At 33.8% G+C, this 70,075-nt stretch overlaps 9 protein-coding genes across 11 annotated transcripts; 8 read left to right on the top strand and 1 right to left on the bottom strand.

The window, feature by feature from the left end:
- The first annotated feature begins 27,628 nt into the window (after window positions 1-27,628).
- Window positions 27,629-32,906, top strand: LOC129320583 (methyl-CpG-binding domain-containing protein 11-like). Its single transcript, XM_054966107.1, has 3 exons — window positions 27,629-27,749; window positions 27,888-27,980; window positions 31,789-32,906. The coding sequence occupies exons 2-3, from the start codon at window positions 27,894-27,896 to the stop codon at window positions 32,641-32,643; spliced, it is 942 nt and encodes a 313-aa protein (XP_054822082.1). The 5' UTR covers window positions 27,629-27,749; window positions 27,888-27,893; the 3' UTR covers window positions 32,644-32,906.
- Window positions 32,907-34,031: 1,125 nt separating this feature from the next.
- On the top strand, window positions 34,032-36,688 carry LOC129320584 (methyl-CpG-binding domain-containing protein 11-like). The gene is made up of 3 exons (XM_054966108.1): window positions 34,032-34,150; window positions 34,272-34,364; window positions 35,557-36,688. The coding sequence occupies exons 2-3, from the start codon at window positions 34,278-34,280 to the stop codon at window positions 36,163-36,165; spliced, it is 696 nt and encodes a 231-aa protein (XP_054822083.1). The 5' UTR covers window positions 34,032-34,150; window positions 34,272-34,277; the 3' UTR covers window positions 36,166-36,688.
- A 75-nt stretch (window positions 36,689-36,763) lies between these two features.
- On the bottom strand, window positions 36,764-38,633 carry LOC129320585 (thylakoid lumenal 16.5 kDa protein, chloroplastic-like). The gene is made up of 4 exons (XM_054966109.1): window positions 38,116-38,633; window positions 37,632-37,771; window positions 37,290-37,362; window positions 36,764-37,065 (listed from the first exon to the last, which is right to left on the bottom strand). The coding sequence occupies exons 1-4, from the start codon at window positions 38,483-38,485 to the stop codon at window positions 36,956-36,958; spliced, it is 693 nt and encodes a 230-aa protein (XP_054822084.1). The 5' UTR covers window positions 38,486-38,633; the 3' UTR covers window positions 36,764-36,955.
- Window positions 38,634-44,451: 5,818 nt separating this feature from the next.
- LOC129320964 (glucan endo-1,3-beta-glucosidase 14-like) lies at window positions 44,452-48,914 on the top strand. 2 transcript variants are annotated; one of them, XM_054966669.1, is made up of 4 exons: window positions 44,452-44,630; window positions 44,775-45,071; window positions 45,626-46,656; window positions 48,609-48,914. In XM_054966669.1, exons 2-4 carry the CDS (start codon window positions 44,966-44,968, stop codon window positions 48,690-48,692), a joined length of 1,221 nt encoding a protein of 406 aa, XP_054822644.1. In that variant the 5' UTR covers window positions 44,452-44,630; window positions 44,775-44,965; the 3' UTR covers window positions 48,693-48,914. The 2 variants fall into 2 exon arrangements, with proteins under 2 accessions (XP_054822644.1, XP_054822642.1); XM_054966667.1 differs by having other exon boundaries at window positions 44,452-45,071.
- Window positions 48,915-52,026: 3,112 nt separating this feature from the next.
- On the top strand, window positions 52,027-53,452 carry LOC129320954 (blue copper protein-like). Its single transcript, XM_054966650.1, has 3 exons — window positions 52,027-52,270; window positions 52,360-52,713; window positions 52,810-53,452. Exons 1-3 carry the CDS (start codon window positions 52,075-52,077, stop codon window positions 53,163-53,165), a joined length of 906 nt encoding a protein of 301 aa, XP_054822625.1. The 5' UTR covers window positions 52,027-52,074; the 3' UTR covers window positions 53,166-53,452.
- A 4,135-nt stretch (window positions 53,453-57,587) lies between these two features.
- On the top strand, window positions 57,588-59,091 carry LOC129319177 (cucumber peeling cupredoxin-like). Its single transcript, XM_054964164.1, has 2 exons — window positions 57,588-57,862; window positions 58,629-59,091. The coding sequence occupies exons 1-2, from the start codon at window positions 57,682-57,684 to the stop codon at window positions 58,910-58,912; spliced, it is 465 nt and encodes a 154-aa protein (XP_054820139.1). The 5' UTR covers window positions 57,588-57,681; the 3' UTR covers window positions 58,913-59,091.
- A 2,016-nt stretch (window positions 59,092-61,107) lies between these two features.
- Window positions 61,108-62,896, top strand: LOC129321018 (putative F-box/LRR-repeat protein At5g15620). 2 transcript variants are annotated; one of them, XR_008595877.1, is made up of 3 exons: window positions 61,108-61,237; window positions 61,965-62,023; window positions 62,170-62,896. XR_008595877.1 is itself a non-coding variant. In XM_054966747.1 (3 exons), the coding sequence occupies exons 1-3, from the start codon at window positions 61,862-61,864 to the stop codon at window positions 62,700-62,702; spliced, it is 603 nt and encodes a 200-aa protein (XP_054822722.1). In that variant the 5' UTR covers window positions 61,809-61,861; the 3' UTR covers window positions 62,703-62,896. The 2 variants fall into 2 exon arrangements, 1 of the variants encoding a protein (XP_054822722.1); XM_054966747.1 differs by lacking the exon at window positions 61,108-61,237 and having other exon boundaries at window positions 61,809-62,023; window positions 62,170-62,325; window positions 62,418-62,896.
- A 2,896-nt stretch (window positions 62,897-65,792) lies between these two features.
- On the top strand, window positions 65,793-66,805 carry LOC129319405 (umecyanin-like). Its single transcript, XM_054964463.1, has 2 exons — window positions 65,793-66,037; window positions 66,309-66,805. The coding sequence occupies exons 1-2, from the start codon at window positions 65,860-65,862 to the stop codon at window positions 66,629-66,631; spliced, it is 501 nt and encodes a 166-aa protein (XP_054820438.1). The 5' UTR covers window positions 65,793-65,859; the 3' UTR covers window positions 66,632-66,805.
- A 948-nt stretch (window positions 66,806-67,753) lies between these two features.
- LOC129319387 (umecyanin-like) lies at window positions 67,754-68,735 on the top strand. Its single transcript, XM_054964440.1, has 2 exons — window positions 67,754-68,002; window positions 68,307-68,735. The coding sequence occupies exons 1-2, from the start codon at window positions 67,825-67,827 to the stop codon at window positions 68,618-68,620; spliced, it is 492 nt and encodes a 163-aa protein (XP_054820415.1). The 5' UTR covers window positions 67,754-67,824; the 3' UTR covers window positions 68,621-68,735.
- The last annotated feature ends 1,340 nt before the right edge of the window (window positions 68,736-70,075 follow it).

Below are 70,075 nucleotides of genomic sequence, written 5' to 3' on the forward strand. Positions count from 1 at the left end.
CGGGTGGCCACCCGTTCACCCACAACACCCATTTTCTTTTTTTATTTTAAAAAAGGAAAGAATCAAAACATATGATTTTCATTCCACTATAACTTAACATAAGTTCTTAAGTAGCATCATTCTAAAAGTTTAAATCTCTGAATAATACAAGGACAAATATTTTAACGGCAAATACTAAATAAACAAGGATCAATAATTCTAATTTTTAAAGTGAAAACCCATTTAGTCTCATCGATCCTCATTTATCTTCTTCGGAGTCACTTGATACGGCAGAAGATTGAACTATTAACTCTTCCTCTATAAGATAAATTGAGACAATTAGATTAGTAAATAATAATAAATATTATATAATATGAAGAATTAAAATGAATATAAATAAACTAACTTATTCATATTATTATTACCATCAACAGTACGTAAAGTCTCATCAAAATAGTCAATATCAATATCTTCCAATGAGATGCATGATGTTGATGATAGCCAATTCTGGGTACAAATGAGTGCCTTGGCCATTTTTGAAGATAATAAACTTCTGAAAATATCTAGTACTCGACCCCAGTACTAAAAGCAGATTTTGAAGACACTGTGGAGACAGGCATAGCCAACAAATCACGTGCAATCAAGCCCAAAAATTTATGCTTAGAAGAATTCACTTTTCACTATGCCAAAATGTCAAAACTACTATCACAAGCATCAATTAAATCTGCATTTAGGTACTCTTCCACCTCTGAAATTGGTTTCTTTAAATGCTTACTCATTACAATGGCTAAGAAATCTTGCATTGCCACGTCAATAATTTTTTTAGAAGATGGAGGAACTTGCTTTCCCTTACCACTGGCACTGTTATCCCCCACCTCTGTACTAATTTTAGATAGTTCACTACCACTAGTTGTAAGAGTTACAGAGCACTCATCAAACAAGCGATGCAAAAGCCCCATAATCTTCTTTTTTATCATTTCCCTCTTCATGTAATCACCAATAAAATGTTTAAAAGTAACTTCAATATAAGAAAATTTGTATCTAGGATCAAGAATCACAACTATCACCAACAATGGATTTATGTTTTCTACCTTTCCCCAGTACATGTCATACTTACTTTGCATCCTTTCTGCTATGCCACTCAACAAAGAATTAGATTCAGCTACAATTGAATCCAATCGTGTCTTGATTGCAACTATATTTTGAAAGCATGTGTTTGATGTGACATAATTTGATCCAGAAAATTGAAGAGTCATAGTATAAAACAACTCCAAAAAGGTGAGAAATTCCTTTGCTACACTCCAGTCATAGACATTAGGAGGTTTAACCGTACCTTCATCACCATCATGATCACCAAGTTCATCTTCATCCTCTTCTTCTATCTTATCAACATAGCTTGAGCTGGAAGATAGTTTAACTTTCTTTTTGAAGTAGTTCTTGTAATCTTGATCCTCTTCCTCCCTTCTATTAAAGACCTTAGTAAACTTAATAGCATTCTGCAATATGATGTATGTTGAATTCCACATATTAAGATAACCAAAAGATTTAAATGTTAGAAAAAATTGCATATCATAATGCAAACAATCATACTTTAACAATTATGTAAATTACCTGGTGGGACAATCCATGCTAAGAAGACTCTTTGAATCAATTCTCAATTTTTCAACAAGCTCCTTAAATTTTTTAAGCCTACTAGGAGAAGATCTAATAAACTTGATTACATGCTGAATAAGTTTAATAGATTGATTCATATCTTTAAGGTCTTCTGAAACAATTAAATTCAAAATATGAGTAGCACAATGCATCTGCAAGAATTCTCCATTACACACTAGACCTCCCAAATCCTTCAAACGTTTTTTTAAAAACATAATAGCAGAATCATTAGAAGAAGCATTATCAACTGTAATTGTAAATACTTTCTTAATACTTCAATAGAATAAGCATCCCTCAATTCTATTGCCAATTTATCCCCTTTATGGTTTTCCTCCACACAAAAATTTAAAATTCATTTTTGTAATGTCCATTCCTCATCAATCCAATAAGCTGTCAGATACATGTAGTTGAAATTGTGAATTGAAGTCCAACAATATGTGGTGAGTGACACATGAACTTTAGATTTCTTAAAATACCTTTTCAAACATTTCGCTTCTTTTAAATATATCTGGTAGCATAACTTAGCCATAGTGGTGTGAGAGGCGCGTGTAAATCTCGGTTCAAGCACTTCCAACATTTTTTTAAAACCTCGCCCTTCCACAACTTGAAATGGCATCTCATCCAAAATAATGAATTCAGCAACTGCTTTTTTACACCGTTCTGCATTATATAAGTGATGAGTCATTGATTTATCAAAGAAAGCAGAGAATAAGGACTGTCCCGCCTTGGCTTTGTTTGGATTCTTTGGGCAAGAATCAAAATACTGACAAAGGTTCTTGGTCCCAGTTTTAAAAGAATGGCCTACAAAATCCTTTCCACAATAGTTGCATTTGGCCCGATGCTCACCTTTTTTGTTTATAAATTTCCTAAAATGATTCCACATTTTAGATGTTGTGCTCCTTTTACATTTGGAGGGTAGTGCTTCTTCAGCTTAAGTAGATTTAGACTCAATGGGTACTGTGATGGTAGTGGTAGTTTTAGGTTTATGGTCCCCTTCCATAGCTTGCACATTTTTTATAGTGAATTTTAAAGTAAAAACTATATAACAACCAAAACAAACCAATCATAGACATATTTAATGTTAGGTGCAGCACATTAACAATCACACAATACAAATACAATTACCAACAAACCTTAGGAAATGGACAATGTCTTGTGGGAAAGACTAAAGAGTCTCTAGATCAAAATAACAAAAAGGATAGACTTCAACATTAAAAAAAATATGCCACCAACAGTAAATTAAAGCAAATGTAGAAGTTTGTTTATGAATTTTCAATAGACTAAATCTATCTAAAAATTTGCTTAAAATATAGAGCTTTGTTTTCTATCAGTGAGAATTATAGGCAGAGCAGAGTACTGAACCAACAACAGCCAGCCAGAAAAATTAAACAATATGATCAATATAACTAAAGAATCATGAATCTTCTAAACACTCAAACATGCATATAAATTTAAAATTCAATATAACCACAGAGCCGAACCAAAGATCTGAATCAAGAGTTCAAACTAAATTATCAACATAATATAACCAGAGTCCAGAGAGTTCAGACTAAAATTTAATATGATCAATTTGTCAATCACCCAGAAGTTTAGACCAAATTAGTAATAGATTATAATCGGAGAGCTAAAGAAGAGGACGAGAATGCACAATTATAACTAAAGAGGAGAAAATAAAATCAGTGAATGCAAAATGGTGAACGACTGAACGCTGTAGTGCTATACAGTAAAGCTAAAGCGAAATCCTGAATAAATGAGAAGGCTGCTCAGATAAGCTAAAATCCCAAACAAGCTTCGCTCGACTAGCTGTGAAAATTGAAAAGGAAGCATGTTAGAACGAAGAAAACTTAAAATTTTAGACTTAAGATTATGAGCCATTAGCCTATCACACTTACCAACTGATGCGAAGTCACAAACAAAGGAGGGGAGATAGCCGATTAGTCGGAGGAAAGCTGGGTAGGGGTGACTGGTTATGGCTGGCGTGGCTATTAGCGAAGGAAACAGAAAACTAGAGGATGAGAAGTATAGTGCCAGTCTGCCAGAGGACGAGAGGATCAGCTCTCAGATCGTAGCTCAGCAATCGACACTCAACACACTACTCAGGAGTCAGGACCTGTTTAAGGCACACGCACAGCTAAGAGTGAGACTCTCACTATCTCACACACAGACACACACATGGAAGGCATCACGATTCACGAACTTACGGTAGAGACTAATTAAAATAGAGCTAAGCTAAACAGAGCTGGTTCATATCACGGCCTCACGGGTAGCAAGTTGGAATGGAACCGAATGCATGGGCCCAAATGGTCTCCAGAGTCCAGAAGTCTAGAAGCCAGATGCCCAGATGCATCCCAATCCTAATCCAGCAGTCTAGCGGCAGCCAGCACTAAAGGTTTTTTTTAAATATAAATAAGTGAGTACGAGCCACTCGTAGCCTTACCCGTCACCCGCCCGTTTATTGATATACAGGTATATACCCGCCCATACCTATTTATTTTTCTTAAATAATGGGTATAGGTTGACCCGTTTAAACACGGGTCTAGCAGGTATGGGTGGGTAAACAGATTACCGGGTAAATTGCACAGTCCTAGATAGAAGTATTCAAATATTTTTCTTTCTTAAAAAATATTGAATCATAGAGCAAAATCCCATGTACCGTGCATTGTCCCAGCATAATGACCCCAACAAAACTACTAATTAATTTCATAATCTCATATGGACCTAGAACTAGAAGCTAAGGCTTTGTTTCTATGCTTCTATTTTCATCAACATTTTTTAATTAAACATTAATAAATAAACATTTTTACTAATTTCACCTGTCTATCTTTAAAAGGGTTAATAATCAATTCTGTCCCCAAAATATACGCAAAAGTTTATAAATGACCATAAACTCAACTATGAGTCATTTATATCCCTCAACTTTATAGATTTTTTATTTTATCACTCTGCCATTTTCTCTGTCAATTTTTCCTTTAATGGGCCCACTTTTGAATTTTTTAATTTTTTTATTATAAGATATTACTTGTGGGCCCCATAATACTTTTCAAAATATTTTTTATCCTCCCTCTCCTCTCCTCTCTCTGCAACTGTCTTTAATCTTCATCATCATCTCATCTTTCTCACTGTCCTTCTTATCCTCCAATAGGTCTAAGCACTGAGACTTGGACATGGTTATCGAAGTGTTCATCAGAAGAGGATACAAGAATTTAAAGCCTCAACATTTAACATGATCATTTCTTTTAAGCTATCTTTAGAGACTTTATTGTCGGGGGCGTCAATCATTGTTGATTTGTGGTGTCCTTTTAAGCATCTCTGATGACACATTTGAGGAGGGTGGTGAGGGAAAGGCTATAGAAGACATAGGCTTTGGCTAAACTTTGATATGTGAGTTGGATAGGCTCTATAGATTGATTGAAGAAGGTGCATCTTTCATCAGTGATGGAGATGGTAGGAATTACTAATGATAGAGTTTGTGGCAAAGCCAAGTCCTCTCCCTCCTCCATTTTATCTCTCCCTTCTCTCATCTTCTCCTTCCTCCCCTTCCTTCTCTTCCTCTCTCTCGTCCAATTTATTCATGGTGACGATGGTCTTTATGGTGCCATCATGACATTCTCTTGCTTTAACAGAATCCACGGCCTATAATCATGGTGTCATGCATGGAAAGAAAAAATATAGAAAAGGAAACAAGGAGAAGGTAGAACATGCAGAGAGGACGTTAGAGCCATGACTAAGATGGAAAAGAGAGAGACTTACATACTTTTTTTGTTAGAGCAAGTATAAAGTCAAAGAGGAAGAAGAAGAGAGGGAACAACTTCTATAATTTTTGATTGTAAAGTAGAGGTCTTGTAAGGTGCTTTATTGAGAAGGAAGGTTCGATGAAACTGAGCGAAAGCAATAGAGCATTGACCTGCATACTTTACGTGAGAGGGAATGAGTTAGGGAGATGGGTGAGAAGACTATGCTATGAAAAGTGGAGATAAAGGATAAAAAAATTTTTAAAAAAAGTATTATGGGGTCCACAAGTAATATTTTACAATAAAAAAATATTTAAAAAACTCAAAAGTGGGTCCACTAATAAAAACTTTGACGGAAAAGTGGTAGGGTGATAAAATAAAAAATCTTTAAAGTTGAAGGATATAAATGACTCATAGTTGAGTTTATGGTTCTTTATGAACTTTCGCGTACACTTCACGGACATAATTAACCCTTATCCCTTCTCAAAATGACCCTTAGTCAACAAGCCTCTAATATAAGGAGATTTTGTAGTTTTTTTTAAATGAATGTACACATTAAAATCACTATATATGAATTTAAAAAATAGGATAATTAAAATATTGAATATTCCATGTGAGTACAAACTATAAAGTAAATAGTAGCAAATGTGATAAAGACAGTATCTACATGCATTCACTTGTTTCAATATTATCTACAGTTTCAGCATAATAGAAAAGCTTGCAATTGCCCTTGTAACCCAGTGGGCAAAAATTAAAAATCCTATCAAACTTGTTTACCTATTCATTACCTACAGAGTAATACTCTCACTATCAATTTATAACATTTGGATAAAACTTTCCACTCTCCCTTATTTTAATTTCTAAAATTTTCTGACGGAGCATTTCTTACTTAGTTAATTAGCAGAAAAGGCACATACAAACAAATTAAAGCCATGACAAGGAAAGAAATTGGCTACATATGTATATATATATATACATAGCTAAGTTAGTAGGTAGCTATAGATGTACCTGATGGGCTATATTGTTAGGGTTACTTTGGAATGTGCGGAAGAACAGAGAAGGCAAAACTTGAATGGATGAGGAATCAAAAAGCTAAAAGGAATAGCATCGATCTCATAAATTTTATATATATATATATTGAATCAAGATCAAAATCATAATAATATAATTAAAAGGAACTAAAGTTATAGTAATGCAATTAAAAAGAAACTAAGAAGAACCCTTCCTTCAACTAATAAATTTTCATGAGCATTGATGGCCAAGTAAAAGATCACTCAAGTTTTCAACCAAATGCATGCTCTTCCCAAAAGATATGATAATGGAGAGACCAAAGCTTCCACAAATTCCATTCATTTCCATCGATTTTATCCACAACAATGCAAATCTAAAGCATTCAAATAAGAAAGAAGGCTTATGGATAAATTTTCACTTTCTCCATTCCATATTCATTAGCATGGAAGCTTCAAAGAAGATCTAGATCTAAATTCCTAAAAAATCACTAGATTTATATTTCTCATAAAAAATTAACCATCCGGAGTAGTTATATGTTTCAGGACACATTCTTGGCAAAAACCCTTATTTAAGCTATCCTAAATCTTGTCAGGTTTAGAAGTCAATCTGGCCATTCATAAATGTTGTTCAAAAAGAAGAGTTGATGTTAAAAGTTGTTGATGATAAATAAGCTATCAATCCTTTTCCTTTATGAATTCATTTGTTTTGAGAATCCCATAGAAATTAAGAATAATGGCAAAACTTTTTAACAACTCCTCCTTTGAATCTTCAATCAATTTCTTGATGAAACTTTTAATTGAAAGTAAGATATTTTGCGAGACTAAAGAATCAATTCTAAGATTAATAGCCCTAACCTAAATAGATATAGACAATAGGCATATGAAGAATAAACGAGTTAAAGAGTCCTCTTCTTGATAGCCAAAGGCACATTTACTACTGCAATGCAAATGATACCTATTTAGGTTATCATTGGAAAGAATAGCTCTATTGAGGAACTTTCACAAGAACAAGATTTGCTTGTGAGGGAGTTTCAACTTCCAGATGTTTGTCCATGGGAAAGGATATGGAGTGAATAAATATACAGATTTTAATTGAAGGATATTAAAGCCATGTTTTGTTAGAAAAAAACCCAGATCTATGACCTTTCCACAAAAGCTTATCCTTAATATATGTTTGAGATAGATTAATACAAGAAAATGAAGTCACTACCTCTTCTGGAAAGAAAGATCTTAATTGATCCAAATTTCAAGTGATGAGAAGACAAGGATTGCTTGAGATCTTGATGAAATAAGCAACCTTTAGGTTCATAATATAAGTTGAAATAGACTCTGGTAAATCACTAGGAATGTTTTGGTTTAATGATTAGAACAAATAGCTCGAAACCAATTTGCCAAGCTAATTTGCTATTAATAACACTGCTACAACTGAGAATACCTTTCTAAATCTAAGAGGTGTTATAAAGTTGTCTTAGTCTTGTCCTTTCATTTAAATCAATATATTTCCTCTTTAAAGTAGAGCTTATTGAAGATGAGTCTGTTGAATTTATTAATATGATAATCTCCATACCTGCTTGGCAAGTAAACTTTGATTTACCAAAGATATAGGTCTAAGACGAAGCCCACTGTGATGTTTTGGCAAAAAAAGAACATATTTATTTGCTAAGTGCATTCTTTTTCTACCATTAGAAATTCCCCAAAAGAAATCCACACATTTACCATTAATGATTTGACAAATAGCTTTAGGAAGTTTGATGCAAGATAATTGGTAGATATTATCAGAAAAAACCATAGACTTAGTCAGTGTTAATCTAAAAGCTTAAGACATAGAATGAATCTTCTAAGATGCAAATCATTTGTCAATAACCTCTAGAACCTGATTAAAATGAGTAAATTTTTCCTTGCCCAAGTGCACCCATGTACCAATAACTCATATTTATTACATATTTTTCCTTATTATTATTGACAAAAATCATGTTATACTTACCCAAACTGTACACTTATTACATTAATTGTAAGAAATCGCCCAAGTGTTGGATTTTATGCATTAGGGGCATTTTGGTCATAAAATTAGACTTTTGAAAAAATTAGTTTAAATGAATTTGTAGTCCAGAAGAACAAACATATAATTATATTTTTCAAACTCTTTTTAGATTGAGAGTAATTAATTTTACAAGTTGTCAATTTTGAAAAGTTAAAATTTCGGGTTGACTTATTTTTTTACACTTAGGCTAAGTCATTTTTGTGTATGTGTGGGCTTATAATTTTTAGGCTATATAGCACACCCCTAACCTCTTTTATGATATCAAAATTAGTTTTTATTATTTAATTTGTGCCACATATTCAGGAATTAATTTTAATTGAAAATGTAAATTATTATCCATATGCTTTGAACTTTGATCTTGTGTGTCACATTTACTTGTATAAGGTTACACACCTTAAATTTGGTACATGAGGACCATTGGATTGGAATAATAGATGAGTCAAGAGGCAAAACACTTGAGTTTTGAGGTAAAAGTACAAGTCTTACATGGTCTTACATACATTGTATCATACTCTGAATTCACTCATTTTCTCTCTTAATTTTCCATTACCTTTCAGACCATTTTTATCTAAATTTTTATCTATTTTACCATGGTAAATAATAAAGTTACACTAACTCATTTTTACCCATTTTCTTAACACTAGAGTTAGGCCCATTCACCTTAGGCTTGAATTAAACTACTCTAATTTTATTTTTAGTATTTATTCTTCCATTCACTCTCATTTTTCAACCTCCACCCTTCTCCATTCTCTCTCCATTGTTTTTCATGTTCTTAATCTCTATCTTATCTTTTGTCCTCCATATCTCTTGATCCAACCATCAAAATCCTAATCCGACTTCACCATTCTTCTTCTTTCACCTCACTCTTCAAACCTTAAGCTTTATTTTCTTGGTTTGGCTTGAAAATTCTCAAGGTGTTCATGAGTATGGTTTAGCCATGGTAGAAGGATTGTACTCAAATGAGTTTTAAGATGACTAGAGGCTAAATCTATAAGGAGTGCTAGGAGGGAAGGATGCTAGAAGAGTTTCAAAGTGCCTCAAGGAAGGTTAAAGGTTATGGCTACTCTCTATTAAACTTAAGTTGATGTAATCTTTTTCTTAAAATTAGGAGCATTATTATATCTTGTTTTTATTGACCAAAATTGATATTTAACTTGTTAGTTTAGTATATTTTCACTTGATTCCCCTTTGTGTAGTTGCTGAAATTTTTTTCTAATACATTGTAATTTATATAAATATATATTTTATGTGTGTTGAATATGTCTTACATTAGCTATGCATAAATATATTTGGTTAGTTTTTTGATAGAATGTCTTGTGTATACAATTATGCATTAGACTTACTATAGGCCGAATTGCACATAAAAGGAACCTAAGGAGAATTTTGATCACTCTGCACTTAACTAAGGAATTGATTAGGGACTTGTACAAAATTGTGCAAGGACTTGGTTAATTAAATTGGTTAGGAAGGCACACTTATATAAAATTATATAAGGGGTTTAATTTGATCAAGAGAGTGAAAATTAACTTAAGAATAATTAAAAAGAATAGACAAGGAATTTAGCATTCCACAACTCTTAGGACTCCACTTTAAAAAAGGTTAAAATACTCCCATCTTCATTTCACTAGTTAATTAGATTTTTAATTAAATCTGTCCACCTAGTTTAATTAGCTAAAATCAATCAACTCTTAGTTAGTTTAGCTCACAAGTTTAGCCTTAATTAATCTTAGTTAGCCTCCTTAGTGAAGAATGACCTAGGTTACCACTAGTACTATATTAGTGTTAATTTAGCTATTTTGGAGTGTAAGCAATATATGCTATCACGTACCCAAATACTTTCCAAGTCTTTCATCTAAATTGACACCAAAGAATTCAACCTATTGATTCTTCAAAATAGGATTAGTATTCGAGTTAACCACTAAAGAAGATTTAAAAAAATTAATTTCCTGGCTAAATAAATCACAATAGGTATAAAGAATCTCTCTAACACTGAAAAGGTTCCCTTTAGCGCATTTAAAGAAGAGAAGTGAGTCATTTATGTAAAGGAGATGAGATACAAGCTTAGCTAAGTTGCATATATGTATACCTTTCTGTTGCCCCTTGATTTCCTATTCAATAATTAAAGCAAACAATACATTAGCTACCATGATGTACAGATATAGGGAAAGTGGGTTACCTTATCTGGTTCCTCTAGAAGGGACTATACTTCTTGAGAGACAACCATTGAATAGGAGATAATATTCCACTATAGAGATGCACTGCTAAATTATATTAATCCATTTAGTAGGAAAGTTCATTCTTATCATTAAAGCCTCAAGAAAAGTCTAGGAAAGTTTCTCAAAAGCTTTTAAAAAAATAAAGTTTGAGAGCTGCAAGTTTGATTTTCCTAGAACAAGAACAATGAATTAGATGCATTAAATCCAAGGCTAAGAGAATATTATCTGTAATTAATCTACCTTCTAGAAATGCACTTTAAAAATGCATGATCAAATGCTCCAAAATTTTCTTGAACCTTTCGCAAAGACACTTAGAGAAAATCTTATATATATTATCGCAAAGGCTTATTGGTTTAAGGTCTTTGAAAGACTAGATTTGATCTCCCTTAGGAATAAGAGCAATGTAAGTTTTATTGTCTGCTTTAATAAGAAATTCATAATTTCAAATATGTTGAATCATAGCCACAACACTGTTATCAACAGTAGACCAATTTTTTTTGAAAGAAATTAACATGAACCAGCAAGCTATTTTTAGAAAGATTAAAGATTGCCTGCTTAACTTCATCAACCAAAAGTGGATGCATAAGGAAATTTTAATCTTTATATGAAAGCTCGGGCAAGGAAAGATTATTCAGCCTTTAGAAAATGAAAGAAGGATGATATTGTTGGTTTGAAGAGAAGATTGTATTAAAATAATAATGACATCTTAATGCTCAAATTTCCTCTTGATTTGAGGTCCAAGAGCCATCAGGCTTCATGATAGAGTCAATAAAACTTTCAACTCTTCTTCAATTCACTAATGAATGAAAAAATTGAGTATCGCATTCCCCTTCCATTAGCCACTTAACTTTGACCCTTTGCCTCTATAAGCTATAATTACAATCATATAGGAACTCCAATTGATGTTGTTTATCTAGTAACTCATTTGAAAGTCTGTTATAGTTATTGCTAACAAGATCATTTGAGAGCTTTAAAATTTCTTTCTCAAGTTCATTGATTCTGTCAGGGATATAACCTACCTTAGATTTACTTCAGTTAGATAAAGTAGCTAAGGTACAGCTAAGCTTCCTGATGACTTTAAAATTAGGAGAACTTAAACTAGGCAAGGACTAATATTGATTAATAATCTTCTTGCATTATTCAAAATTGTACCATATAGGTTTAAATCTATTATTTTTTTTTCCAATTAGAGTATAGGTGGAGAATAAGATTGGAGCATGAAGTAAGGTGGCAATTCTAAGAGCTTGAACATTTGAGTAAGGAAATGCATTAGCCCATTCATTATTACAAATAGCCATGTCTATTTTCTCTTAAATGTTTATCATTCCTCTTCTATTATTGGACCAAGTGAAATTAGGACTTGATTGGTGAATGGCAGTTAATTCATTAAGGAAGAGGAATTCACAAAAAAGATGAGCTTCACTAATTAATTCATTAAGGAAGAGGCATTCGTAAAGGATAATACCTGGTTAAAATCTTTGATTAGCAACCAAGGATTTGTAATGAAAGGAGATGAATTAGAAATTCAATACCCAAAATAGATCAATTTAATAAGACAAGGGGTCCATACATAATAATGATATTAATTTCATACATCATGTTGTGGCAGTTAATTTTACAATGAATAACTAAAAGCAAAATAATCAACAACAGTGACATCAAAAGAGGTGGACTAAGCCACAATATTACCCCTCCCTTTCTAACTGCACTACCACTAACATTATTATTGAAACTGAAATCATAAAGCAAAGAACTAGCAACTTTAAATTTAATTTTAATTTCAATAAGGAAGACAAAATTAGGCTTATGATAATCTAGAAGCTACTTTAAATGATAAATCATCATGGTATTCCTCAACCCATAGCAGTTCCAACCAAGAACACTTATCTCCTTTTAAGAAGCTTTTTTGTAGCCGCTTCCTTAACTATAGAAGAAGTAGTAGAATTTTCCATAGCTTCTAGCTTTTTCTTTACTTTCTCCAAGGTAGTGCTCACCTCAAGCTGTCTTTTTTATAGGTTAGAGAATCCATGATGTTTTTTGAAAAAGGTAGATCCAAAGGCAGGCTTTTAACAGGGATTTCCATAAAAGCATGAGTCAGAGGTTCCTCTACATGAATTGATATTCTAAGAGGAACTTCAGATAGAGGGGAAACCACAAGGGATGATGCATTGATAAGTGAGAAATTTTCAAGGAGTTGGTTAGATGCAATAGGGAAATTGTGGATTTCAAGTGATGTTGGTGGGGTGACATAGATATCATTTGGTAGGGGCATAGGTGATGGGAGCGAAGGGTGAATACTAGAGAGATAAATAAACCATCTTGTTCCTTTTGAATTAGATGAAGGAGTAAAAGCAAAAGGTCCATTGTGATAGGTTGACAGATAAAGACACTGACTGCATTTCATAACAAAATGAAAAGCTGGTAAGTTTGATGGTATAAGTTGCCAAAAATAATTTTGAGAATTGAAGCTCTGAAGAAAGAGACCGACACCATCTAAAGGCCATCCAAGGCTATCACAGAGATTAATCCAAGCACTGATCAATTGTTGGGGTGAAGGAGGTCTAGTAGTAGTTGGGATCCAGGTAAAACTTTGAATAGCCTCCAATTCATCAGGAAGAATAATGGTAGTAGAAGAATCGCTTACATCTTTTTGCTTACCAAGTACTTTAAAGCAAGATTTAATGAGAGAATCTACTTCAAAGTCAAGATAATTATGGCTAAGATCTGCTCTTCTTCTTTTACCCTCCTCCGAAGCTCTAAAATTTATGGGAGTCAGACCTGAAATAGGAGGCTCAGGAAGTATGGTAGCAAAATCAATAGGTTCATCATAAGCAATAGAATTGTCTTGGTTCAAGGGGCATTTGGCCAAATTGTCCTTTGAATTATGAGGATTCAGTTGTTGTTCAGTGATTATGAGAGGTTGTTGAGGTGGTAGAGGTAGAGACGTGGCAATTTGATCTAGGATATGGCTAATATGAGAGTTAATAGGTGGTTGTGGCAAATTTTGTTGTGAGATAATATCAGCAAAATCAGGGTCCATGAGTTCATTAATCATATGGTCAATTTCATCCCAATTGATAGGAAGATGTGGGGACTCATGTCGGAGGTGATGAAATGGAGGACAAGAGGCACAATGAGGAGGACAATTGAGATTAAATCTATTAGAAAAGTCATCCAAGTTGAAAGATAAAGCTGCATAATTAAAAATGAAAGGTGGGTAATATTCATCAAAAAGAATTACATTTTCAGGCTTCACTTCATGAATGTGATGTGCAAGGTTGCTATGAAGATAAGTGACTCTTGTAGTGCCTTCAGTTTTGTGATTCCTAACCCAGTTAAACCATTGTTGAGCAAATGGACCAGGTTCAAAACTTCCTTGTAGATAATTTCTAAAACGATATTCCAACCTATCATGCATGAGATTGAACCCTCTTAAAACTTGATTGGCTCTTACGTGACATTGGGGTTCAGTGTGACCAATAGTATAGCAGAAACCACAAAGTCTAAAGGCACGCTCGTAAAGGACTTCAACCCAAACTTTATCTCCATTCGTAAGAGTGACATGAAGTCTTTGAAAAAGGGGCAAATAAGGATCAATTAGAACACGAACACAAAAAAATTCAAAAGAACTAGAATACATGGCAGATTGATGTCTAAAGGCAGTGTTTCCAATGGCATCTCCCAGTACAGTTGCATTAGCACTAGTATGATATTCAAGGGGGAGATTCCAAAATTGGACCCAAAGAGGAAAGCTTGCAACTCTTAGCTCTCTAAGCATGAGATTAGGAGACCAACGATTGACCAAGAGTAATGAGTTGAAAACAGACCAAGGACCGTTATTGACCACAAAGTCACAGTCATCAAGATTCTCAAAACTAATGAGAAAAAAGCAACCAACTTTTCCCTCAATAGTAAAGTTTCCATGAAGATTCCAAGCAGAAGACAATTTCCTATTAAATCTATTGATGGAAAAGTCTTGTACATCAACAAGGATAGCAATAGCACATAAAGACAATGAAAAACCTCTAGTTCCGAAGGTTGAAGGATTGAAAAGCAAAGATGGCCTAAAGAGAGATTCCATGGATGGATTGGAATTGTAGTCCAAAAGGCAAAGTAGAAAAATGAAAAAAAGAGACCCAGTGCAAGAGATTAAAAAAGTTAAGACGACAGCAACGATAAGAGAACAATTTTTTTTGAAATAGAACTCAGTAGAAAAGGGCACATAAGATAGAATAGATAATGCAGATGTGGTGAGATTAGCACAAAATGAAGGAGATTAAATAGCCAATAAACCTAAAGGTAGGAGAACTAGGGCGGCGACGGTCAGGAAAGATCAGTTTAGGGAAAATTATGAAAACTGCAAAAATGGCCAATGGAAAAAAGAAATATTTTTAAGAAAGATTAAGCAACTAAAGGTGATTGGTGGGAAAAGAGTAAAATATTAAGAAAAAGAAACTAGCGCATGCCAAGATCTTCAGAATAATGCGAATAATGAGCACGGATAAACGTCCTCTAGATGACAGAAGTGCTAATGTAAAACTATAAGTGAAGGATTAAGCATTATCAACTGAGAAGAAAACGAAGAGACAAAGCTTGGGAAGGATAAAGAAATCAAAGATGAGTGTTAGTACCTTTAGAATAGGCTCAGAAAAAGATTAGAAATAGGCAAAACGAAAGGAAGAAGATCAATGATTATGATGAAACTGGAATATATGAAATGCCAAGAAAGACTCTTCTCTAAACCTAGAGAAAAGGAAGAGAATCTCTCACTAGACGTGAGGAAAAATGCCCCTCTATGATATAAATATATATATATATATATATATATATGGTCCTCTGAAACCAAAAGTGAAGGCTTTTTCAAAAACGAAGGAGCGTGGCCTCTATTACCCAGCTAGCTAATTTCTCAAGTTGTACCACTTTTTTGTTTTGCAAAAAGCAGGTGTGGGGAATGACTTGAAGAGCACGATGAACTTGCATGATTCCCCAAAACTTCTCTAACACCTTAACCACCATATCTGTCACGGATATATCTAATTTTATCTACCTATTTTTGCATGTTAAAACCCATACATGCATTAGTTTAATAAACCCACAGAGGAAATATAGCTAGCTAGATATAGATATATATATATATATATATGGCCAATACACATGCATGAGTGTCAAGTGAAGGGTGTTTCCTAATCACGCATATATATAGTTATTCCATTTTACTATCACGGACCAACAACGCTAGCTTTTCACTTGTTCAGACACACATGGTGCTTATTTATCTGCATTTGTCTGTTAAGGATGCGTGCAACTCAAAGCTGGATTCACGCTACGTTCTTTGTCCGAATCTGGGTTTGGCGTTACAATATTATAGCTTTTGTATGGGAGTTAGGTTGCGCGCGCGCGCGCACAACTTGATGTCTTTTCTTTCATATGAAAGTACATTGATCTCTCATTGATTCTGTGTGTACTTATTTGATTTGTTTGAGAGATATCACTTGCTCTTTTCAATTTTGATAAATTTCTCACGATCCCCTGCCTAACCTATATTATAAATTTCTCTTGATCGCTTGCCTAACCTGTATTATTTTTCCTTAATGATAAAATTAAATTTATGAACAAAATTTCTTTCTTTCCAAGCACGAAAATATTTTACGCTCCCTGTGATTATTTAAAGTGACAGGATAAAAGTATTCTTATACATATGTATAAGAACGTTCAATTTTATAAGAAATCATTTTCAAAAACATCAATGTTAAAGAATAACATCTAAATGAATGAAAATAATACGGTAAATCAAATGGGACAAATAATTTTGTTTTTATATATTATATACATTAATGTTAACATTGCATTTTCCCTTTTTAAAAAAACAAAGCATCGTTACTTCTAATATGGTAATAATAGAGCATCCTATTAATTTCATTTTAAAAAATAATGAATAAGATGTATTGTTTACAAGTTTTGAATGTTATGACTTATCCGTGCATAGGCCTATTGCTTACTATCTAGTTTATTTAGCAAAATTCAAGTGCAATTTTTGATTGTCTTCATTTCAAGTTGGTAATTATTTTGTTGAAAGCTAATTGGTTATTAGACCTGTGATTTGAGGTAAATTCACAAAGGGAGTGTAACCTTCAAATGACTGTTGATTCAACTGAACCTACCTTTTTTAGATTTTTTGTTTTTGTTTTTGTTTTTAACATTCTCTGTCTTTCCGACCCTCACCAATAAAATGTTTGACCAACAAGGGCGCTTCTCCAGGAGGAATGACGAAATTGTTGGATTGGAATGGATTTTCTATCGGCTTTCATTATCCCAGAGCCCATAGGCCCAGTTTATCCAATGGACCCATAAAGCCCATTTTTAAAAAGGGGGTTTATATATAAAATTGAAGTAATTTTTCCGGTGAAGTGAAACAAATTTAGTATTAAAAACATAACTCAATCGTACCCGGGTTGAATCCTTTATAGTCGAGATTCATGTTTTTCTGTACAAAAAATTTATTTTTCTCATTTTATTATTTTTTATAAAATAAAAAAAATTTCTTAAAAAAAGAACTCCATGGAAATTTATAAATCTTAACATTAGAGTATTTAAATGCGATTTCATACCTACTAAGCAGGATCAAGACTTCAAACTTTGTGATAGAAAGATCATACTAAGAAAAACAAGATTGATGTTAGTTATATTTGTAAATTAAGAACATTTTTTTCCACGGATCCCTATGTTGTGGCGGAAAAGTTTGCAAATAAGATCTCACAGATATTTAGAGAGATGGATATGGGCAGATTTGCTTTTTCCACAATTTTGGGTTGAACTGAGGGTGGATCGAAGTACTCAAGCATTTTTCTTCCTTAAAAAATATTGACTTAGAAACAAGGGATTGGCCAAAAAAAAAATAATAAAAAAATAAAAAAGAAGTCGAAGAGGAGAGGTCAAAAAAGGTGTAACGTGGGGTTGTTAGATGGAACTTAATGGGGTTGTGGGGCCATGGAACTAAATTGTGTGGCTGGTTTCTTTCCTTCCAATTTCTGGCGTTTTCTCAAAGCTTCTATTATTATTATAGAATATTCTAGAAAGTGAAAAAAAAAATAAAAAAACTATCCTTTTTAATAATGTCCCCTTGATATTGTGAACTCGTTAACTCTTCTTATTTTTTCCAAGTTTTTTAGAAAGATGTGAACGGACCCGTTTAATTAAATTTAATATTTTATAAATTTTACGTATAAATGATCTGAAATTTCCAATGGATGAGGAATTAACAAGACCGGAGGATTACACGTCCCAAGATCAAAGGCCACTTGTCTACCGGTATTTTAATTTTAATGGAAAAGATTTATTTTTGTCTTTGTTTGAGCGCAGAAAATAAAAGGGGGTGGGGTCCCGTTACGTGGCTGGAAACACAGGATGAACTTTTGAAGAATGTAAATTGAGAAAAACATATATACATGATCATATTTGTATGGTTAGAGAATAATACGTTATTAGACTCTACAGGCGGATTTCTTTATTTTCCCCCTAGTAAAAAGGCAAATGGCAAATATGTTAATGATAAAGTGAAAAATTTACAATGTCGAAGATAAAACGCAAACATTAGGAGAAGAAAATATAGCAAAGAAAAGGCAAGCTGCGTGGATCACATTTATGAACGGTACAACTATTAAAGTTATCCAAGAGCTCTGCAATATCTTGATCCACATGGTGTTAACGACTGGAACAAAAGCAAAGACCCTTGTTATATTTTATTCTCAAATTCTCAAAGATATCACCCCTTCCAAAACAATTCAAGGAAAAGTTCTTGTTCCTGATGGAGATGTTGCGAACACAATAGGCCCAAGAAAAGGTGTGGAGTAGCACAGCATGAGATTTGCTGAAAAGCAATCTAATCCAAGTTTCATTATTGAGAGATAACGAAACAGCACGGTAAATTTTTTAACTTTTCTTAAAAACATGCGTTTAAATTTCCCAATTAACCACATGAGATTGGTTATGAGAGTAAGAGATGGAAATTCTTTTAGAAGTTTTAAATTTACGTTTTTTTCCTTTGTGTTGGTTGTCGTTCCACCTGCATGCACCTTTAAAAAATATGTGCTACTCATTAAAAATCCATAACGATCTATTTGATAAGGGTTACCTTGCCTGTGTGTAAAGCATGATTTTTCATTCACATTTATCACTAGTATGGAATTGTTGAATCAAGCTTTTTTATGTAATGAATAATTGCTAAATATAAATATAATTGATGGTTTTTTTTTTGGCAAGACTCAAATATTTACCCAAGGCTCGTTTAGTTGTTAGAAATAATATGAATAAAATAAATTAAAGAAATAAAAAATTAAAAAATCAAAATGACAATAGGAGATGAGCCAATCATATTTACGATGAAAGGGTAATTTAATATATGAAATTGAGATTCATGAAATTTGTATAGGATATGGTGATTACCTCATTTTATGTTATATGGTATTGAATTTCATCGTGTTTATCATGGGAGGGTAATTTAGTGCCCATTTGATTCAATGAAGTAAAAGGAATGTAGTGGTAAGAAATAGAAAATAATGTAATAATGATTTATATAAGTTTGTTTGATATGATATTAGGATTGGTAAAAATAAACTTATTTTTTATATTTAATTAAATATGAATAAAAGTGAAAGAATGAATCTCATATAAAAGAGGTGCTCACATTTAATATCCGATCATATTTCAAATAATATTGTCTTCATGTAATAAGATGATACTTATAAGTAATAGTTAAATACTAAGAAAATAAAAATTTCCTTAAAAAGGTAAAACTCACTGCCTCCTCCTTTGTCCAGCATCCTTTGCGAGTAACCCATTTACCATTAACCCTTCATCCGCCACCCTCCACGTGCCAGCAACAACATCTATAATAATTTTGTCCTCGCCATCCTACCACAATCACATTCAAAGGAAGAAACAAGTCTAAAACAAGTTAGCAATTGGATTTGAAAAAGATTATAAGAAGACGAGTGAGTAAAAAAGGTCAATAAAGCCTGGGGCTGCAAATGACTAGATGTAATAACTCACAATATATATATATATATATATATATAACACACACACACACACTTCTTTAAGTAAACTTTTCAAGGCAAATGGATGGTTCAGTGGCAAATATCGTTGTCGTTAAAGTTGAGGTTTGAGGTTTGAATCTTTCAGGTGCAAGAGTAGGATTATTTTTGCTTTTCATCCTTTATAAAATTACCATTATGCCCTGGCAACAACAGATTTTTTTTGCTTCTTCCTCCGATTCAGTTTCGCACTGGACAGTAAGTAAGAGAGTAAGAGAGAGATTGAGATCCAGAAGCTTCTTTCACTATTCTTCATTTTGTCCTTCCACCGTCCCCTCTAGCCACTGTCGTCGGTGACCATGGATGCTCGAATCCTCTCTTCCTTTCATCCTTCCTCCCCCATTCTTCCTCTGATTTGTGCGACTGGCCTCCTCTTTCTAGCTCAACATTGATGTCGCCTTGTGTTCGCGATAGTGGGTGCATTAGCATCTGTTCATTCTTGTTCCCTTCCTCTTCTTGGTTCGTCTGATGGCTTCCCCTGTTTCTTTGAGGTTCAATGTCGGTGCTCTGTTCGGCCGTGCGTGGCAGTGAGTCCGTTGGTTTCATCCTCCATTTTCTCAACTAAATTCCTCTTTTTGCTTCTAACTTCGCTGGTTTTGAGTTAGGTGCTTCAGGTCCTATTTTCCTTCGCTTATTTTGTACGTGTATTATTTGGGCTGAGCTGTGAATTCCTTCTTGCTGCCGTTGTGTGTGATAAGGAGATTAAAAGCATGATTTTTGGGTTGATAAATCGCTTTTGTGTTGGCTGTTGCAGAGAAATAATTTAATTTAATTTTCCTTGAATGAATTAAATGGTTGGTGTTGAATGAATAAAAAATTTGGAAAGTCCTCAAATATTGATTTTGGAAACTGTTGGAATGAGATTTGGAGAGAAATAACTTAGAATTTTAATTTATAGATTAATGCATATAAGATGTTTCATGAAATGCTTAGTTAGGAGAATTTGCTATATGATGATAACATACATGTGCTAATCATATTATTGTTAACTAAATGGGAATTAGAAGACAATTCTCGAAGTTAAAAGATGATTAGTTCACATATTTATATAAGGCCACTTTTGGAAAGGGAATTTAAGAGGATAGGAACTTGGTTTTATGGTCTAAATATCGTGGAAAGTAAAGGATATTTGATAAATGTTTAAAAGAGAAAATTTGGATTTTACATGGCAAAATATATATGATAGGTAGGTCATTATTGATTAGATAATCCTGAGATGCATATGTGTTTTATAATTAAAGTTAAAATAGAAATTTGAGATTTTTGAGAGATATTTGAGTTGGTAATTTAAGGACCAAGATGCTATTTATATAATTAATTATATTTATTTTTTATGTTTCATATAATGTTGAGAAGGATAAAAGTAAAAGTTTTCTTTGCCTTATTTTCTTAGTTGTTTTGGATTAATAAAGATTTTGTGAATAGTAAAGTATGTTTGAGGAAGTGACAATGATATTCTTTGAATGTTAAAAAATTTAAGGACAAGGCATTGTCATTAGGAGACTAGTTTGGAAGTAAGATATGCACTTGAAAACTCTACAGGTAAGTGGATAACATTTCAACTGATTTTTTAATAAAAATTTTCTTTACTATAATAATACATTTGTTTGCAAAATTATTTTAGTAACAACGATGTGGTTATTGAATAGTTTGTTTATTAAACTTCTTTATTTTGTAAAATTGTCTTTATCAGTTTTGAAATGTTAGTTAATCAATATATACAAGTTTAAACTTTGAAAATGAGATTTCATTATGGAAGTTATTGAATTGCTATGGAAAAAGCGATTCATGCAAGTTTGATATTGAAAATAAAAATTTTATTTGGAAAGCGATGATTTTCTTGCATATTTGAAAAGAACTTTATACAAAACATTGGTTGCTAACGACATTTTCGTTAGCCCTTGACGCGCCATGGTTCACCTAGCTAGCAGGGTGCTTATAGGAGGTGCTAGCCCCATGCGATGGTCAATGCATGTGGAATAAAGGGATGGTGATTCATAAGCATTATACTCACGTTTGATTTCATGACTTTGAGCCACATTTGGTTAGCATTACTCTCGTGAACTATGTGTCCATATTTGTTTCGTAGCTTCGGCTGCGTCTGGTTATTTATCTTTATGGATTATATGTCTACGTTTGTTTTTGTGGCTTTAGCCACGGTTGGTTAGTTGCCCTTATGGATTGTGTGTCCACGTTTTTTATCTGTTCTGTTAAATCCTTAAAATTCTAAGTTTTTTTTTTCATTTAACTGGTGTATTTGAAATTTCAATGATTTCAATTAGTAAGTGTGCTACTTTGATTTCTATTTGAATAATTTATTTTCTTCAAGCATGATTGAATAAAGAAATTTTAGTTTACTTTGATTTTATGATTATGATTAAAATTTACAGGCTTATGAAGTTTAATATATTGAATTATTATATTTTTAATTATTTTACATAATCATTTGAGTTATTATTTTCACTCTTTTATTTTTTTTAGAATGCTATTCACTGAAAAATATTTTTGACCTCAGATTCATTAGCTGATGTTAAACCTCCTGTTGATTATTGAAAGGCTTGCCACTGAGTTGGGTGAATATTTATTATGAGATCGCATTTTCTTTTGATGTACATATTTAGTTAGGTACTATATTTTGAGACAAAGTTTAAGTTCTCCACATTAACTATAGATGTGATTTTGGTCTATAAATTTATATGGACTGTCTATTATTGAGAAGTAAAACATTATATTATTAATTTGTCTATAAGTGGTCATTGTAGCGATTTGAAAGGTTCTATTTATAAAGGAACATTTTGCCAAAATCTCTACAGAATGTTTTGGAATCTTTTTATTTATATGAAAAATATTACTATAATTTTCAATCCTATTTCAAATGAATTAAAATATTAAATAAATTTTTTTATTGATCAAGGCTTACGAGATGTGTGTTTGTACATTTGTCCCATGCCAGTCATGCCAAATTTTTAAGGCGTGACACTAGAAAAGATGCATGAATGACTGGATTTGTAGAAGACAAGTGAATGAGATATATATCATAGTTATGGTTCAAAAGTGTCATTGGTGAAGGGTTTATAAGGGAGCATCACCGACAAAGAAGTATTGTCGATGGAGTAGTATTGCCAACAAAGGTTCGTTAAAGATGGCAAGCCGAGAGATGAGGAAGAGCCAAGTGAGGAGGAGAAGGTGAACAATGACAAGAAAGGAGGAAGAACCAAAGGCATAAGTATCTTTTGGCATCGTGTAATCCTAATTACAAAGGTCTAATGATGTACTCCCAATTACATTGTATGATGCAACCATGGATCCATTATGTAGTGGCCTTTCTTTAACATTGGACAAACAAGCACTATGAATAATGAAAATGCATAAGGATCATATGTAATAATGATTTGAGGTATCAACTTGTTCTCCACAAAAGTATTAGGTGTGTCAGAGACGCTGAGTCTCAAAGGATAGCAAATGGTTTTTACCACAGCTTACCTAAATGTGAAGATGCAAAGGAGCTAAAATGAATGAGTGTTTCATTAATAGATGTGTAAAGTATAGGATAGTAAAAGTTATAAAGCTGAAAAAATGATTCTAGAAACTATTTGAAATACAGAGTAAAAATGCTGAAATTATTAATGGGTGTTGTTGATTGATTGTCCGTCTTCTTTTCCTATAACATTATGCTCCTTTTATAATTGTTCAATTTAGATAATTACCCCATGAAATTCGAAACTCGTTCACAAAATATCAAGGATTCATTAGCATAGCCTGCGAGATTCATGGCATGATGCATCATATCCCCTTAACGGTCTTGTACATTTAGTAGTCCCGAGTCTTAAGGGCTAAGTTAGGCTCGTGCATGACACGCTTTTTTTTTAGTTGTGGACCGAGTTATGTTCTCTGGGCTAGTTGTGTTTTTTACCTTAATTCTTCTTATTGGCCTGACATTTCAATTTTAGGTCCAAACACTAACGAAGTGAGTTATTAGTTTATTTTAGTTTAGATTTATTTAATTTATTTATTCCCATCGTTTTTAACAACCAAGTGGCTTCTAAATGTAAATGCATTTTTCAACGAATTCATATATATGTTCCTCACATTATAATAGATTATTTCCCCAGCTAACTCATAAGTAAACATTTCATATTCATGGATATTAAGAGAAGGCATGATGGTTAAAAAAAATATGAGGTGAAGGCATATTTCAATCACTCAAATAACATCTTAATTGTTGTAAGAAACTCAAAATTTTTTTTGGCCACGAGAACCTTTGGTTGAATTAATATATAGTGATTTCTTATTCATACAAAAATGATTCAACAAAAAAAAAAAAAATATTTTTTTAATTTTCATCATATAAAAAAATAATATTGATATCATCCAACATTTATATCGATTTGATATCCAATAAAGACTATATTGGATTAAAAATTTTAAATTTTTAAATTTTTATTTTTAGAAGCTAACATAAAAACATTATCAATTATTTTCCTGAAATAAAAATAATAATATTTAAGCAGCACTTTATCTCCACGAAATGTAATATTCAATTATAAACCTTGTTGTAGATCAAAATATAATTATTTAGGATAATGACAAATAAGGACCTTATTAAGAGCATTAATATTAAATTAAGACTTTTCAATATTAATGTTCTTAAATTTTAATACTCTTTTTACTATGTTTCATGTAACATTCAAAAAAATTTAATCATGGTTTATTAACCTAATGAGGACAATTAGTGAATTAATGAGATGTGTAGTCAGAGGGGCTTAACTTAGTATAATTATTGTGATTTTAACCTTATAACTGAGTCTGAATCGATGGTGGGCCATCCAGGCAAAAAAAGAGGAAGAAAAAGTAAAGAATTGTTCCCTGTGCCACACGCCGCGGAGCGTGGTTGGTCTAACGTGGCGCACATAGATAAATTTGAATAATGAGCTCTTTGTACCATGCACTGCGGCGCACGGTCAAAAATCAGATATATCTGATTCGTTTCTACCGGAGAAAAATAGAAAAGAGGAAGAAGAAAACAAAGAGCTCAACTTAAGCTTTGTTAGGGCACGACATTTGCTTTTATTGTTGGCGTTTTAAAACTCTCAAACACCCAAGGTAAGTTTATGGTGTCTTATTCTTCCTTTCTCTCCCTCATTTATGATGATTTATGGTAGGGTTTGTGTTGGAAGATAAATTTTTGGTCCATAGGAGTATGGGTCTAATTCCATTAGTTAAAATAAATATAATGGGAGTTGTTTAATGTATTAAAATATCACGTTGATGATTTTGGAAGTGGTTGGTCATGGAAACATTTAATATTCAAATTGTTTTGTAAATATGATAGTTGGAAGAGGTTTATGTGCATCAATGATGGTTTGAAGTGTTGTTAATGATAAGGTGTATTAATAAAATTTAATGAGCCCATTGGGTATAAATGGGTAGTAATTATGAATTGATAAAAATAGAGTGTGTAAAGTTTATGTTGATAAAGCTTCAAGAGTTTGACAATGATGACCATTCTTGTGGTATGGATGTAGAAAAGTTTATTTTTGGCACCATTCGAGCTTGTTGAAGCTTTGAGAAGTTAGTATAGCGAGGGGTAAACCTTTGACCTCTCAAAGATTTGAGATAATTAGGGAAAACTTAATCTTTATAGTTGAATGTTAATTGTGTTTGTGAAATGTGAATTATGAGTTAAATTAATAATGTATATTGGCAAAGTATTTGATTTATGAAATGGTTTTTGGAAAAAAAAAACCTTGATTATGCCACCCTTGGTGTTTTATGAAATTAATTGTGATTTATTACTATGGGTGGAGAATTATGATATATTATATGTTGAGTTGTGGAGCATTTGAGTTATGTGAGTTCATGTATGGCGAATTGGTTGTTAAAATGCACATTATATGAAAAATATGCATAGTATGATCGTTGGTAGGAGTTTGCCTAGAAAGAAAAGTAGATTGATTGAAGTCCACATGGTATTGGCAGTAACCGTTGAAATCAAAAACTAGTCTTAGCACTGATTGTTGGAATCAAGAGGTAGCCCTTGTCCCATAATTGATTCGGGATTGTCCCACTTATTCTATGAAGAACTCGAACCTAACTAGTCTCCATCAGTTCATGAGGAGGCTAGATTAAGGGTACGATGTCCCATAATTATTAGTACTAGGGGAAACTAGATTACATAAGTGAGTGAGTTCACCCTGACCTTGTAGCTCCTCACAAGTGAAAAGTTGGGTTAGTCTGTGAAAGATGTAGCCACGTGATAACCTGGTTTTGTATTAGAGGTAACATAATGATATAAGGTTGGCATATGATAATGCATATAAGTCTAGCCACATGGTGGTTAGTTTTGTAGTCTGGCATGAGTTGAGAGTGCATGGTTGTTATTTTGCGACCTTGTGTTATGTTTTGCAAAATAATATGATAAAGTGTTTGGTGGCAAGCCTAGTCACATGGTTGTTAGTTTTATGAAATATGGTTGAGTGTTATGTGTTATTCATGCTTATTTACCTAATTGCATAAATTTAGCTACTGAGTGGTTGTACTCACCCCTTAATTCTCAATATTTTCAAGACTTAGCTCATCGGATTCAAGTTGGCAAAAACATACAGAGGCTTAGGATTTGCGAAGTAATCCTCTATATGCCTCTCTTTTATTACTTTCATGTGTATTTGTTAATGTAATTGCCAACTAGGATTATTTGACATGATTTTTGCACTACTTACATAATTTTGTGTATAACTAATGTATTTTATGACTTGAGTTAGTGAGTTTTAGTTATGAACTTGTCGATAGGGCCAAAATACTTGTGCAAGTAGAAACATATGTATTTTGAAGGATTTGAAGTGAAATTGATGGTTTTGTGCAACTTTCCTTTCCTTTTTATGTTTTGTGAAAATCAAGGTTGAGTGGTGATTTTATGAGATAAGTATTTTTAATTGTGTGTGATGTGTTGCACGAGTCTGCAAGAATCTATTAAATGTGGTTGGATGGTTGGTGTAATCTATTGACACGTGTGGTTGAATTGCGACACTTCATTTGTGAAATTCTGTGAAAGTGGTTAAAATAGATTTTTGTATCCAACTTTTTATAGAAAATGAGTTTGAGTGGCATTAGCTAGAGTTAGGAGAAAGCTCCGTGTAAACACTAAAATCACCTCAATCGGACATCGGACGAAGATTTGAAATGCGTTGAAAATTTGCTCATCGTGCTGTCAAATGACAGCATTGATGCTTTCAAATTTTATGCAATGTTCCACGGCACACGCCACCTCATGCCGTGACGCACATGCCGTAAGCCGCTGCGCATGTGTCATTTTCTGTACAAAATTTGTTTTTGAGTTTTAAAATTTATTATTTTGGGTCCTAATTGATTGTCAAGCTTCCGCTTTACTTTCAAAACTCTGATGCGAACTTGTTAAATAATGTTTAAGATTTAAATTGTTAAAATTGAGATTTCTTTAAAAGAATTTTGAAAAATTTAAATTTTTTTTTATAAAACTTTACAATTTAGTAATCCTTGATGGTTAAACATTAAGTTTTCATGATTTGAAGTCAATTGTGATTTAACAAGAAAGATTTTACAATTTAGTCTCTGAAAGGTTACACTTCAATACTAAAATTTTTAATTTAACATTAATATTTTTTCAAAGTCCTTATTTATCATTCTCCCTAATTTATTATTCAATCCTGAAATTATATTATTGTCAATGTAAATATGTTATCAGTTATCACTATTTTTGCAAACAAAGCAACCAAATGAAATCTGTGGGACACGTGGCAGCAGAAGAGAGCACTGTGAGTTGGTGACGCTGGTGCTCAACACCCTCAGGTGACCGTAGCACCCGCGGACCGAGAAACACATTCGGGACTCCCCAACGTGTCCCTCCCAAATTCGCACCCGCTGCTTAATTCTCTTTTCTCCTCGTTATTTATTTATTCATTTATTTTCATTCTTCATTTTTCATCTTCAACTTCGCTCCCTTGTCACCAGCTTCAACGGCGACACAAATCACTGAAAAACGAAATTATAAAGCAAGTGTTCTCCTCTGTACCCGTGGCTTTTTTTTTTGTCCCCTTCCGAATTTCCCTTTTTTGTGGGGTAAGAATAGGGGATTTTTGGTCTCTTCGTTATATCTCATGTTTTGTGAAAATTTCCATCTGAATTTGTAGGTGAAAATGGCGAGCTCAGTGGAAAAGGAGAGTTTAGCGGGGGAGGAATCTCTCTCCGTGGAACTTCCTGCTCCTCCTGGTTGGAAGAAGAAGGTCCACTTCTATCTTTACCTGTCTCTCTACTTGGGCCTGGTTCGATTTGACAATTATTTTATACGGAGATTGACTTTCTAGTTATAATTCGTTGTGATTGTGCTCGAGTTCTTGCTTCGACGTTAAATTCTGAGTGGGCTTGCTTCATTTATGCGAATTTCGGTCTTTCAAGGCGTAATTTGACGCTTTGCTCTCAGGACGTTAGCTAGGGCATTTTTGCATTTGCTTGACTCGTCTTAAATTATGGATACTCATGCTTAGAAATTCACATTGAAAACTTTAGGGTTTTCGAGTAATGAATTCGGAAAATTGTCCTTCTGCTGGGTGGTTGTAATCCGTTAGGGTTTTCTAGACCTGCCTAAAATTCCTATGTTGGAAAGCGCTCAGATTCTTAATGTTTCCTGTGCATTTCTGTGATGGACACGTTTCCTACTATTGAAGTGGTTAGATTCTTTGGCCCTGTTTGGTACAAAGAGGAAGTGGGATTGGTATTGGCATTGACTAATCTTAAGTTTTTATGTTTGGTATGAAGAAATAAGAATTTTAATCTCAAGCCCAAACCCATCTAGGTGGGATTACTCCAATACCAACCACCCCCAGGTATTGGAAAATCAATCCTGGGATTGATTATTTTTTGACAAAAGTACCCTCCATCTCTCTTGTCTCTGTCGTCTCTCCCTCTACCCTCCACCTCTCACCTCTCGCCTCTCACATCTCCGCCACTACCATCCATCGGCCTCCTCCATCATGCTTCCCACAGCCACACACAGGCGCAACGAGGACGCTAGAACTAGGAAGATGAAGAACAAAGGCGACGCCGGAACTAGCAGATCTGGAAATACAGGGTCGCGAGCCTGAATCATTCACCCAGATTTGGATTGCTCATTGGCCACCGTCGACGACGTAGAGACTCGAGTGAAGGACAGTTGCAGTGGCGTGGAGCGCAAGTATGGGTGTGAGAGAGAGAGACTGTGGGCGTGAGGAATGAAGCTAAGAAGGAGGAAGATGAGGAAGATGGAGCAGACGTAAGTTGAAGCCAAGAAGGAGGAAGATGAGGGTAGTTGGGTCTTTTAGCTAGTTTTTGTTGCCTATATTTTTTTTTTTAATCCCACATACCAAACATGAATTTAAATCCTTATTTTCAGATCCAATCCCATTACCAATCCCATTCCCAATCCCACAAAATTCAATATTTTATACCAAACAGGACCTTTGTGTCTTGTCTTGTATACTGTCACTTTTTCTTAAAAACGTTCACGATAATTGCTTTCCTAAATCAGAAAAATTTCGTAACAGTGCCACACGTTTGCAATGGAAGGGTTACATTTAAATTTTCTGCATGCTCCACTGCTTGTATCGAAAACTTAGTTTCTCTCTATTATCTCAGAAGATGCTCTGAGTCTGACCAGTTATACTGAAGTTCACTTTCTGCACAGGACTGCATTGAGTTAAATAAGAATTGTTCTATATATTCTAGCTTATTTCTTGGAATTTTCTTTCACTAACTTTGAAGTCTTTGAATTGATAACGGGAATTGTGGCATGAATGGATCTGGTTGCTCTAGAATTAGTGACTGCACCATTCATCTTCATTTGTGCTTGGACATGAAAACTTAAAGTTGGCTTCTCACTTTTTTGCAGTTCTAGATGCCTCATTGCAGGATAATGATTTCTACTGTCGTGGGCTGTGTCCATCAGTTTGGCTTAATGATATGTCTGACATTTGCGGCAATTGTCAATTTTTTTTAATTAATAAACTAACATAAAATATTTCTTTTAGTAGGTTAAGTGAATTTACCTCTGAGTAAAGTAGTTGTAAATTTGCCAACACAACACAACACACACACACACGTGCACGCACGCTAGCCCTCCATGAATGGCCAGGCGTGGCCATCCATGGAGGGCTAACGTAGCAGAAAATATCTTAAATCATTTCATGTTTCAGATCTGAGGGTAATTATCATTCTCAGAACCCTCTAATACTATTTACTAAAAGGCTCAAAGCTCCTAATTGAAATTTGAAAGTTGCTGAAACGTTTTGTTAGCCCTTGGATTATGAGCCAACTGTGATTTTTTTTTTTAATACGTGATCTCACCAAAGAAAAAAAAAACAACTGAGGCATCAAGTCATTAAATATTGTTTTTGTGACCTTTTTTATTCTTCACTATATCAACTAGTTCTTTAGACTACGGTACTGAAAATATTCAGTGCTGCTGTTGCTTATAGCAATTGTATCCTTCAAACTGATGTGGTTGGAATCCAGGCTTATTGTAAATTATTAAGTCCAAGACTCATGAGATTCCGGCCTCTCAGTTTATTGGAAAATCTAGTATTTTCACTTACAGTAAGTGGGAGCCCATGTTTCAGTTTAATGCAATCTTGCTATGATCAATGTGGTAACCCACTCTCAAATTATAAATTACACCTTAGTTGATCTTGATCATGCTTAGTTAGCCTTAGATCCTGCACATTTCAATAATATAGTTGTGAATAGACACTCTCTGTCGATGATAGTGGCGCAATTTCTGTATTATTGTGAAAGTATGTTTTTATTTGGCCTTCTAACTTCAGTTGCAGAGATTAATTTACTTTTATTAAAAAATATTGTATATCATGAATATATTCTCTTATTGATAACATTCTATATTAGAATCAATTCCTGGCATTTAACATGAATATGCAATTTTTGCTGCTTGACTTTGAATGATTGTTAATAAACCTCTTGCTAGAAAGTATATTGCCTATGATTGTGTTAAAAGCAGTCAAATTCTGAATCATTTTTTCTTCTTTTAACGAAGGAGGTCTTGAGAACTTGGAAGTCGATAGAGGGGAAAGGGTGCGCATCAAACCCCTTTGACAGCAAGTTCACTTCAATTTTTAAAGACTGAAATTGGTGATAGCTAATAACAAATTGGCTTCGCCATTCAATTCTAATCCCAAATTTTCAGGCACTTTCATTATCCATTTCAAATTTTATGCCTTTCACATTTCTCTTTTTTTAACATACGCACAGATGAAAGACAATTTTATTATTCCCTTTTGTGTATCAGCGTTCACAATATTTTCAATGTCATGTTTACAGACATTTATTTTAACCTTTTCCTTCTTGTGATGATCACTTAGGTTAATTTAACATCCTTCATCGCCCCTCTCACAATTTGGGCACATGAGAAACCTCGTTGTGATAGCATCAAAACATTTTTTTGTGGTCAATTCTGGGTTCTATCAGTGCATGACATTGTCGGAGCATTTCTATATTGATAAATGGTTCATAAACATTCTGTATCAGATGTGCTGTTTTTTGGCACTTTATGGGCCTAGGTCTATGGTTTTGACTTTATTGCTTGTCTTCTAATTTTGGTTCCTCCTCATCATTTCCCAACTAGAGCTTGAATGGAAGGATTAAAGAGGGAATGAAAGTCTTCTGACTGGACAAGGTTAATTTGGTACCATGTTACTCTTTTCCTTTTAGTTAAATACTGAATTTGCTAGATTGTAATAGCCCATATGATGTTTGGAGTAGTCAATAGTTCTGAGTCAATGGAGAATCATTCTGCCATATTTATAGGAAGACTTCGATAATATGAATTGGACGAAGAAAGAATGAAAAGACAGAAAGAAACAAACAATAGATGGATGTTGTATGGAACTTGAGATGCAAATACTTTCGTTTTATGGAAACCCTCTGCCTAAGCTACTTCCAATATAAGATGACATGCTCCCCGCCCTAGAAACCATTTTATCAAGCAGTCTTCTGGTGATTTAACATAGTTGATGATTTCTAAGTCATTTTTTTTATCTTTTGCAGTTCTTCCCAAAAAAGGCTGGAACCCCAAAGAAGAATGAGATAGTATTCACTGCGCCAACAGGAGAGGAGATCAATAACAAGAAGCAGCTGGAACAGTATTTGAAAGCGCACCCTAGTGGCCCAGCTGTGTCAGAATTTGATTGGGGCACTGGTGAGACCCCTAGAAGATCGGCAAGGATAAGTGAGAAAGCCAAGGTGGCTTCTCCAGCTGAAACCGAACCCCCAAAGAAGCGCAGCAGAAGATCATCAGCTTCAAAGAAAGACACTTCCCAGGAAGAGAAGGAGGCAACAGATGTGCAGATGCAAGAAACTGATGAACCAAAGGAAGATACAGTTGTGGAAAAGATGGCTGTGAGCGAAAATCAAGAAGAGAATAGAGAGGAGGTTTCAGATGTCAAAGAAGAATCCCGTCATCCTGTGGAAGATAATGAACATGAAGAACATGTTAATAGACCAAATGATGAGGACGAGTCCAAGACTACTGGTGGAGAGATTCTGGGCCTGAAAGAAAACCTTGGCGGGAAGGAGGCTGAGGGTTCTGAGAATAAAGATGAGACGAGTAAGGGAACAAAACTGGAAGAGAAAACTGAGCAACGTGAGGATGGGACGAAGAAAGAGGATGGACCTGAGGATCTGAAGAAACTTGAAACAGACAACCCAGTTGAGAAAAAGATTGAAGTGGAAGGAGGGCATACAGATATAAACTTCAAAACTGAGGAAAAGGAAGGAACAAAAGAAAACAATGAAGGATATCACAAGGCCAATGAGATAAGCAAGAAGGGTGAAGCAGAGGTCACCGAAAACGGCACCAATGGGAGTGCTACTGGTGAGGTTGGAACCCCGAGGAATGGGTAATTATTAAGCTTTGGCTTATCCCCTCTCATTCTGACTCCCTTAGACCTGTCTTAAGATGACCGCAGCTTTTGTTGTTGTTATTGATCAGATTGTTCATTGAAATAATCACATACAATTATAGAGTAGGGCTATAATGTACCATCCTTCGGTGTATTAGAGAGATGTGTAGCTTTAGTTCCCCGGTGTAACATCAAGTTGTTGTATCTTACTTGTACTGTGTGATAAGAACCTATGATCATGTAAGTTTCTAATTGTTCCGTTTACTCCTAAAAGTCCAGCTCGCCGTCCTCTGCGTCAGTCTCGATCTATACAGTTAGTCACCCCTATGGATGGAAGCTAGCACATTTTTCTTGTAGATGTTGGAATGATGGAATCTGTGATGACTTCCTTAAATGGGTATTTGAGCACTGTTGGATGAAAAATAGCAAGTACATGACATTTCTCAAATTAATTGCGATTTGCGGTGATGAGGGAAAAGATTTGTTGGTTAATTCATATTCATTCCAGAAAAACGAAAAGAATTAACCCTGGCTCCTTTCCCTCCAAATTCCTTGAAGCTGTGCAAAGAGCCTGTCATGGACGTCCAATTCTCAAATGCACTGGCAGAAGACATAAAAGGCCTTAGACAATGTTTGTCTGAAGAGGAGTCGAAAGATTCAGGTCAAAAAACAAAAAAAAAAAAAAGAAAAGAAAAGAAGAGAAAAGAAAAGAAGAAACCGAGAGGAGTTGAGAGACTGTTTGATTGGACAAGTTGGAAAGGATGGGAGGCAAAAGTTTTCTCCTCCCTCCCCTACCATTGTCTTTTTATTTTATTTTTATTTTTTAATATAAAAAATATTTTTTTAGACTAAAAATAGAAAAATAATGTATTTTTATACAAATACATTTTATACATTTAAAAAATAAAAAGAATTGAAATAACATAATTGCATATTTATCAAATTTTAATTATAATTAGTTTCTCCCCCTTTCTATTTTGAATAAACGACAATAAACTTAACTCTTCTAAAGTTGAGATTATGAATTGTTTTGTATTTTATTTTTTACAGAAACATACTTTTTTAAAAAATAAATTTCATGAAATTTACGGGATTCTTAACTTTAAAGTATCTATTTCCAGTTATAATAATGATTAAAATTCCACCTATCTTCCATCACCATTTTAACCATCTTTTTTATCATCCAAATTTCAGTTGGTAAACTCCAGCAGGTGGAACCGTGAAATTGCAAACTTAAATTTTGGGAACTCAAAAACACGTTTACTTAGGATATTGTCAACATCTTTTCTTTCTCACAAGTTCTTCAAAGAAAATAACAAAATGACGTCGTCAAATGAAATCTAGGGGACACGTGGCAGCATAAGAGAGCGCTGTGACCCCCTCTGCTGAGTTCCATTCTTCTCTTCGTCATTTATTTATTCATCATCCGTTTTTCATCTCCAACTTTTTCGTCTCTCTCTTACCCAGATACCACCAAGACTCAATTCACTGAAAAAGGAAATTATAAAGCAAGTGTTTTCCTTTGAACCCGTGGCTATTTCCTAATTTCCTTTTGGGGTTAAGAAAAGGGGAATTTTAGTCTCATCTGTGTATCTCATGTTTTGTGAACTTTTCCATCTGAATTTGTAGGTGAAAATGGCGAGCTCAGTGGAAAAGGAGAGGTTAGCGGGGGAGGAACCTCTCTCCGTGGAACTTCCTGCTCCTCCTGGTTGGAAGAAGAAGGTCCACTTCTATCTCTCTCTGTCTCTACTTGGGCCTGTTTCGAGTTGACAATTGTTTTATACGGAGATTGACGTTTCTAGTTATAGTTCGTTGTGGTTGTGTTCTAGTTCTTGCTTCGACGTTAAATTCTGACGTGGGTTTGTTTTCATTTTTGCGAGTTTCGGTCTTTCAAGGCGTAATTTGACGCTTTGCTCTCTGGACCTGAGCTAGGGCATCTTTGCATTTGCTTGACTCGTCTTAAATAATGAATACTTATGCTTAGAAATTCACATTGAAGCTTTAGGGTTTTCGAGTAATGAATTCAGAAAATTATCCTGTTGCTGTGTGATTGTAATCCGTTAGGGTTTTCTAGACCTTCCAAAAAATTCCTATCAGAGGAAAAATCTGGGGCATCAAGTCATTAAATATTGTTTTTACGATCTTTTTTGTTCTTCACTCTACCAGCTAGTTGTTTGGACCAAAATACTGAAAATATTCAGTGATGCTGTTGCTTAAGCAGATGATGTCCTTTAAACTGGTGAGGGTGGAGTCCAGGATTATTGTTAATTGGTAAGTCCAAGACTCATGACTCATGAGAGCCGGGGCCCCTCAGTTTATTGGAAAAATCTAGTATTTGACTTACAGTTAGTGGGACTCAATACGTCAGTTTAATGTGATCTCGTGATGATCAATGTAATAACCCACGCTTAAATTGGAGATTGTACCCCTTAGTTGATTTGAATTATACTTAGTCTTATTTTCATAGGCATTCCGTATCAGATATGCATTTTTTTTTTTGGGAAACATTGTCTATGTTGTTGACTTTAATGCTTGTCTTCTAATTTTTGGTTCCTCCTCATCATCTCCCAAGTAGAGCCTCTGAATGGAAGGATTAAGAGGGAATGAAAACCTCTGACTGGACAAGGTTAATATGGCTCCATGTTATTATTTTTCTGAGGTTAAATACTGAATTTGCTAGATTGCAATAGTCCATATGATGTTTGGAGCAGTCAATAGTTATGAGTTAGTGGAGAATCATCCTGCCATATCTTTAGGAAGACTAACATGAATTGGAGGGTTTTATTCAAACCCTCCACCTTAGCCACTTCTGAAGAAAGTGTGTGCGCTCCCTGCCCTAAAAACCATTTTATCAAGCATTCTGCTAGTGATTTTGTAACCGGATGGTTTATAATTCATTTGTGGCCTTTTGCAGTTCTTCCCAAAAAAGGGTGGAACCCCGAAGAAAAATGAGATTGTATTCACTGCCCCAACGGGAGAGGAGATTAATAACAAGAAGCAGCTGGAACAGTATTTAAAAGCGCACCCTGGTGGCCCAGCTTTATTGGAATTTGATTGGGGCACGGGTGAGACCCCAAGAAGATCAGCAAGGATCAGCGAGAAAGCCAAGGTGGCTTCTGTAGTAGAAACTGAACCCCCAAAGAAGCGCAGCAGAAAATCATCAGCTTCGAAGAAAGATGCTTCCCATGAAGAGAAGAAGGAGACAACAGATGTGCAGATGCAAGAAACTGATGAACCAAAGGAAGATACAGTAGTTGAAAAGGTTGCTATGGACGAAAATCAAGATAAGAATAGAGAAGAGGGTACAAATGTCAAAGAAGAACCCATTCATCCTGTGGGGGGTAAATCTGAAGGACATGTTAATATATCTAATGATGAGGACTTGTCCAAGACTACTGGTGGAGAGCTTCCGAGCGTGAAAGATAACCTTGGTGGGAATGACGCTGAGGCTTCTGGGAATAAAGATGAGAAGAGTGAGGGAACAAAACAGGAAGAGAAACTGAGCAACCTGAGGATAAGATGAAGAAAGAGGATGGATCTGAGGTGCTGAAGACCCTTGAAACAGACAATATAACTGAGAAAAAGGTTGAAGTTGAAGGAGAGCTTAAAGATATAAACTACAGACCCGAGGAAAAGGAAGGAACAATGGAAAGCAATGAAGGATATCACAAGGGCAAGGAGGTAAGCAAGAAGGGTGAAGCAGAGGTCACTGATAACGGCACCAATGGAAGTGGTACGGGTGATGTTGGGGCCCTGAGGAACGAATAAGATTAAGAAGTTTCGGCTTCACCCCTCTTTGACCCCCTAAGATCTGTCTTAAGATGACTGCAGCTTTTGTTGTTGTTATTTATCTAATTGTTCATTGAAACGAGCACATACAATTATAGAGTAGGCCTATAATGTACCATCCTTCGGTGTATTAGTGAAGATGTGTAGCGATTAGTTCCTGTGTAACATTAAGAAGTTGTTTCCTGTAATGTGATAAGAACCTATGATCATGTAAGACCCTAAATACTCCGTTTACTTTTACAATTCCAGCTTGTATCCTCAGCGTCTAATATCTCACAATCTGTGTGATTAGTCACCGCCATAGACCAAAGTCACCGCATTTTTCGAGCAGATGTTGGAAACTGGGATGGCTTCCTTAAATGGGTATTTTTGTACTGTTAGAAGTTAGAACAACAATAGCAAACACTTTAGTTCTCAAATTATGGCCTCAAAATTGCAATTCGCGGTTATCGGATGGAAGATTGGATGATTTATCAATATTCATTCCAGAAAGGCGAGAAGATATAACTCGGGCTTCTTTCCCTTCAGAGTCCCTTAAGCTGGGCAAACAGTCCTGTCATGGACGTCCACTTCTCAAATGCACTGGCCGAAGACACAAAGGCGAGTTTGGAAGACTCAACATCGTTCTTGGCAACTACAAAAATGTAACGTAGGAAAGAAATCTCAGTGTGCGACCGTTTGATGTACAGAATCAAAATAATTTTTCTTTTTCTTAAAAAGAGAGAGAGAGAGAGAGAGCTCTGGAAGGAATGCTTCCTAAGAGGTAAAAATCAGGTTGATTTCTATAGATTTCAGCATATCTTCTTTCTTGTATGAACTTGATTATTGGTATATATCATAAAGGTAGATGCAACCCACCTGCTGAAATCAGAGATGCTAGTGAAGAATTGAATATATCCACCTCATCTTTCTCTTCGGGACTGGAGCTCAGCTGCATCATTTTTATCCAGAAAATGTCATTAAACCTCCTGAGGGGGGAGGGGAAAGAGAAAAACAGAACAAGATAAAATCCACCAACTTTCAAACAAAGATTATATAATCAAATATCAATATACAATCTAAATTATTGGCAAGTCATGAATAATATGTCTTATTCACCCAGACAATACCAATACTTGGAAAGGTGTTTAGTTATTTCTAATTTCTAATTCATTTATATCAGTCCCTTGCTAATGCAGTCATTTTAGACAGTAGATTCACCTTGTTAAAGGCTACATTGGCCTTTTGGACCCAGTCTGTATTAGTGCTTCCCCCAAGAACAGAACCGGCGGTTGCCAGATCATTATTTTCAATGGCTTGGCCAACTTTGCTTAGATTGTACACCAGATCCTGAAGATATTCTGCATATCCATTTCAATTTTGAGCGGTCAGACATTAGACATTTTAATAACATGTCCCCTGAATCTGATAGATCAGTTCAAAAGAAGGCTTCTTTAGTGAAGTCATCCAGAGGACAACTTTCCAGAATTTGTACATAGTTCTTGCGAAGATAATGCTTTTCATTCAATTTGATGGGGACATCAAAACTTACATTGTAATGAAAATGGAGATATCACATGGTAAGACACATCAAACTATACATTTGACCAGCCATCTATGAGTAAAGAGGTAAGAGGGTTTCTACATTCACTTAAAAATGAAAGAAGGATCAAGAGAAGAATCATGTGCGATGGAGGGATTTGACCTTTTTCTTTGGTGGATGAACTGATCACACCTTGCCTCTCAAGTCTCTTCTTTCTGTCCCTCTTCACTTTTTCCAAGAGCTCCTCATCATCGTCTGCCTCCAGTATAGCTGCATTCGCGTCAGAGCTTCCCTTACCAGCAAGTGAAAGTACGAAGTTAGTGAGGAAGCTGAGAGATAGGATTCTTTTGGTGACAACAGGACGATGTAATACCGCCGGGAGGTTCACTGATTTGCAGAGAATGGTTTGCCTCTTGAAATTGCATTTTAAGGGGTAACCATATGCTAACAAAGAAGAGGGTGAGGAAGAAGATGATGACGATGATGGCGAAAGAATGGGATTTGCTGCGGTGGGGAGAAAATTTGTTGCCATCTCTCTTTCTCTCTGGTTTTTTTTTTTTCTGGGAATTATTGAGAAGTCATGGTCATTTTGGAACTTTTTGAAGATAAGGTTACTGGATTCTGTAATCTGATCCAGTCATTTTTGAAGGTGCTGGTGGGTATTGCAGTCTCTCTCTCTCTCTCTCTCTCTCTCTCTCGCTCGCTCGCTGTTGTAGACTTGTAGTTTTTATGCTGAAACGCAACCACGGCCACTATCGCTCATGGTGAAAGACCAAACCATGTCAACGAATAATGGGGGACTTTCCTTCTTACTTTTATGTGGGCCATCGAACAAGGGGGCTTTTTTTTTTCTCCCGAAAGGCAACCATGACAAATGATATTATATCCAAATATTATATATCAAAATTAATTGTAATTTAAAATGAAGATTTTTAAAAAAATATCTAAATATCTATTATATATATCAAAATCAATGATAAATTTAAAGTCACTATTTTTAAAAATATCCAAACACCCTTATATGTACCAAAATCAAATTATGAATCCAAAATCATGGTTACTCCTCCGTTCAAAAATGTTAAACATTTTTTATTTAATCTCACTCCTAGTAAAATAGTTACCTGCTTTTAAATTAACTTTTGTTTTATATTTACCTATACTAAATATCTTATAATAAATATAAAATTATTATCAATAAGGGTACTTTAAAAAAAAGTAATAATTATACCTCGAAAGATTAAAAATGTCTTATATTTTTTAACATCAAACTCTTTAAAAAATACTTATATTTTTGAATGGGGAGTATCTCATAAGCTATTATTACTTTTTTTAATTTGAATTTTTAAAAATTTATCCAAAAATCATGTTTTTGGATTCATAATTGATTTTAGCATATAAAGATGTGTTTGAATATTTTCAAAAAAATTATGATTTTGATTTCATAATTATTTTTGTCATGGATAATGTGTGTTTAGATATTTTTAAATATTTTAAATTCATAATTAACTTGAATATGCAATTGACGTGTTTAAATATATTTTCATAAAATTATAATTTTAATTTTTATAATTAATTATTACACTTATCCAACAGATACAAAAGTGATAATAACTTACATCACTTGTGTTATAATTGGCATAGAGACTTTTGCAGATGTAACTTATATTATAAAAACAAACTAAAAATAGCTCAATATTTATTTTATTATATTTTACATTATGACTGATATATTATATTTGTGAATGATATATTATTGTGTCTCAATAATAAACCACTTGTAGATTTTTAAAATTTCAATAATAAACCCCTTATATGTTAATAATAAATATTTGTATATTAATGTGAACAAGCTACACTTTTAAATTTTCAACAATTTGGTTAATAGTTTTTAGGCACAAGATTTTTTTGGTCAGTGGGTGAATTTATCCATAGTTATATTACTAAAATTGATTAAAAATTGTTTCATTTTCAATTTTTGCTTCTAAGAAACACATTCTCTGGCTATATATGCTCTAATTTTCACATTGCTTTTATCTCTAAATGAAAGTCCTGATATAGATTTCTAGGCATAATTAATAGTGATGCTTGCTTCAAAAATACCTCTTGTAAAAAACATAAATTTTCATCTTTCTACGCCCTGGTAAAATAATTATTGCCTAGCGAAGTCTTACATAATTGTCAAGATTTTGGACTATAAAACTCTTTTTGCGGTATGTTTACATATCATTTTGAAGGCACAAACCTAAACCTTTCCAAGCCCAATTTGGATTCAATGCTTGTTTGGCCAGATTTTATTAAATTGGGTTCTGCTCATCAAACCTGAATCTCCTCAACGCAGGTAAAGATTACTTTTACTAAACTGAGTTTTACAAATATCACTTTCTATTGCTGACATCCAAACTTGCACTTAAAAATGACTCGCTTGTATCAATCACAGTAAGTATTTATTATACGTGAATCATAACTCATAAATGAAGTCCACTGCTCTGTTTCTAATTATTTGGAATACAAATAATATAAAGTAAATAGGGCCATGACCCAATTGATAGCCAGCAGATCAGAAAGGCGACTTTTTCTATGGCTATCTCTGTGAGAGGTTCAGCTTTTGATGACGAAACTACATGAGAAAGCAGATTCTGTTTACTATTCAGAACAAGACACACGTCCTTCCTTTGCCTTTGCTTTAATCCTGTGACTATTTATATTAATATTAAGGGGAATACAATTATTTATCTCTATAATTTTATTTAATTTTATTTGTAATTTCTGTAGTTGTTTATTTTTGGCTTTTATAGAGATTGAAATTATTGAGAACACTGAATCTATAAAGGCTTAAGGAACAAAATTAAAACTATAAAAATTAAAAGTACTGAAAAAACCCTAAAAATTAAAAAAAAATTAATAAAATTATAAAGATAGTTGATGTTGATTATATTTTCCGTTAATGTTATCACCAAAGTGCTTTCCTTTCTGGACCTCTCTCAATTCTTAAAGCAATCAACTTGAGAGTGGGATTTTCTTTTTCAAGCATACATAATACACACTCCTTCTAATCCTGTACTTTTTATAAAAGTTTTTGTTTTAATTTTACCTGACAGGTGATGTAATATTCTCTAATAATTCGATATTTTTATCTTCAATTTTATTAATCAATTATTTTGAAAATTGTAAAAAATGATAATCCTTCCGTTAAAAAATATAAGTTATTTTTAACTAAATTTCACCCCTTAATAAGGTAGTTACTCACTTTTAAACTAACCATATCTTTTTATATTTATTCTTATTAAATACCTTACTATAAAGTCATTATCAATAGAAGTACATTTAAAAAAAAATAATGATTATATCTCAAAAGATTAAAATTACCTTATCATTCAATTCTTAAAAAATACCTTATATTTTTAAACAAAGAGAGTAGATGGCAGCAACCTTTCAGCAGAGGTAATAAGATTTGACTTTGATTATTATTATTTTGATAAATTTAAGAATATAAATTTTTTTCTTAAAATATATAAAAAATTCTAAAGATACCTTACAATAATATTACTAACCAACAAAAGTTGTTGTTAACTAGATTTCCTGTCCTAGACTAATCCTAATCCCCTATTATGTAATATCAATATTATTAACAGTGATCTCATAAATATCTTAAAAATATTTTTAACATATTTATTTAATATGATTATATATTAAAAAACTCAAATTTAGAATTTTAGGATAAATTAATTTAATTTTTTTAACTAGTTGAATCAATCACTCACCGATGTATCGTTCAATCTTTAAGCGCCCATTTCTCGGTTTCTTAATCAATATACTCTTTTTGCACCCTTCCCCTTCCCATTGCTTTCGTTATCTCCTTCACTCTTTCAGCTTTATCTTCTTTAATTTACTTTTTGAAAATCTCGTAAATTCTTTTATGTTCACTAAACCACTATACTTACATACTATATGTATTCAATGATGCAAAAGAGCTTCAACACATTCCGTCACAGACATATAATACTATACAAACAGCTTATGTATTAAGTTATCACTATCACCACTTACTACGCGTGATCCCCACTAGTTCAGTGGGGGGTTTTCACTTTTTTGTATGTGAACGGGTGTTGTTATTGTTTTTTTTTTTTTTAAGTACGGAGTGAAAATTAAATATTGGCCCTTCTTTTACGCTTTAATGATGCTCATGTGTTGAACTGTGAATGGTACAGACAGAGAGTATTATACAGGGTTAATAATCATCGTGTTAATTATTTAAAATTAAAATTAGAGAAATGGTTTCCCTGCAAATGATTAGAAGCACTGTTTACCATTTGCAGAAAGCGATAATTAGAACTTCAAGTAAAAATGTTTACGTTAAAATATGGTGAGTCTTAAAATTATTTGAAAAAATAATTGTAGATATAAAAAATAAGTTAAAAGAAGTACGGTGAGATGTTATTAGCATGAAGTATGAACACAGGTGCATGATAAAAAAAAGTTAGGATAAATAATTATTGAGACAGCGAACGACATCATGACGTGTCACGTCTGAGCTGGAAAAGTAAACGTTTCCGTTGACTAACGCTTCTTCGCAGCTGGCGCAGTGTCTGTTCACGTAAACGAACCTGGATCCAACCCATGTTTTTACCAATTTCTAAATCCACAGTCGTGATACGTTATTCAAAAGTTTTATAGACATATGCAAAAGGTTGAAAATTTTCTGAATACTACAGTTTTTTGATAGAGTAATAACAACATCCAAAATTTTATGATCAAAATTTTTTGATAAAAAACTTTAAGAAATTTCTTGAAAGTCTCACTTGATCTGAACATAAGGTATTAAATGTTTTTTATAATCATTCTCCTAACTATACATCTACTTTACTTACTACTCTCTTTAGAAGGATGATCGATTAAAATTTTAATTATCATTGTTAATATATTTATATATCATGTATAATTTTGTAAAAGATTAAAATTTTATCTAACATTTTTTTTTCAAATTGTGAAGTAGTCACCCACACCCTATATTATGGATTGAAGAACTAGAAAGTATTTATTTGGGTAAAACAACTAAAAACTTTTAAATAATATTGTCAGGAATGATTAAAAATTATGAATTTAAAAAATAAGTTATATTATTCATAATTCATAATTGATATACTTGTAATAAATTTATATTTTATATCACAGTTGATCTAATTGATTACTGTTTAATTTCTTTGCAATCGATATAATATTAAAATTAGAGAAAAATACTTGAACTTCCTTTCCATTTTATTTTAATTACATATACATTCCTCTGCTTTTTTAAACTTGGGCTAACCTCCTTTGATGTGAATAGTTACAAAACAAAAACATTCCTGCTAGTTTTAATATTTCATTTTCATCCACCCATTTATTAGTGGATCACTAAGTCACAGATATTAGGCTAAAATACTCTTATTTAAATATAAATATTATTTAAAAATCATTTAAATTACACAAAAAAATCATGCATATTTTTTTATTTTTTTTAAATTTTAATTTTTTTATCTATGTAAACCTATTTATTTCTTGGCTGAAATAATATTTCAAACACGCAAGTAAAAAATTTTAATTTGATAATTACTCAATACAATTTTTGTTTATTTTTATTTAAATTTTTTTAATTTTAACACAATTTTTAAACATCAACATATTTAATTATTTAATGTTTTTAAAATTTGAGAGAGTAGATAGTTATATTACAAGGTCAAATTAATAATTTTAAAATTTTTGATATAATTACAAACAAAAAATTAAGTATTTTAAAATCTATAATGGAATATTGCAAATAGTGTTAAAAAATGGATTAAACTGTAGATTTTGAAAATAGAAAAGAAGTTTATGTAATTTTAACAAGTCCGAAGGATGTCATTATATTTTAGGAAGAATTACTTTAATGTCTGACTCAACAAAATCAATTACTTTTAGGTTCATAACTATGCTTAAAAGAATTCTAACACATATCTTAATTAATTTTTTTGGTTAACTAAGGTGACACTCGTGGTCTTAATCCTTCAAAAAATCTAAACATGAACCAGGAACTTGTCCCACCCCAAGCCATGTTTTTCCGTACAAATTTGTAGCCAATCCTATAATGATGTTTTTCCTCACATATCCTAGCCAATTATTAATTCAAAATTTTAACTTGTAAATATAAACTTATGACTTGCAAATGGGATAGAAGAAATTAATTCTTATTTAGACCTGACTGTAATTTTCTTTTGAAACCAATTTTGTGCCCATATCATGATTAAAAATATATTAACCATTTAATTAATCTTATAGTTTTAGCGTAGTTCTAAATTTTCAAAGTTTAATGATTTATTCTGTCAGTTCCTACAAATTTTCAGAATTCAAATTATAAAAACTAAATTATTACTCCACACCCAATGCTTGACAAGCCGACCAAATGCGATGCGAAACCTACATTATAACCGACCACCTGCGTCCCTTAGTCGGTCTGTAACAGTTACAGTGAGAATATCAACAATCAAACAGTTGCTGACCTAATGATTTACTAATTCCACTTTCATTCATCCATTCGCTTCCTATTCCTTTGTCATATTTCCATTTAGGTTCCTTAGCAGCCTACCCTTTACTGACCCGCGATTCAAAAACCAGTGCACTGCGGAATTTCACGCATTTTTTTTTAAATGCGCTTGATATAAAGTGTGAAGTCTCGCCCACTGTCTTTTCCCTTTCCCCCTATCAACATTCGCATTCCATAGAATCGTTGCTGAAGTTCCCTGCTTTGGTTGCTCTTCTGCTTCAATTCATTGTTTAAACTGAGAAAGATCGTTTCTTTGATGTTGAAGGTGGGAGAGAGGAAACGAATGGAGTAATGGAGGCGGCGAATCTCTAGTTCTTTTGACAGCAAACGCAAGGGAATCTTCGTCTTATGGCATGGCATGCCTGTGGAAGAAGAAGAAACAGTGCATAGAAGCCGTTTCGAATCTCGACTCTGACCTTGTGTTGACCCGCTCCACCAGTCCACATACGGCTCTTGATGGAAAATTGTGTCGCCTTCCGCTGTTTTCTTTTCCGGGCGATGACAAGTTTGCGATTGTTTGGCTCTTTCCTTCTCATGTTATTTGTCGTCTTCGCTCAAATTGGTACTTTCTTGCTTTTCTTTTTCGGTTTCAAAGCTTGTAATTGAATTGAAGTTGTTTGGAGTTTTGGAATTGAAGTTGTTTGGAGTTTTGCTGAGTTTTTCCCCTTAATGAATCGACATCTTTGATTCTTGTGTTGTTGGTGCGGTAGTTTTCACTGAAATTTCGCCTTAGATCGCGAGTAAGTTCTTGTTCATAGTGCTTCTTTGCCAGTTTGATTTCCTTTTTAAATTCCGATAAGCGTGTTTACTTCCTTCACCTGTGACCAGTGACCACCGTTCTTACTATTGATTATTACTTGAACTCTATCGATCATAGTTCCAATTATAATTCTCTTCCCTTTTCTGAGTATTTAAATTTGAATTGAAGGTGTCAAAAGGGTGAAACTGTTAGTTGATTCCTGTCCTTTGCGTCCCCTAGTTTCTAATTTTGCTCATTAATATGCTAGTTCTCTTATTGTCTTAAGCCAACTGACATTGAGTATACTCGTTCCCTGATGTGTGATAATATACGGCCGGGGCATTATCTTAACAGAATTGTCCTCTGCTTGTTTTCAGCACCCAATACTGTGCAAGGATTTACTGGAACTTATGGTATCAATTATGGGAGAATTGCAAACAATATTCCCTCACCAGATGAAGTTGTTACACTTCTCAGAGCTGCAAAAATAAGGAATGTTAGAATTTATGATGCTGATCATACTGTTCTCAATGCCTTCAGTAAAACTGGTCTTGAACTTGTAATTGGACTTCCCAATGGACAGCTGCAAGACATGAGTTCCAACCCGGACCACGCCTTGAACTGGGTGAAGGAAAATGTACAGGCGTTTCTTCCTGATACACGCATTCGGGGGATTGCTGTGGGAAATGAGGTTTTTGCTTCTGACTTTAATTTGTGGGGAGCTCTTCTGGGTGCTGCAAAGAATATATACAATGCTACCCAAAAACTCAATCTGGATAGTCCAATTCAGATTTCTACTGCACACTCATCTGCTGTGTTCAAGAACTCCTACCCTCCCTCCTCTTGTAAATTTGCAGATAATATTAATCAGTATATGAAGCCACTGCTGGAGTTCTTCTCCCAAATTGGCTCTCCTTTTTGTTTAAATGCTTACCCCTTCCTGGCCTACACGTATGACCCAGAGAATATTGATTTAAATTATGCACTTTTCCAGCCATCGAAGGGAATATATGACCCTAAGTATCGTTTGCATTATGATAATATGCTTGATGCTCAGATAGATGCAGCTTATGCAGCTTTGGAAGATGCTGGATTTGATAAAATGGAAGTCATAATTACTGAGACAGGGTGGGCCTCACATGGAGATGAAACTGAACCTGCAGCAACTCCAATTAATGCGAGGACATATAACTATAACCTGCGTAAAAGACTTGCTAAGAAGAAAGGAACCCCGCATAGGCCAAAAAATGTTGTGAAGGCTTACATTTTTGCTCTTTTCAACGAGAATCAGAAGCCGGGGGCAGGTTCTGAGAAGAATTATGGACTTTTCAAGGCTGATGGTAGCATATCATATGACATTGGATTTCATGGACTTAACGCTGGAGATTCGTCTTTTTTGTCCATCAAGGTACGATATTTCTTATGAACTGTTTCCATCATCATCCTCCTGATTGATATATATTTTAGGTTTAATGCTAAAAATTTCACTTGATAATGTGTTGGACTGTAGTTTGATTTGAAGCTAAGTTAAAAGTTGTCATAGGAAAAGTAGAGTAAATAAAACAAGGTAATCTGTGTACATTTCTGTGCTGCACTTATTCTTCTTTTTCTTACTTCTTTTATGGTTTTGGAAAGTAGATTTTTTTTTTTTTTTTGGGGGCGGGGGAGGAGGTGGTAGACGGAGAGTTAGGACCGGCTGATCCTTTTTCATAAAAATGGATAAATCTATGAGATGATAATGTAGCTTTTTCAATAGTTTTGATTAGCACATTCTAAACTCATCTGATTCGTGATAAGAGACTAGCTTTGAAAAATTTGACTTGTACAAAGTGATTGCACTATTTGTGTTTGGAAACCAGATGGGGGTTCGGCATTTTGCTGATGTAACCTAAATAAGGCTAAAAGAAAATTGATAGTGTTAGAGAAAAGAGAATTTTAAGAGATCTAATGCGCCAATCGGCTATCTTAGGATATCCCTGACCAGCTGATAATCGTCATATGTGGAATTAAAATATTATGCTGCACGTTGCCAGATATAGATTTCATTTGGCATTTTGTGTTGCGGGCTCTTTCCTTTTGGCTTTATAATGAGATGGAAAGCTCTGATGTATTTATTCAGTCAAACAACTCCACCTAAACAAGACTGTTGAGGTGAGATTTCCACAAAAACAGTGAGAAAATAATAAAGAATCAAGAAAACACAAAACAAAAGGGCTCCCTAGCTTTGAGAGACAACAGTCTCTTCTTTTTCTTTGGATAGCTCCTTGTTCTTTCTACTCAAGGTCCGTGGTTCAATGTAATTGGGCTCATCATGATGTCCAAAGATGAGTATCAATTTTGAAAGATAGGACCTATGATTTAATATGACTGATATGGTATTGCTCTAAATATGCTTAATTCTCCTTGATTCATGTTATATTTACACATTCTCTTTTTAGAAAACCATCTATGGAAGAACATATTACTTGGTCTTATCACTCAAAGGCTTTCCACCTACTGACCACTGTATGAGAAACAGAGTAAAAATGCACGGATTTCACTGGTCTTTCACATGTTCACACACGCGCTCATAATCCATTTGGGGAACTTGGAAGAATGTTGAGAAAATATGGCCTTTTAATTTTCAGAGCTAAACCTGTGATATACTAGATTTTGTAAGTTAATTTTATTACATCTGTCTTAAATAAGGCTTAAGGAAAAAGGAAATGTCTATTAGTTTTTCTGTATTTCTTGATCCCATTTGTTTTCCACCTCCTCTACCACCTTTTTAGCCGGACAACCACCATGACTCCTTGTTCCTCAGTCTAATGTTCCAATTGTTTTCTGCATACAATCCCTGCGATTAATTCTCTCCTTTTCATCTCCTGCATCATGGTATGTTAGAATATCGACATCTTAATAAAGTGGTCAGTCTGAAATTGTGAGACAGCATTGAAAGTGGGAAGAAATATTTATGAAAGGAGTCCCAACACTGGCTTGAAATTTGAAGCATATACCTTAAGAAAATAAACTAACGTCCAATTGCTGAAGGATGCTGTCACTTAAAAATGCACTTTTATCTTTTTACAGATGATATTCTTCTTTTTTTTCAACTTCACTATATCAAGTCAACTGATATATGTTTCAATCAAGGGATAGGTGGCAGGTTGCTCCCAGTTTATATGGTGATAAAAAGACTCATGTTTCTTAATCAATTGAGGATTCATCATGCATACACAGTGCATGCAGTTTTAATTTTTCATCAACTGGTATACATATATACATATACATACATACATACATACATATATATATATATATATATATATGCATCCTCTTCATGCTATATTTATTGGTTTCTCTTTGCTTTCTCATTGGCAGAATATTTATGCTCAAGGTTTGTCTAGATCCTACGCCAGGGTATTATTTCTCTCAACTTTGGTACTACTCCTGTTCTGGAGTTAGAGATCTAACAGCATCAACCTCTCTCTCTCTCTCTCTCTCATTTCTCACGATAATAAATGGGTTTTGGGGGTTCGGCTGGTTTTTATTCCACCCTGCAGATCAAAATCATACCATCTTATGTAATTGATTGTATTTCATAAAGTAATTTCTAGCAATGAAGAATTTTGTTCCTACTCAGGAAATCTGTAATTATTTTTCTCTTGAGAAAATTTTCCTTCTTAATTTTCTTACTTCTCGTATAGTTCATCAGTTTTAATTGCATTTCAAATAATATTAGTGCATGGATAACTATTCAACCGTGATGCTTTATAATGAATTGATGGTCTGTTGCCTTCTCATATATGACCAAATCAGAAAGTTTTATCAGCCAGATTCAGATTTTTTTTTAAAAATTATTATTCATTTTCAAGGTGACATGAGTATGTCCTTAAATTTTTGTTGTTTTAGGAGAAGCTCTTAATCTTAATGGCACATATATATTGGCTGAAGCTGTCATGTCTTTAAAAGGTCTGTGACCTGTGCACTGATTCAATTACAATAAGCAATTTGCTTAACAAAGGTAGGACCCAAATTCAGGAACGTTGTACTACAGTCTTATGTTTTAAAGCTATATGGATTTGTTGAGTTTGAATTATTGCAGGTAACTAAATGCCTTGTTTTCACCCCCCAAGAGTTCTGGTCTTTTAGCAAAGTCCTATGAACGTAGATTGAGGTTTTATATTGAATATCAAATCAAGTTCTTTAACTAGTTCCTATATTTAAGACATTTGAAAATATGTCAAGATTTTTGGAAATCAGAGAAGCTGAGATCCACTTCAAGTTGTTGGTTAACAAATGCGTTGAACACAATTAAATGCAAGTTTCTATTCGAACAATCTGCATATAAAAGCAAATATGAAGTCCAAGACACCTCAGGTTCTAGAAGTACTGGTTCAGATTATAACTCAACCCTCTCACGGCACTGATGTCATGCATTTGTTACAAATCAGGCAATATGATAATTTCCACTTATTATCCCCAAAAAATGTAGTTTTCGTGTGTATGTGTAGTGGCAATATAATCTGAAAGCGAAATTATTCGCAGGAGCACTACTGTACAAGTCGTAAGGATACAACTGTTGACATACACGTCTGTTCTAAAATTGATGTGCCAACCAGTGGAAGTTGTTGTGACCTATCAAAAAATGTGAATTAATGTTAAATTGTATTGTGGAAAGCTTTTTTGAAGTTATGGCTGCGCGTACAAAATACAAGAGATAATTACGTGGACAGGCCACCATTTTCGAACATTGACTTTAAAGTTGTACTTCATCACATTTTGGTTTTCCTCTATCTTGGCCTTTCCTGCTTGCCCCTTAAAGATTTAAATCACATCTTCCAATTTCACAGGTAATTAATTGAAGTAAAGCTCTTTATCCATCCCTCTTACAGTATCTACTATTATAATATATCTCTAATCACTTTATCAAAATTAAAAAGAGATAATTAAGTCGTTGACTTTATGTAAAACTGAAATAAATTTGTTTTTTTTTTTAATTCCATTATCATTTATCTTAAAAAGCTTGAAGGTATTATCGTTACTAGCCCAAAGTAATTTAAACCACCGCTGTGTGGCATCATTTTTACCAATGGTAGCTTCACAGATATTTTAGGATGCTTTGGGTACTTTTATTTAATGAGCTGTATGTGTCGAACCTAAAATCCTATTATTTAATTTTACTATCCTCGTGTAATGCATTACATATACTCAAATCTGTGAATACGTGGGTATTGACAATTTGAGATTGCTGTTTGTCAATGAATACTATAATTTTTAAAAAAACTATGTAATACTTTTTCAGTAGGTTTTCAGTTGAAACATGATAATTTTATTTAGTAAAAATACGACGATTGATATCATTAACAACCCTTAAAAAAAATTACTAAAGTGGAATTCTTCCGTTGAACTTGTGAATGCTTTTTGTATCTCTCCACAGAATGTTCTTTCCAGTAGAACGTGGACGAATTGCTTAGCAAGTAATCATCATCCTCATCAATTTGTTTGTGAGAACTTTAATTTATGGGTACACACCCGCGTAACCCGCTCCTCGGATGATAAAATAAAACGAAGAAGCTTCTGAGAAGTACAGCAATAAGTCATTAAGAAATTAATCTGATCTGAGATTAATAAATTAAAATTGGAAGACGACATTTCACAAGAACAACAAAACAAGTTGGACGCATGCAGAGAAAGGGTCTGCACACGGCATTTGAAAATCTAAATAAATAATTAGTACACTGACATAATATTTTGCAGTTTTGTAGTGTACTCTGTTGAAATATGTGGAACTTCCAGACCCTTGAATCTTGATGAAGGGTTGAAGACTTGATAAATAATAGACAATAAACCATTTTTTTATCCTATTCAAATTTTGTGTCAATATCAGCCTTGTTTTTCCACAATAGGCAGCTATCAAGCAGCAATTTGTCAAAAACAAAAGTAAACTCAATTCATAAACAATTTTTTATTACAATTACATGGCAATATTAATTTATTCTATTTTTCAAATTTCATACAATTTTTCTTGAATTTTATTATTACAGTATAGTTATATTTTATATCTTTTTAGTAAAATTGTCTAGAGTTTGACATTAGACTAATATGAATGCAAACATTATTGGCACCAAAAGAGGAGGTAACTCTCCTATAATTCCTATAAGAGATTTGAAGTTGAGATCTCATCTAGAGTGTCAATTTTCTTGCACTGGACTCGGTTATCATTGGTGTCTTATTTTGCATTCCTAATTTCAGTTCTCACAATATACAAAGGCCTCTTCAAAGACAATTTATTGACTTAAAAATAATTATTTACTCCTTTAAGGCTATAGTTGGTATCAATAAATTAACATGATATTGGAATTTACTCTGTGCTAAATTATTGTGCTTTATGCTTGTGCGTGATTTTGATATTTTGAAAATTAATTCAATGACAAAGCAAACAAAGATAGATGATGATGTGGATTAAAATTTACAAATTAAACCAACACCACCTTGGCAATGAGTCAAGTATATTTTTTTTTTATTATGGTATTTGAGGTTATAGGCACTAAATAACACCTCTGTTAATTGTCATGTTAGCAAAATCCAACATCCTGAATTGTTTTTTTGGCATGATAGTACGTATTACTGAATTTAAAATTTATAAAATTATGAAAGATCAAATAAATAACTTTCAGAACATAAAGATTGGGTAGAGCTTTGAGAAACATGAGGATAATTTAACATTTACAGAATAATTAATTATACTATGCTAATATCTGTGTTTCTTCTGGGCTTATATAAAGTGGCGCATGGCTTGTATCAGCAGTGAAAGAGATCTTTAAGAAGAAAGAAGACAAGCATAATGGCGAGAAGCATGAAGATGACGATGATCCGAGTGGCTGTTCTCGCTTTATCGTTGTTTTCTTTCTCAGAAACCGTAGCATCCCAGCAAGTGCTCGTCGTCGGAGGCAGATTGGGGTGGACGATTCCTCCGGCAGGCCCTGCACCCTATGATGCTTGGGCCGCCTCGCACATCTTCATTGTCGGAGACATCCTCGGTAACTATCCCTACAATTTTCTGTTTGTTTCCCGAGAAAACAAACTTCGAATGAATGAATGAATTAATCCTTGCCTTTTTTTTTCTTAGTGTTCAACTTCACGAACGGGGACCAAGACGTGGCACGAGTGACTAGAGAGGCGTTCTTGAGATGCAACACGACTAACCCCATCGAAGTGAAGAAGACGAACCCTGCGAATTTCACGTTGAACAGTACGGGAGATTTCTACTTCACGAGCACATTAGACAGGCACTGCGAGTCAGGTCAAAAGCTAGCAGTACACGTGTTAGCTTCTGGACCATCGCCGAGCTCCCAGCCCAAACCCCGAGGACCACGAAACTTCACCGTCGGCGGCGACTTGGGATGGATCGTTCCTCCAGGTGGTGAAATCGTCTACAAATCTTGGGCTCGCACTAAAACTTTCAGAATCGGAGACGCCCTTGGTAGATAGTTCAACCTATATATATATATATATATAATAACCACAATATATATCTTATGAACGTCACTGGTGAAGTAATCAATGTTTTGCGCTGCAGAGTTCTTGTTCATCAATGGAACCCAAGATGTTGCAGAGGTGAGGAAGGAAGATTATGAGAAATGTCAGACAAATAGCAGCATAGCAGTTTACTCGAGTAGTCCGGTGAGGATCGTGTTGAACACAACGGGGGAGCATTTCTACACGAGCACATACCTTGATCACTGTGCCTTGGGACAGAAGCTAGCCATTAACGTCACTTCCAATACTTCTTCTTCTTCTTCCTCCTCCTCTGGGTCTGCTTTCTCTCCTGAAGGTGCTATGCCTCCGTCTACTCCAGGAAGCTCAGCCACTAGGGTTGTCTCCGCATATATGCCAGCCTTCGTAGTCATTGCCTTGGCTTTCTTCCACTTTTGATATTGATTGGTGATACCACAGAATTACAGATTATTTGACACGTGGAGGTTTCTTTTTGTTTTCTGCGTTTATATCAGGTGAGATCACATATGTATACTATATAGTTGTTGCATTTACTTACAGTGAGATTTTAGATCCATTCATTGGATTCGTCATTTGATTATAATTTATTGTTACTATGATGTGTGTTTGGATTTTGAATAGGCCAGATTGGCTACTCCTCCTTATCGTAGATGTAATAAATCCTGTGATTCTACATATTATAGATAACAGAGTTAATTTTTTCATTGTATTGATGATTATCTTCTGTAAAAACTTTCACCATGCCTATGCGTACGCGTTTGCGCACTATATTTTAAATGAATTTGAATTCAATAACTGTGTTTAGTATAAGCACTCCTGTACTAATTGAATTGTTAAAACCTATATCAATGATTCTGAATTTACATAAAACTTGATGTTAGTATTAATAATATTTTAGTTTTGACAAGGTGAGAGCCTAATGTTATATCCCACATTGAAAAGAATTTGAAAGGATTCTAATTATATAAGCAAGTGCACTGTACATCCAAATAAGCTAGCTTTTTGAAAAGAGAATAATAGCTCAATGATAAAGTATTATCAGAGTCAAATTTGCCCAATCAGTGAGTTTCTCTAGTGGGCTACTAATGACAAGGGCACCACGAATTAGCTTGAGAAGTTGTTACGTCTCACATTGAAGGGACTTGGAGAAAATCCTCACCATATAAGCAGATATGTTGCACATTTTATAAACTAATTTTTTTAGAGAGAAAGTAATGACTTGTAACATAAAGGTAGCTAGAATATAATAAGTGTTTAGTTTAAATTTTTTGGGTAAATAGTTTTAAACTCTTTTGATCTAACTAAAAAGGCATATTTTAATCTAGCTATATAGAGAAAAAATTATATTTATTTATAATTAATAAAATTATAACAATAATTTTTAAAGAAACATGCAGCGTGCATATAAATAGAAGAGGGAGAAGGTAATCAAAAGTGAGGGCTTCTCTCTCTAGATTCTTCTAGATAGTCAACACATATGACGATGAAAAATGAGAAAAAATAAAAATATATTTAATAAGAAAATGAGATAGATGAATGTCTCATTTAAAAAAAAAAGTTCTTTTTTTCCTATTAAACATTACATAAAGATTTTTTTAAAAAAAAAAAGAGAATGCATTGAATGATCTATATAGTTCATAATAACATCAAAACCCAAAGAAAGTTTGATGAAGTCCAAAATATTAACATGGAGATTTTGAATAGAGACTTGACAGATCAATCGACATATTTATTTTGGCTTCCCTTTGTCGACGATCCGAAATAAAATTCCAATCTCTTGAAATCATATGCTTAATATATCATCAATCAGGCTGATCACTTGAAGACAAGCGGTATTTTCTCTGTTCTAATGATCATGTTAACATTGGTTTTCATCGATGGCTTGATCATCACAATCTCTTTGAGGACGACCTATTGACTTTTATATGTTAAAACTTGGGAAGAAAATCCTGCGAGTTGGCGTTAGCAATTGAAATCTGCATAATTATTAAATACCTAAGGTATGAAGTTAAGGGTAGTTGAGTTTTTTTTTAAAAAAAAAACATGGAGGTGCAAGCGAATTAAAATTATAATTATAATCAAGGAAAGGATATAAGGACACATCATCGACTTCATTTTCCAACACATGCCTCGTGCGATTTTTCTTTGGGGAAAATCATACCTTATGGACCTTAGTTTTGATGCTAATTTTAAAAGCTACGCCTATTGGCTATTAGGGAGGGTGTAATTTCTTTACTTGATCATACCAAAATCCAAATGCCATGCTTTGATTGATTCCATCCTAATGCCAAATCTTCCTCCTTTTCTGATTTTCAAACTTCAGGGAGGCATCTATTGCCTTTATTTCTTCGCTTTTCACTATCGCACATCGTTTTATTGTCGACAAATTCTTCTCTCTCTCTCTGTTTTTTTTTTTTTTAAAAATCCTTTCAACTATTCGTTATCGTTATCGTCCTTAAATATCCAACATAGAATATAAGGTTGTTTCTCGAAGTTATACATATTGATATTTTCACTTTTTCTCATTAATTAATAATTTATCGCTGATAATTAAATATGATGGGCACCTATAAGTTTAAGTTTGGGTATTATCCTTTTCTGTCCTCAACGTAGGAAATTTTAATCCTAAAATGTAAGACACAAATCTCATCACCTGATCTTATATTAGAGGGGGTGGGGGGAAGTAAAAAAAAAAAATTATGCTTTCTTATTCCCATTTCAAATTATGCGAAGGAAACCATCTTTCTCTTTTTAAACGTTGAAAAGAGCTTAACTAAGTCTTATAATTTAATACTGACTAATTAATAATTAATACCGTTGAAGTTTGAATTTTACAAATAAAATTATCATAAAGAAAATTTTACACCCAGTTGAATTACAATCCAATTTAAATTAAAATCAATCGAACTTTAGAAAATCCGAAGGCATTCAACCAAAAAATTAAATAAACATGATCCATATCAACTTAGTAAATTTCGCATATTTTGTGTCTATATTTTTTAAAAAACTAAATTGGAAAAAAAAAATAGGTTAAAAAGGACTAGAGTTAAATGGGCTATAAATCCTCCCCCGAGTCGCTTAGTCTGAAGAACATGTCCATTGGGCTTAATACCTTATTAGGCCATTCTCGTATGAACGTCCAAATGACGACTTTTGCTTTTAACTTTTTTTTTTAAAGAAAAAATTAAATTGCAGGTCTTTCTATTTTTTTATTTCAAATTTGACCTTGTTTTAATTAAGTCCTTACAGTTTGATTGATTAAATATATTAATATCTAAATATTAAAGTCTATGAAATTTTTCTTTTATAAAATGAAATTAAAATTTTTTATGTTTTTATTAAAAGATCCTATATCTCCGTAATAAATTACATATTTTTTATTACTCAGAATTTATGCAGTTAGATTATGTTTTTTTTGAATATCTTACACACACACACACTTACTTTTCATAAAAATTAGTAAAAATATAATCATTGTATTAAATCAATTTTTTAACTAAAAATATTAAATCAATTTTTTATAAATTTTAAAAGAATATTTGTTTTAAAAAATAATAATTTATAAATAATTTTAACCTTCAAAGATTAATATATTTAATCTATCAAACTATGAAGACTTGATTAAATACAGGAATCTAATTAAAAATTGTTTTAAAAAAGAGAAGATTTTTCTTTGCAATATAGCTACGAATGTATGCGAAAAATTTTGTTTTTAGTTTTTTATCATTATAATATATGATTTAGAATAAGACGTTACATGACAAAAAAAAGAAAAGGAAATAAGACGTTACAGACAAAGAAAGAAATCAAGGAAACATTAAATTATACATTAACATAAAATATTTCTTAGTTTTCTTTTTAAAAAAGATTGTTGGGTATTTGCCCGTTTATTCTTTCTCCGATAATACAAACCAAGTCATCAATAAATTAATTTTTTCAGGTCATATGAATCACCACTCAATTCTAAACAATAATAAAAATTTCACAAAGAAAGTTCAAGGAAAGCATATTACAATTTTCATCTTTATGAACATATATTTATAAAGAAGAAAAAAAAGAGTCGCAGAAGCCAGAGGTTAACATAGTCTAATTTTAACCTATAGCCATGGAATCGTAGAGGTTAACTTGTTTGACCCAGGCAAGAAAAAAAAAGAAAGAATTATATTAACCGAAAAAAAAAAAAACAGATTAGCTTCCACACTAGCTATCTAAAATCTTAAATCACAATTCGCGTTAATATCCTGACGTTGATAAATTTCAAAAGTCTTGGTTGTCATGTTCTCGTGTTAAACTTGTACATTATCAAATTTCTCAGTGTTGCTGTCAAAGAAGCAACCTCGAACTTGTAAACCACGCGGTGTTATGTTGTTTTACTTGTCCCTTACACATATTATAAAAATGAAATGTACACTATTAGGTTCAAAATGTTTTTGCAATTCAACTCTAGCTCTCATTTTTTATGGTCAAGTCATATTCACCTCTCTACGCGCCTAATAGCTTCAAATAAAAGTCGAACAAAAGACAAATTAAATGAACATCTGTGATTTATATCAACTCAAAATGCATTTGAAAGCAATGCGTTTGATAGAATCTTCTGAAATGAATGGTACAATTGGTCGTACTTCCTAGATTACAAAATATAAATAGAATATAGAAGAACGTCTTCTAGAATAGAAGAACAATCAAAATGCCCAGTGCCATGAATAATTTATAGAACCCGAAAATATCGGACCCAAAAAAAAAATCCAAAATGAATTAACCCGATTAATTACTAAGCAGGCAGAAATTAAACTCGTTCAACAATGGTACCCTGATCCTTTATATATGTTGTTTGCTCCAAGCTCACAATCTCATCGTCTTGAACCTGAAAATTAGAACCACATCAGAGTTTCAAGAAACAACCGACAACCTGCGCAACAAAGATTGCTAAACAATGGCCAAGCACATGGGTTTGATAGGCTGCTCCATCGTCGTTGTGCTGTCTTTATTATTTGCAGCATCCGAGGCGGCACGATACAACGTTGGCGACAGATTTGGCTGGAGCGTCCCTCCCAATGAGACCTTCTATTCAGACTGGGCTAGCTCCAAGACCTTCATCGTTGGAGACACTCTTGGTATGCTTCATGTTTATTTATTTATCTTTTTCCAGCATTCTTTCTTTTCTAGCTAGCAGCCTATATTTACTAATTTTTATTTTTAAAATGACGATCATGTACTTCATGAACCATGTTAGTAGACAAGTGTACAGGGCACTTCATATTAGTATGGGTATATAGACTTCTAAATTGCTAAAAGCATACAACACATTGGATTTGAAGTGCGTCGTCTTTTTCACTGTCCTTTAACGCTTAAAATCTCAGCTCTCCATTTCATTTAATGGTCAGAAAAATTTCATCTAATTTCTTAAATGAAAGGCTGAGATTTTGGACATTAGAAGGGCAGCAGACGCCCAAATCCCAACACCGTTACTTTCTTCTATGCTCTATTTTTATCACAAGACATCTTAACATTAAAAGAAGTACATGCATGATTCTTATTATAATCAAGTACTAGCTAGTAACTAGATTTTTTATATTATCCTTGAAAATCATTAACTATAAGAAAGAATCTAACGTAAATTTTAAATTTTTTCAGCATTCTCTTTTCAATATATAATGCATGGGTTTAAATACGGAAAAAATGATAATTTTTTAATTTTAAAATAAAGGTTATGACTTAATTACTTCATATTAATTTGACTTCAATAAGTTGGATTAGATGGCATGCTCACTGCGGTTTTATACACGCATAGATTCTTTGATCATGTGGCGGTGGTTCCATGATAGTAATAATTAATCATTAAATGATGTGTTCTTCTGGTGTTTGTGGTGAATGGATCAGTGTTCAACTGGACTGGAAACCAGAACGTGGCTGATGTACCAATGGCGGATTACAACAACTGCAGCACCGACGCGATCACGTTCACCGGAAGTCCGAACAGGACGGTGTTTATGATTACTCTGTTGTATCCTGGGCCTCGCTACTTCATCTGCACCGTCGACGATCACTGTGCAAGAGGCCAGAAGTTCAGTATCAACGTTGAGTGGCCATTCTCTTCCGGTCCTTCTCCTTCAGCTCGACCACCATCTTATTCTTCTGCTCCGTCTCCATCTTTTGGGGTCTAATTAGCTCTCAGTATTTCTCTCCAGTTAATTAGACTATGGCTGTCTATTTAATTTCTTCACCCGCATTTAGGTTATATATTTTATAGTTTATTTCAACAAATAATGGATGTGCTGCCACGTGGGTGTATGTATAGTTTGAGAATATTATGTTATGTTAAATAAAGCAGTTGGTTGTGATTCTTGAGGATAGCGAGAGAGAGAGAAGAACTACTTCAGAATTTGAAATTTGCATGCAATTTTAAAGTCCTCAATTCACTAAACTTGAACCCAAAAAATAATGACATGCAAACTCATTAGTGTAAATCGATGCCTCATGAGTGAGTTTTGCTCTTTAACACATATTACCAGATATGAGCAGCTATATATAATACGTATGTCTGATTACATTTTGCTACAAGTTCTTATAGATCTCAGCTCTGAGGTGAAAGACCTTAAAAAAAAAAAAATCACATCTTTTAAAAAAAAATCACAACTTTTTTTTTTTGGCCAAAAAAATCTTACATTCAACACGCGAGAGAAATATACATGATAGTGATAACCATGCAACTTGATCAGTGAACACTGCCTAAAAAAAAAGGTGCCTAAAGCCATAGTCCATACACACATTTTATGACGCAAAATGGGAGTAAATTACATATGGAAGTGGATATTCTCAAGCAAGCCTCATACATATTCTCAAATGGGAGTGAGTTGCACATATTTTGTCTATCGCTCCCAAAACATGACACAAAATATAAAATTTTATAAAAAAAAGCCATAGTCCATAGCCCATACACGTTTGAAGCAAAAAAAGAAAAAAGAAAAAAAGAGCTGATAGGATATGAAACACAAGAAAGTCACTAAAGGCTAATCATGTGAGTGTGGCATAGTGACTATCTCGCTTCGTCCCTTAAACATGTGGTGGAGGGTTTGATTCCTTATTCATGTAAATGGAGAGCATTCTATAACTAGTTATTTGTCCCTTTATGAAAAACTCTGTGGCGAAGGGATTAATCACTGCTATCGGTGATGAATACTTTGGATAACCAAAAACAAAAAAGCCACTAAAGGCCCAGCCCAAGAACAGATGGAGTGTCAAAAAAAATTACAATGGTATTCCCCGCCTTTTCCCACTCCCTTTCCCTCCCTTTCCAATCCTAATCGGACTACTCAATCTGCCCCGACCTGCGTTACTCCTCCTCCATCGTCACTCTCTCAGGTTCGTAGCCTTAGCCCTCTGTTTGACTCGAAATTTCGTGGTTAAGTCCTTTAGCGCTCCATATATTCGATTATTTCATAGCTTCGTAGAAATACTTTATTGAGTTACGCTCCCCAAATCAATCGGTAGTGTACTAGAAATTGGCGTACAAATTGGACTATTCTCTGTTAGATCATAATAATTTTTTGCGCCCATCACAATTTTCATTCATCGCTCGAATGTTACAGCAAAATGCAATTAGTTTGTGCGTTCTTACTGTTAAATGGCAAGGTACGTTTCATTGTTATCCTGACGGTATGATTTCTCGCATTGATGTTCTTCGTTTTTTTTTTTTGGGTGCTTTTCCCTTTTTATGGTCCCTTCTCTTAATGCCTTAGTGTTGATTAGATTTTAATCATATAAATAAGAAAGGGGGCGTTGATGAAGTTCTGCTTCTTCATTATGATTCAACTCCAAATATAATATTTGTACTTGCGTCGTTTGCATGAAACTTTTGGAGATGAAAATTTGTAGTGAAAGCCGTGGTGTCGACATTCCTTAACATCTAGGTTATGAATCTGATTACGTTTAATGTTTTTATATTGGAGTGTTAGGCACTTGTCTGAAACTCCATAATCAAATAATGGTACTCCCTTTGACTAAACAAGTAGATTCCGACCAGTTTAATTTTCTAGATTGTTACATTTAATGGTGGATAAGCCCTGAATGTACTTGTAATAAAATATCTTGATGTACATGTAACTGCCAATGCGTTATAATTTATTAATGTATGGATTTACCATCAACCTGAAAGCCATACTTCAATTTTGTCCATTAAGGGGAAGCTGGCTTCTGATCTCAGCTTCTCATTACTTCTATTCAGCTGCCGCTCTTTTATTCCATTCATCGCTTTAAATGTATCATACTGATTACTGACATATTTCATATACTATTTTCTCAGGAGTGGTGATAGTAGGAAAAAGAATCATGGACAATTTAGTGACGTCACCTGATTCCTGTAACCTTTGCAGACATGATGTGATTGACAAAAAAGATGTGATCAGCAAATTACCCGATAGCCTTCTTCATCACATTCTTTCTTTTCTCTCAACCATAGATGCTATTCGAACCTCCGTATTAGCAAGAAGGTGGAAGTTCTTATGGACATACTTATCTGACTTTAATATTGAAGTCATGCTGTCAAGTTCCCAAAAGAACGAAACTCAAAAGCAGATGATAAATTACCTTTTCAATCAAGTAGACACAATACTTGAAAAAGCCAAATTTATAAAAAAGTTTCGTTTTGTGGCATATGGAATTCCTGTTGATGTCGACCAAGCTAATTCTTGGATCTTTGCTTTGCTAAAGCATAAAATTCCGAGCTGGAGCTGTCCTTATATCTAAGATCTTCCTTTCCGCTAGCCAATACCTTGCCAGTCCCTACCTCATTGAGTATGATGAATCTGGAGTTTGGATGTGTCTTAAAAGTCCCTAGTTGCATCCATTTCCCAAGCTTGAAGACCCTGACACTTCAATACATAACCTTCATACACAAAACATCCGCCCAACAACTTTTCTCTAGCTGCCCAGTGCTCCAAAAGCTGACCTTGTGTAGTTGTGACTGGAAGAAAGTCAGGAATGTCAGCATAAAAATTCCGACCTTGACAACCTTAATCATTGAGGACGACTTTAGTCGAGATGATTTACTCAATTGAAAAGTTACAGTCGATGCCGTAAATCTTGTTTCTTTAAGTTGCACAAACTATTTGAGGATGGAATTTATCCTAATTAACTTAACTACCTTGGCTTATGCATACATTGATGTCTCAAATGGCTGTTCATCCTTGGCACAATATACTATTTCTCGGGCGGTAGAACTTTTAAGTGGAATCTGTCATGTCAAGTCTCTCGTACTCTCAAAAGATACTCTTGAGGTATGTCTACAATGATACAATCCCCCTCCATTCACTTTAATGTTCATGTGGGAGCTATGAACAATATTGCTTTAAATAGGTTCTCCAATGATGTTTCAAGTTTCCTTTGAATGACAGTAATCAACTGTTTTTATTTTATTTCGTAGATTCTTTCACGCGCAGAAAATCTCCTTATGCGCCTTCCTACATTCCATAATTTGATTCATTTTAGTGTGGATCAAGGAATGTATGACTTCACTGGCGGAGCTCTGATGGACATTCTTGAAAAGTCTCCTAATCTGGAAGTTCTTGACATTGTTGATGTATATCCTGTGTTATTATGAATTTGATATGTTTCTAGGCTAAAAATAGTGTAATTTCCGTTCATGAACTTGTTTGTTGGCTCTATACTTAGGGATTCGACCCTGCTTTCTGCTTGGATGGGGAAGCTTGGACGTTGAGCACAGTGCCTCATTGTTTAAAGTCTAGTCTGAAACTGGTTAGCATTTGGAATTTTTTTGGTGAGGTGGCTGAGATGCAATTGCTTAGCTTTCTCTTAAAACATGCGACCAAATTGAGTAGAATCAAGATGTTCTGTGTGGAGTGCTTGTCAGTAGATTTAAACAAGCAAGCAGATATCAGCAATCAATTGCAAGTAATGCGTAAAGGCTTAGCCAGCTGTGCAATTGAGTTCCGGTGAATCTGAGCAGAAATTCTGAATCCAGGAGTCCTCTTTTTTTTTTTTTTTTTTTAATTGGGTGATTTCAGTGTTTCGGAATTGACTCAAATCACTAAAGGGCCTTGAGTCTTGGGCTGTGCTTTTTATACGTACTTTCATTGGGCTTGATCTGTTGTGATATGATGATTATGATCAAATTTGAAAATGTGTACACAAAGAAAGACAGTTTTCTGAGTCTTGAAAACTAGAGCTGTCAATTAGGACTAGCCTGATTTTAAAGGGCCGGTCCTTGAAGGGTCAAGGCCTAAACGGGCTAATCCTAATAAATTCGATTACATGTCAGGATTCTATTTTTCAAGGCCCGGCCCTCAGGGCTTCGGCTCTATTTTTTTAAAATTATTTTTTCAATTAAAAATTATAAAATATATATTTATAATCATAAAAAAAGTTATTATTCATCAAATTAGGTTTAAGAAAATAAGTTTAAATTAATTTACACCACAACAATAAAGAAAACTAAAATATTTAGGTATAATATCAAATAGTAACATCAAAGTGAATATCAATAAAAATTAAACTTAGCTAATATTATCAGTTAAATTTTAATAAATAAATAACGGATGGATGAATGCATTTAATATATTTATTTCTTTGAATTATGTATTTAATCTTTTATTTTTTTATATTATAATTTTAAAAAAAATTATAAACGAGCCTAAAAAGGCCGGCCCTTTTATTTTCTGGCCTAAAAGACTGCCCTTTTAGACCCGATTTATTTTTTTAAAGATAAAATAAAAGCCCGGCCCTCAATTTTTTCGGGCCTAAAAGGGCCGAGCCCGTAATTGACGGCTCTATTGAAAACCCACCATTTTAGACAAATATTCCAATATTAGATTAAAAATATTGACAGTAAGAAATTAAAAAAAAAATTGACTGCTCATACATTACTAAGTTGTTCGGGAACATTTTTTTACAAGAGGTTAATGATGCGAATATTAAAATGTATTTGGGTGTTGTGAAATATCTCATGCTTATTACACTTACATATGATCCTACGTGTGAGGTGACTTTTTAGTTTCAAACCATGGTTATTTTAACATTAATGCTGCCAAATTAGTGCACCAAATTTTTTTTTTTGGATGTCATATCACATGTTCAAATATATCAAAAATTGTATATATTTAATATTTTACTGTGTATTGAATATGATTGCTTTCAATAATAAAATATTTATGAATAATAAAAAAATACGAACCATAATGTTCAATAAGAAATGTTTTGATCCTCGACAGACCAAAAAGTATTTGTATTCCCTCTTGATTTAGTGTTCTACTTTGCTTCTTTCCCAAATGAGCCAGGAAAATTACCTTCTTGCTTCAGTTAAGTATAGCATTTTTTTCAATATATATATAACAAAATTCAAAACCATTTGCAAGAATCTTTATCCATATTACTCCCTTCAATTTTATTTATAGGGTAGAGAGAAAAAAAAATTTTAATCCTATTTATAAGTTACATTAAATTTTTATTATAAATTTCTTTTTTACCCTCCATAAAATATTGGAGAGAAATAATATGTTATTAAAATATGTATATTTAATAGAAGTAAAGTTAAAAATTTATTAAATTTTAAGATAGAGTTAATAAGTTTAAAAAATTTTTTTGATACTAATGAAATATATTAAAAATGACTTATAAATTAGACTAGAAGAGTATGACTGAAACGGAAGAGTTAGCCGTTGAAGCAATTAGCTTATCTAAAATATGTTTGAAAGCTTTTACCAAAAAAAAAAATTGTTCAAAAGCAACCTCCCCATCTTTAGAAATAAAACTTGTCTTGATCTTTCTAGCAGCCTAAATAATGCTACTAAACTAATTTGAAAAATTAGGGATGAGAATGTGAATAGAAACTAATCCTAACAATATATATGCATACATAATAAAATTTATAACAAGTTCCGTTATAGACAAAATGTATCGATATAAAACTAAACTATATAAATATGTTCTTTGATTATATTTATAAATTATTTTTATTATGTTTCATCAAAATTAAAAAAAATTAAATTTCATTAACTATATTAAAATTTAATAAATTTTTATGTCTACCTTGACAAAAAAATTATTTTTAATAAAAAAATTAAAATTTAATAAGAGAAAAAAGGTGAAAATAAACATAAAAAATGATAAAAATAAAATGTATCTTCTTTCTATCATAAAAATAGAATCAATAATAAATGCGGCTATAATGATTGACTTGTCCACAGCCCAGGTGCATTTTAAGTTACGGCCAGGGGAAAGTCAATCACTCGTAAGGATTGACATGTTTGGCGCCCACCAAAAAAAAAAAAAGAAAGAAAAGAAAGTCAAGATTGAACCTCCAAAAAACCCCTAACCATGATTCACAACCTATACTAGACTTTTGAAACGGAATAGCATTCCCATCGCCTCTCTAAAACGTTTGATCATAGATCTTAACATTCCAAACATTGACCATTTTCAAAAGTCTTGGGTGCCCTTAAAATCGCCGCCTTGCCATGGCCTTTTTCATCTTCAATTTTATCTGCGTTAATTAGTTCAAAGAAGCAACCAGCTCGATTTCCCAAACAACAACGGCATTATCATGTGACCCCTCCTTCCCATATTCCTATAATTAAACTATAGACTCCAAGTTCAAGTTTTTTTTTTTTTATTCAGCACGGAATTCAATTATCTGTTCTCATTTTTTTTAATAATTAAATCATTCCCGCTAGTATGTAACCAAACAAAAAAATATCTGGTTGAACCTTTTTTTTTTTAAATTAATCATCACCTTCTCCTCAGTCCTCACACCCAGTAACTTCAAATAAAACCAGAACTGCCCATATGAATATGGGATTACAGAAAGGACCGCCTCCTTGGAATAGAAGAATAGTCAAGTTGCCTCTCTGTGTCTCATTGATCTACAGCGCGTAATAAACTTCATCCCGTTTTACCAAATATGCTTAAATTCAAAAATGGTACCTCATCATCATTGACAATTCTAAGTTCCCAATAAGCAAGGGAGCCCCATCCCACACCTATATATATGTTGTCGTTAGCTGCAATCTCAATATCCCAACCCATCGCCTTAAGCAGCAACTAAACTTGAGAACAACAGTTTCAAGATACAGTCAAGACACCTACGTAACAAAGAAGAATGGCCAAACGCACTAGCTTGATAGGTTGCTTCATCCTTGTACTGTCTTTATTATTTGCAGCAACAGAGGCAACACAGTACAATGTTGGTGGCAGCTTTGGCTGGGACATCCCTCCCAATCAGACCTTCTATTCAGAATGGGCTAGCTCCAAGACCTTCTTCGTTGGAGACTCACTGGGTATGCTTTTATATTAGTTTAATTTGATCTTTCACCAGCATTCATTTTGTTTCTGATCTATAAAAACATTAAAACCTTCATAATAATGATGACTCTCGAAGCATCTATTTACTGCAACTTTTTCATGTAAAATGTTAGAGACACTCGTGTGGAAGCTTTTCACTCGTGTTTATGACTTATAAAACAAAGACACACAACACTACATGCATGTTTATGATACGTCGGCATTATTATATTGATGTTTTTCTTCTCTTTCTCCTGAATCAATCAGTGTTCAACTGGACTGGAAACCAGAACGTGGCGGATGTAACAATGGCTGATTACAACAACTGCAGCGCCGCGAGCTCCTTCACCGGTCCCGAGAGCGGGACAGCGTTTAGGATTACTCTGGTTCGTCCAGGGCCTCACTACTACATCTGCACCGTCGATGATCATTGTGCAAGAGGCCAGAAATTCAGTATCAACGTTGAGTGGCCATTCTCTGCTGGTCCTTCAGCTCAACCTCCTCCCGTTAATTCTGCTCCAATTCTGTCTTATGGCATGTTGTCTGCCTGTCTCTCCACCTTGGCTGTCTATTTCTTCAGCCGCATCTAGATTTATAGTGATTCAGATAATTAGAGGCCAGACGAGTTCTTTGTAATGTTCGTTAAATTAATGTCTAATTCTTCCATATGTTGAGCGTTTTTCTGGCTAGTTTCAATAATGGATGTACTGCTATGAGAAGTTTGAGAACTTAAAAGTTCAATAAAGCAGTTGACATTACTTGATTGTGATTCTGATTGATGAAAATAGGAAGTTGTCTTCAGATTTCGCAATTTCCATGCAGTTATTACCGCTGGGTGTCTGAATCTGAACCGGAAAATTAGTGGCATGCATGAGCACTCGTTGATATAATTTGATACCTTATTATGACATGTACAGCTGCAAACTAAAATGAATTTTTCCAAGAAAATTTCTCAGAAGTCTCAGCCCCATGTGACTATTAACCCTTAAAACCCAAGAGTTGAATTTAGGAAAAGTAAGCGTCACGGTTAAGATTGTAGCTGTCATTATTCATAATAAAAGTTGTTATTTATTATGCTGAATTTGTCATTAAGATCTAATAACTGAAACCAAGTTGTTATTTATGAAAAGCAGTTGTTACCGCTAAACTTACAATTATCATTATCAGTTATAATCAAAGTTGTAAATTATTCCATGAAACTTGTCAATAAACTCTAGCGTAATTAATATCAAAAAAGGATCTAAAAACTCCAGTGTAATCAGTTCCTGTTATAACACTTAGATGTCAATACCCTGTTTCAGTAGTTCTGATAAGCCATTCTCTCCTTTCTTTAATCATCTTCACGTCCTCAGACCCAATAAATAACTTCAAATAAAACCAGAACAAAAGATATGAATATGTGATGTTTATCGTACTCAATGCATTTGTATGTAGCAATGTGTTAATAGAATCGACCTGGTCAAGTAAATTTGGTCGCACTGCCCATATGATGACAAAATTTGGGATTAAAAAAAAAGAAACGCTTTTTCGGCCAAAAAAGAGACGTCTTTGAATAGAAGAATAGTCAAAATACCCGGGTTTCATCTACAGCACCTAATAAAATTATAACCAAAAATGCTGACTCGTTCAAAAATGGCACCTTAGAGTGCGCGCGCGCGCGCGCGCGTCTATATATAGTTTGCTGCAACCTCTCAATCTCCTCATCTTGAAGCAGCAACATAACTTGAACGTTCAACAGAGTTTCAAGATATAACCAACCAACTACGCAACAAAGAGAAGAACAATGGCAAAACACACTGGCTTGATAGGTTGCTCCATGTTCATACTGTCTTTATTATTTGCAGCAACAGAGGCAACAGAGTACAATGTTGGTGGCAGCTTTGGATGGAATACCCCTCCGAATCAGACCTTCTATTCAGACTGGGCTAGCTCCAAGACCTTCTTCGTTGGCGACTCACTGGGTATGCTTTCTATATATATATATATATATATCTATTTAAAAATATTTCACCACCACGCATCTTGTTTGAGGTATCAGAACATTAAAGCCGTCACACGATGACTGACAAAGCAGATGTATTTTCAACCTCTTTTTCTTGACGTTACTTCACGGAAAATGTTAGACTCTCGTATGGATGTCTTCCGCTCGTGTTTAGGATTTATAAAACCAGGACACACTGCATTTCATGCAAGTTAAAACGCCACATGTTTGTAATATGTACGGATTATTGACGTTTTTTCTTTTCTATCTCTTGAATCTATCAGTGTTCAACTTGACTGAAAACCAGAATTTTGCCGATGTAACAATGGCCGATTACAACAGCTGCAGCACCAACACGGACCCATTCGCGGGCAACGGTCCGAGCAGGATAGTGTTTACAGTTGATCTCTTGCATCCAGGGCCTCGCTACTTCATTAGCACCGTCGATAATCACTGTGCAAGAGGCCAGAAGTTCAGCATCAACGTTGAGAAGCCATTCTCTTTTGGTCCCTCTCCTTCAGCGACACCACCTTCCATTAATTCTGCCTTGTCTGCATTCCTCTCCACCATTGCTGTCTATTTCTTCACCCGCATCTAGGTTTATGGTGATTCATATAATTAGACACCAGAAGTGGTCTTTGTATTCGTTGAATTAAGAGAAAATAACAACAACTAACCAAAATTTATTTTAGTCAAGTTAAACCTCAAATGATACTTATTCATTTAAGTTAATCTTTTATCAACAAGTATACATTCGAGTTTTAATAACTCATTTTAAATTGATAACAATCCATTCAAACTTTAACAACTGATTTTAAATTGATATAAATTTTAATTGGTGATCTTGATTGCTATTTTCCTTTAAATTAATGTCTAATTCTTTGATGTGTTCAGTGTTCTTCGAATTTCATTAATGGATGTACCGCTATAAGGAAGATTGAGAACTCAAGTTTGATAAAACAGTTGATCACTTGACTGTGATTCATGAAACTGGAAAGAAGTTGGCTTCAGTATCACATACCATGACCATTTTCAACACCATCTAATCACAACCCAAAGAGAGTAGAGATGAATAAAAAATAAAAAAATGGATTTTATACAAAACCATGTGTTTTACTGTCCCTTTCTCTTAAATTCTTAAGACAGCATACTTCCGCAGAGAATGTAAATTGGTCCATTTTCAAAATGGGGTATCGATCCTTCAGCGTTGCCTTTTACGCCTCTCCTGGATCCATTGTTAGTAGTAGTTACTCCATTGACAAAAACGACATTTATTGTCCCTCTCGTAATTAATTGTCTTTCTCTGTTTGATAAAGACTGATCAAGGGTCGTCAACTGTACTGGTACATGCATAATGCTCTTAACCCCACCAAGGAAGGACACCGCTCTTCGTAGATACAGCCACATTTAGCATACTCAATAAAATGCTGTAGAGGCTAATGCAACTCACAATGCGGCCTCCGAATGTAAAATTATACCCATTGCATTTTAATTCCTCAGAACAAATGTAAATTGATCCCACTTTAAGGGATTATCTCAGTACGTGTGTCACAAGTTACAAATTTTGAGAGACTAATTTGGATAAGAAAATAAATCTAAGGACTATACGTTTTCAATTATCAAATAGTATATTTACACAAAAAGTCAATTCTCAAAATGTTGGGACCAAAAGCTCTACGCAGTTAATCCCTCATGAGCCATTTCAGGTTCTTGTCAATTCATTGAAACATTGTCTAAAAACCACCAGACTTGATCAAACATACTTTAATCAGACTGAATGTTAAGTGTCAATACCAAGTGATGCTGTTGACTGCCTGTGGTCCAAAGCAAGGTTTGGGCATGGACATTGAATAGCCACAAGCTGGAAAAAAAATTCTAACATTGGTTAAGTACCAAACCCTTCATCTCCTCCTACTGATTTCCCAGCAGAAGACCAACGATTGTGCCCCCAACCGATTTATTTAAGGTGGGCTTTTGATGAATAAGAAGGATAAGATCAAAATTTCATAACATTTTCATGTCTACTAGGTCTGTTTTATTTGCCTCCAGATGC

This window comes from Prosopis cineraria, unplaced genomic scaffold, assembly GCF_029017545.1.
Source record: "Prosopis cineraria cultivar Desert tree isolate PC_DT_omini unplaced genomic scaffold, ASM2901754v1 PC9, whole genome shotgun sequence".
Lineage (NCBI taxonomy): Eukaryota > Viridiplantae > Streptophyta > Magnoliopsida > Fabales > Fabaceae > Prosopis > Prosopis cineraria.

Excerpts from the sequence above, each read along its gene's own strand:
- LOC129319387 (XM_054964440.1), top strand. The coding sequence starts at position 67,825 with ATGGCAAAACACACTGGCTTGATAGGTTGCTCCATGTTCATACTGTCT. Across the intron at positions 68,003-68,306 it reads CTTCGTTGGCGACTCACTGG|TGTTCAACTTGACTGAAAAC; the intron begins GTATGCTTTCTA and ends TGAATCTATCAG.
- LOC129319177 (XM_054964164.1), top strand. The coding sequence starts at position 57,682 with ATGGCCAAGCACATGGGTTTGATAGGCTGCTCCATCGTCGTTGTGCTG. Across the intron at positions 57,863-58,628 it reads CATCGTTGGAGACACTCTTG|TGTTCAACTGGACTGGAAAC; the intron begins GTATGCTTCATG and ends TGAATGGATCAG.
- LOC129320585 (XM_054966109.1), bottom strand. The coding sequence starts at position 38,485 with ATGGCAACAAATTTTCTCCCCACCGCAGCAAATCCCATTCTTTCGCCA. Across the intron at positions 37,772-38,115 it reads TTCATCCACCAAAGAAAAAG|AATATCTTCAGGATCTGGTG; the intron begins GTCAAATCCCTC and ends ATGGATATGCAG. Across the intron at positions 37,066-37,289 it reads AGCATCTCTGATTTCAGCAG|TTGCCAAGAACGATGTTGAG; the intron begins GTGGGTTGCATC and ends ACATTTTTGTAG.
- LOC129321018 (XM_054966747.1), top strand. The coding sequence starts at position 61,862 with ATGGAATTTATCCTAATTAACTTAACTACCTTGGCTTATGCATACATT. Across the intron at positions 62,024-62,169 it reads TCTCAAAAGATACTCTTGAG|ATTCTTTCACGCGCAGAAAA; the intron begins GTATGTCTACAA and ends TTTATTTCGTAG. Across the intron at positions 62,326-62,417 it reads AAGTTCTTGACATTGTTGAT|GGATTCGACCCTGCTTTCTG; the intron begins GTATATCCTGTG and ends CTCTATACTTAG.
- LOC129320584 (XM_054966108.1), top strand. The coding sequence starts at position 34,278 with ATGGCGAGCTCAGTGGAAAAGGAGAGGTTAGCGGGGGAGGAACCTCTC. Across the intron at positions 34,365-35,556 it reads CTCCTGGTTGGAAGAAGAAG|TTCTTCCCAAAAAAGGGTGG; the intron begins GTCCACTTCTAT and ends GGCCTTTTGCAG.
- LOC129320954 (XM_054966650.1), top strand. The coding sequence starts at position 52,075 with ATGGCGAGAAGCATGAAGATGACGATGATCCGAGTGGCTGTTCTCGCT. Across the intron at positions 52,271-52,359 it reads CATTGTCGGAGACATCCTCG|TGTTCAACTTCACGAACGGG; the intron begins GTAACTATCCCT and ends TTTTTTTCTTAG. Across the intron at positions 52,714-52,809 it reads CAGAATCGGAGACGCCCTTG|AGTTCTTGTTCATCAATGGA; the intron begins GTAGATAGTTCA and ends TTTGCGCTGCAG.
- LOC129320964 (XM_054966667.1), top strand. The coding sequence starts at position 44,966 with ATGGAAAATTGTGTCGCCTTCCGCTGTTTTCTTTTCCGGGCGATGACA. Across the intron at positions 45,072-45,625 it reads TGTCGTCTTCGCTCAAATTG|CACCCAATACTGTGCAAGGA; the intron begins GTACTTTCTTGC and ends GCTTGTTTTCAG. Across the intron at positions 46,657-48,608 it reads CGTCTTTTTTGTCCATCAAG|AATATTTATGCTCAAGGTTT; the intron begins GTACGATATTTC and ends TCTCATTGGCAG.
- LOC129319405 (XM_054964463.1), top strand. The coding sequence starts at position 65,860 with ATGGCCAAACGCACTAGCTTGATAGGTTGCTTCATCCTTGTACTGTCT. Across the intron at positions 66,038-66,308 it reads CTTCGTTGGAGACTCACTGG|TGTTCAACTGGACTGGAAAC; the intron begins GTATGCTTTTAT and ends TGAATCAATCAG.
- LOC129320583 (XM_054966107.1), top strand. The coding sequence starts at position 27,894 with ATGGCGAGCTCAGTGGAAAAGGAGAGTTTAGCGGGGGAGGAATCTCTC. Across the intron at positions 27,981-31,788 it reads CTCCTGGTTGGAAGAAGAAG|TTCTTCCCAAAAAAGGCTGG; the intron begins GTCCACTTCTAT and ends TATCTTTTGCAG.